This window comes from Ixodes scapularis, unplaced genomic scaffold (genome assembly GCF_016920785.2).
Source record: "Ixodes scapularis isolate PalLabHiFi unplaced genomic scaffold, ASM1692078v2 PGA_scaffold8__174_contigs__length_109621045, whole genome shotgun sequence".
Classification (NCBI taxonomy): domain Eukaryota; kingdom Metazoa; phylum Arthropoda; class Arachnida; order Ixodida; family Ixodidae; genus Ixodes; species Ixodes scapularis.
In genome coordinates this window covers 54,638,493-54,710,581 of record NW_024609883.1, presented here as the reverse complement: position 1 = coordinate 54,710,581, position 72,089 = coordinate 54,638,493, and the positions used below count along the sequence as shown (strand labels likewise).

General features: G+C 45.2%; 1 protein-coding gene across 1 annotated transcript; it reads left to right on the top strand.

The window, feature by feature from the left end:
• The first annotated feature begins 31,755 nt into the window (after positions 1-31,755).
• On the top strand, positions 31,756-45,301 carry LOC120838415 (indolethylamine N-methyltransferase-like). The gene is made up of 3 exons (XM_040208331.2): positions 31,756-31,885; positions 42,433-42,643; positions 44,869-45,301. The coding sequence occupies exons 1-3, from the start codon at positions 31,756-31,758 to the stop codon at positions 45,299-45,301; spliced, it is 774 nt and encodes a 257-aa protein (XP_040064265.2).
• Positions 45,302-72,089: the final 26,788 nt, after the last annotated feature.

Sequence of the window (72,089 nt, the reverse complement as noted above, 5' to 3'; positions counted from 1 at the left end):
TCGAAGGAACAGAAAAGGACAGGACGACGTCTCAAACTCAGCTAACAGGTTTATTTAGTCCGCCTCCTTACCTAGCCCCCAATCGGGTCTAGGAGAACTCGTCACAAGCCCGGTCGTCACTGGCCAACTGGTCATAGGTAAACTTGTCAAGGAGGCCAACTCGTCACAAGGCATCTCGTACGAGGACTTGTCGTCAAGCTAGAATAATCCTCACAAGGAACACTCGTGTCACGGCGTGGAGTTTTACTGTAGAACTCGAATTTACTCCGGTTTAATCCTATGAATTATTTAACGCACCGTGTTGGCAGCTGTGATCAAAACATGCCGCTGAAATTGAAATAAATATAACTAGATGCCACGACACGGTTTAGGAACAACAAATGACGAAGGCGAGTTTATTGAGCTTGCACGAGCCATTACAGCATGGAACTCAAAACCAACTCTCTATATGGGCTCCTTCACGTCTTTATATTTCTGTGCGAGACACGGCGGCCGTTGTCCCTCGTATAGCTTGGTCATCTTCAGTTCTCGTAGTGCTTGTTCATCCCTTAGACACCTCAGGAAGGCCCAGAGGTTGGGAAGACAGCAGTCGACGTTGAACTGCAGCAAGATAAAAAAGTGCAGATTAGCATAAGATTTGACAGAAAATACTGACTCTCGCATGTTAAAACAGTGAGGACCAAGGCAGCTGTAACGCACCTGAAAGCCTCGCCACCAGGCTTCGACAGCGTTGTTCGTGCATGGCACATCTTGCTGCACAGCATCATGCAGGAACCATAGGCTTGTTGGGAACATGACTGTCTGAAGTCCCTTGCGCCTTCGGCGACCAACTTAGGTGTCTTCAAAGTGCATGGCCAGATCGGTGACCTCTCTAGGAAGGACCTCGAAAAACTCGTCAAAGACATCTGGAACCTCGGCAGGTGGCAGGAATGCCAACGCGGGTAACATTCGCGTCTAGAAAAGAAAATACTTATGGGCATTAACGTCGATGTAATAATGTATTGGCTTGATATCCACCTTTGTTATTTTGTGATCATATGTATTTCTGAACCTTCTTTTTTGGCACATGAAGAAAAGAGGCAGCGAAACAACTGATTGTTTATGCATCATATGTATAAAATAATCCAAATTTTCAAATAAACGAACCATACTGATTAAATCAATTAAGTAATGAAAACGCGTAGAAGAGCTAATAAACGAAAGAAAAATTCGGCGTTTAAAGTTTTACTATGGTGATCGGGCTCGGTAACACTATGATTTTGTGAAAATGTGCTAGAGCATCTGACCTTGCATAAGAGGAACGCATTATTTTGGGAGGCTTCATGACATGGTAAGCCGAACAAATCATTAGAGTGTCAATATGATTATAGCTTACTTTCAAGCTTAGACAATAGAACGTAATTAGCTAAATAGCAAAATCTTCGTCTTGGCAGTAGCGCGCTTGCATGCCCAACTTGCACAGCTCCTCGTACACTGATTGGCACAGATGAAAGAAACATCCTTGAATCCTCGCTTGAAAGAAATGCCTGCGACACGCGGCGATCACGGCCGCCTCGAAGTTGCAGTAGATTACCTTGACTTCTACACTTGACATGAAGCCGAAGAGCACCGAAAAAAGTTTCAGAACGAAATGAAAGTGACGCTATAGCTTGTGATATACGAAGACTGGAACCATGCAATATGCACAATGAAACTTACCGCCGTTATGTTTTCTCCTCCTTGTTCGAAAGCAAAACGTACAAAAGCGGGATCACAACACCATGGAACAGCCCATGCACACTGTACACCTGGTATAGCAGCGATGGCGTCCCCTTGAAAGTCCCGTAAATGAACTATGCCCTCGTAGTAGAAAAGGCGCTCAAAATATTTCAGTGCGCCGAAAACCAGAAGACGGTCCTTGTCTCCAGAACAGCTGTCATGAGCAAGAAAGGTCCCCGGCACCTGGAAACGATATAAAACGTATTCTTCTAAAATGGTGAGCTGGGTAGTTTAATAGGAATATATGGTACAAAGCGAATTACCTTGTGCTCGTCTGGTAGAATTATGTCCTCTCGCAGTTTTGGGAGAACGTATGAACATTGGCGTGCTTGTCTTTGCTTTCAATTGGTATGTACGTTTCAGAGCGCTTAGCGAAGGCATCTGGGAAGCTGTAGACTCCCTGGGAGTAGCGGCGGCATCAACTAGGATGTAATGTGGTGGGTCGCTTCCAATCTCTGGAATAAAATAGCGCACAAGAAAACAGTTTAGAAAATACACTGCCGCTTCTCAAAATACCAAATATCGTAACTGCTTTTCTCTTCACGCTCTGACGGACTTTCAGTATGTTGGTCACATTTGGATCCCCAGCAGCAGTGTGAGTCCCAGTTACTGTCACTGGGTGGTGCACGATGACCCCAATCTCCAAAGCCCCGCGTCAAAGGCCCCCCGTCGAATGCCACCCGTGTCAGTACCCATGTCTTCTATGCGCCATGGCATTTCGATTCGTTGTATTTGCCTCTTAAATGAGAGGCGATTTTCTTCTTTTTAATGTCTTTTTTGAACGCAGACTGGACTACGGACAGCGGCTCATTCGTCTAAAAACCGCTGTCCCTAGTTTTTTTTTTGTTTTTTTCGCTCGTTCTATGAATTATTATTAGGCTAGGGGCAGCGGATCGTTCGTGGAGGCACTACTCGTACCGTTACAATTCGCCTCTATGACAACTTATTTATTCACAAAGTCTGCTTACAACACGTGTATGGTTACAAGGACACCTAGATTCCACAAAAACGTTGCATCTTTTGAAGAAAGCCATCCAGGTGGAGGGCACCGTCCCGCGCTCATTCCTCCAGGTCTGTGATGCTCTCGTTCTTGTCGTCCCAGCTCTTGAGTCGTTTTTTCGCCTGGCCACCGTTGGACAGCGGGAGCAGGTACACCCAACTGGTGGCCTGATCTTTCTTTAGGCGATCGACGAAGGCGTGGATGTTCGGGTGTGACCTACCGAGCATGTGGTGTATTTTGCTGCAATTAAAAATAAATATTCCAAATAAATGACCCATAATTCAAGGGTCCACAAAATAAAGAATTAAAGGCAGAAATTTGAAGTCCGGAGGGGCAGCTAGCTTCAGGTTGTTTCATGCTACCCGCACAAAGTTCGGAGGTACGAAAGCGAGGCTTATCATGTTACTGACGAAGCCAGCAACTGAGGTGTCCACGCATACGGTTTTGCGGGCCCTAACTCTTGAACATTCCGCCAAATCGCTTGGGAGAAGAGCAAGTGACACCCCCGGTGATGAGTCCCAGGAAAAATGAAGAGGAAGGCCTGAATGAGTGCCGTTCTGATGCCCGTTCGGACAAGTTCAAGCGAAATTGAGAGATTGCAACCAGTGAGAGCGTGTTTGTAATGCTGGATGTCATGAACATATACGTCGCTGGATTATCCTGGCAGCACGAAATAAGCAACATTAAAGCTGCATCTCTCTTTCGCTATGCTCAATGTCATCATCTGGTAGATGACAGAGGAAGGGGAAACGAAGGTTCCATCATTGAAAACTTCGTTCGCTTCAAAGAAATCAACAAGTGCTTCCGGTGTACCGAAGCAGATGATGCGGCCGGCACAAGTTGACATATCAAAGAGTAAAATTTTCTTTCGTCCCTCGTTTTCGTGTATATGCCACTCAAGTTTACGTCCGGGGCACTTTCTGTTAGTGGAGGCTCGTTGTGTCTTTTCGCTCTGTAGATACTGCTACGTAAGCTCTTGAATGTTGGAAGTTGAGCTGAGACGCCCTCCGAGCCCTAAAATAAGAGAAGAAGAAAAAAATGTAGGTGTAATACACTTAGCTGTAACCAATGTTTAAAAGTAAATACGTTACGCTGAATTCACTCACCTGGCCTATGATGCTTCGTATTTGTTCAGAGTACATTTCTGGCGCAGGAGCGTGCCGTTCAGTAGCTGCTTGATTCTTCAAGGCCGACTTACGGCGTACGCAGCTCGCGCTTGCAACATTCGGCGCATACGAGTGGTCACCTTAAAAATGAAATCAATAAAAACATATCACAATGCGCGGCGTTAAAAAGCTTTGAAATTTCGTATGTGACCACCACGCCAGTATTTAAATGCACTAAAACATACCTTATTCCGAAGGACACGTTCTCCCTCTATCAAGACTGTGACGCTGCAGTTGATGGCACGATGCTTTTGACAGCGCCAAACATTGGTTCCGTTCTTGTAATGGCGGTGTAAAGCATACGTGTAACCGTCTAGATAAAACGCATTCTTGCCCTTCTGCGTCCGAAGTACTTCAATTATAGCCGACAGTCCGAGAAGCTTGCTAACGAAACGTGCCCTTCAAAATGTAATCGGAAATAAACCGCGCGCAAAAATACACACAAGGACAAAGGCAAGATTCGAAAGGACAGAATCGCTGTCTCACAACTAAACATTTATTGAAAAAACACGAACGAAGTAAACCTCACGTTCGCTTCAGCACGTGTCAAAACAAGCAATTTCTTTGTGTGTTGAAAAATCGATGTTTGGCTGGCACATGCATCTTTCTCCTTATTTGTTATTGCATACGCTCCCAATAATTCTCTGGTGGTTTTATCTGTGACCCTCCCGATGATGGTGGTGATGTTGAGTTTGGGCTGACATTTACAAGCAGCACAATGCAGAGGCAAGTGACTCCGGGATGAGGACGATTCGTCACATGCGCACTCGTCACAGGACGATTGGTCACAGTACGATTCGTCACTTAGGAACATTCGTCACAGGATGACTCGTCATGCGGGCAACTGGTCACATCGATCGGGCAGGGGACGATAGTAAATTGTAAACTTCAACAACTGCCCACATTCCCTGATGAGGAGTTTCACGAATTCCCACTGTGACATAAACCACTGGTTAGAAAAACTAATCTTACAATACTCATCCGCTTTTCCTTTCATCATATTACGACTGTTAAGCAGGTTGACCTAAGTTGCTGGCTTGAACGAGCAATAATCCGACTGGCAGCCAAATAAGTTTTTACTTTGCCTTGCATACACGTCTTCGAGAAAACCAATAAGCATCGGAATTCTTCCCGCTGCATGTGTACGAATACCCCTCGTGCAGCTGCATGGCTCCACCTCTCTCTGTTGCGATCACCTCCATCCTTTTGAATGTAGTCTGAGTTCAAAAATAGCCGCTTTTTAAATGGCCTCCGCATTCACCGTTCGGGACGAACCCAGAAGCTAAAACGTCTGTTACAAATTCTTCGACCTTGAGAAGCGAAAGACATGCTAAGATAAGAGGTGACCCACTTTGTCAGGCCGAACCAAAATTCAAAGTTCGGGACCGAACCAGAAGCTAAAACGTTTCTTACAAATTCTTCGCCTTTCGGAAGCCAAATACATACTAAGATATGAGGTGAGGCACGTTGTCCGCCCGAACCAAATTGAACCATACATTTTTGGGGGGACGAACTATTGTACGACCGATTGGCCGCGTGACGAGTCATCCTATGACGAATGTTCCTGTCTGACGAATCGTCCTGTTACCAATCGTCCTGTGACGAGTGCGCATGTGACGAATGGACCGTATCCCAGTGACTCTTAGCGTTCGACCGGAGTGACCAGTCCCGCTAACGGGCTCGGTCATTAATACATCCGCCAGTCTGGCCGATGTACACTCTACCGCAGCTTAGTGGGATCTTGTATACCACATTAACTAACAACGTATTCAACATACTTGTTCCTATCCTTTAAGCCACATTCACTTTTGCCCCAGCCTTTTCCGCAATTCTAGGACAGAGTTGTGCCAACTTTCGAGGTGCCGAAAACAAAATAGGAACGTCGAACAGCCATCATCGGGAAAAAAAAAGGGGGGATCACAAAAAAAGTTACCAGAGAAATATTGGAAGTGTATTCAATAACCACCACGAAGGGAGAAAATAGAAAGGGATCATTTCATGCGGGAATTTTTGCACGGGGACAAAGAAATGTGGGGATTTTGGCACGTGAGGCAAATAGAACAAGGTCATTAAGTGCGGGGTTTCTGAAACGCAGGGCAAATGACACGTGGCTTCACTGTCACGGCGATTCTGCGCCCGGGGCAATCGTGCTACACCCCTGCCACTAGAACACTAATGAGCTCGTCAGTAGGTATCTTTACCTTGCAGATAGTACGATCGCGACATACCCAGTAATTACCAGCACCGCATTTTCTGCTAAATGTATAGCACAACCCCTAGTAGAGCAGAAACGGAGCCCCACGCTGAGTTTTCGTCAGTTCCATACCGTGTTGGTGCACCTAGCAAAGACGTGAAATTTGGGCAGTGCAGCTAATTTTATAACTCGCGTTCACTGGCCAGTCCGCCTATAATCGGGCTGGTTAAAATCCGTGTTCAAAGTTCCTTTGTTTGACAAAGCTTGATTAGTCTAAGCATGGCTATCCCAGTTCTAAGAAAGCGCAGGTGGGCTTCGTTTGTTACACACGGGTACTGGACCCTTTCCCTTTGTGTAAACAAGGAAAAGAAAAAAAAAAAAAAAACTTTTGCTACGCAACAACACCTAGACCCTCGTCAATTTCTGTAAAACAAGGTCAAACATATTTTCTCTGATATGGGGTCAACCTTGCAACCAGTGTTCCGGTGACGAATCGCCCCCCTTGACGAGTGTTCCTGTTAACGAAAGAACATTGTACGAGAGGGCCGCGGTGTCACCATTTTTCCGGTGACGAGTGGGATTGTGACAAGTGGGCCGGTTACATACACAATCAATCGCCACCAACAAAAAGTGGCACCCTCTAAAGTGTCCAATACACAAAGTAGTACTATAAACGGCTTTCACACCGACTCGTGAAGATAACACTACAATCTCCCCCAAAATTTAACCAAAGGGTCATTACCTATTCTACTCTAACAGAAAAACAATGCCCTCTCCACCAAGAAAAGAAAAACACAATTCCACCAATGAAGGAATCACACACACACACTGAACCTGGAAAAAGGGACAAAGGTGTTCAGTACACACATCCCATACTAAAAAAAATTAAAAAAATATATATATATTCTTAAAAAGCTTTTTGAAATTTTTACCGAACTGTAACGAAGCCAGGCTCATACAATTACCTAAACATTTTATCCGCACCATCTTCCTTATTAATATTTTTGCATCCTTCCTCTCCTTGTGAATGATTTCTGTCTCCGACGAAATCGCAGTGCAGTTGTTACATTCGATCGTGGACATGTTTTACGATACCTGAGTTCGGTGCACAGTCCTTCAGGTTTCTTTTGTGTTCGCTTAATCTGCGGCTGATGCATCGTAATGTCTGGCCTACATACTTAGACTCACATTCCAATGGTATCTCATACGGAGCACTTTTCTCGCAATTTACCGATTTTTCCCGATAGTCCTTTTTGCAGTTATTCGCACCTGTTTGAAATGGCGTCAATCTGTTCAGTTTAAAATCCGAGCTGAAGACCGTGTTTACTCCGAACGTTTTGGCATATGCCTTCAAGTTGTGAGAAATTTTATGAAAATATGGGATCACAGCAAATCTGGTCCTTTTCCCTTGTTTCGTTTCTCCCCTTCCTTTGATAATCTTTTGTAAATGCCGTTGACAGCTGAACATGATTAACATTCACCAGCACGCCTGCACTCTTACTATTCACCGATGTTTGTTTGCAAACAAGCTCACTACCACCCCTATCGGCGGACCCCTGCGCGCTTCCGGTTTTCCTCTTCTTTTTCATTTGTCTCGCTCCCTTTTATTATTTGCTCTTCTTTGTACAACGCACTAATGTTCTTACAAACATACTACAGAAAGTTCTCTGAAGGAAACTCTTCTTACCCGACCGCTGTGCGCTGCTGAAGAATAAATAAATACACTACCGGAAGTCTACTGGCGCACCAAATATGTGGCGCCCTCGTGGTATCAACTCCCACCGAACGAGGTGAATATTATCCGTAATGATACGCGGGTTTCAGGTTCTCTGTCTCTGTCACGATTCTGGCAAGCTCGCCAATTGTCAGGTTTCTCTGTGGCTGCGAGAAAAAAGTACTAAAGCACGTGCAAAAAAAAAACGACAACATTTATTTATAAATAAGATATATAAATAAAAAGAAGCGAAAAAAAAAACTAAATAAACTAACAACATGCGACAAAGACCTTGCAGCTCTAGAGTATAAGCAGATCCCCGGAAGGAAACAAGTTGAGTGTCATCAATCGGAACGGTGCGTTGGGGACCGTAACATTGGCTCACTCACGGCGAAGCCCGGGCGTGACTGGGGGGGTTATACGTCGCTGGTGCGGGACCAAGGCTGGAAAAGGGAGACATCCACCGGCTAGATGTTCGGTACCGGAGCCAGAGCCTTGGCTTAAAGTACTATCGGAAACAATATGAGCGTGAACGCGCCTCCGTGTGTCGCCGCTACCTAAGGCGCCGCCCTGCGGCGCCGTTGTGAAGTTTTGCGCATGCGTGTAGAAATCCTGTCGCTGTTCTCGCTTTGACTGTCAACCCCCGTCTGTCGTCTGCTGGCGGCCGCTCGTGCTGTCGTCTGCTATGCGACTCCTGTGCGCGCTGGCGGCCGCTCACGCTGTCCTCTCCTATGCGACTCGTGTTCGCGCTGGCGTCCGCTCGTGCTGTCGTCTGCTATGCGACTCCTGTGTGCGCTGGCAGCCGCTCACGCTGTCGTCTCCTATGCGACTCATGTTCGCGCTGGCGTCCGCTCGTGTTGTCGTCTGCCGCACAACATTGCGTGCTCCGGCGGACACACGCGCTTTCTACGCGAGTGGTGTTTGCCCCGGACAGCTTTAATAATGTTGATTTGCACGAAAGTTCAGAAGAACAGAATGCTTTTATTCTTTGAATAGGTGGCCCTAACACATGAAAACACTTGTTATGAAGTTGTCCAAGGGCTCGACAGGCTTATTAGTACAATGCTCATACTGCGTCCTTTTTGAACACAACTAAAACTGGTTTTAAAAAAAAGAAGAGAATTATCGAGGATTCACATTGTCCTTTCTGCATAAAACCAACAATGGCTTCTACAAAAATGTCGGTAAGAGGTTGCATTTTTGCTTCTCCCGGCAATCAAATTAAACAAAACCATAATAAATAAAAACAGAGCATCAGTACGATGTCACCTCGCCTCGAGCATCGACGACGACTCTCATCCTCGAAGGAAAGGAGCTGAACGGAGCGGAAACGAAATTCCGCTCGTTCCGCAGCTTTTCCCATTTTTCCAGGACAAAGCGCCACAATTCGTCAGCTGTAGCCCTGTGAAGAGGACGCCCTTGCCATGGCTGCCTTCATCCGCCCCCAGACATCCTCTATAATGTTGAGGTTTGCCCCTTGGGGGGCCACGGCAGCTCGGTGACGCAGCGTTCCTCAAGGAGGCTACGAACCATCCCAGAGGTGTGAACGGGCGACAGGTCGTGCTGGTAGGTGAAGTCGACATCGGGAAAGGGACCGTCCAGGACGTAGGGGAGCATGACGTAGTCGATTACTTCGCAGTAAATCTGCGACGTCAAGCTCCGCTCAATCCTGAAGAGTGGCCGAAGCCCATCCTTCGAGAGCGCCCCTCAGACATTGACCATGGTCCTACCACTGGCTGCGACATGTTGGATGAACTGAGGGTCATAGCTGCGTAAGAAAAAATATTTAGCAGTTTCACTTTTATAAAATTGATTGCGCATTACAGAAGACTGGTTCTAATAAAAAAAGTCAGCGTTTCATACCGATGGCAGTCGGGCCGCCACACTCGCAGCCTCTGGTCCCACATGGTCGAAAATGCTGATTCGTCAGAAAAGACGACAGTCCTTCACTGGTCGACTTTTTTTTTTTCTTGGTGGTCTTGTGCAAACCAATACCGTTGAGCCTTGTTTGTGTCGGTGAGCAGAGGCGTCTGGGCCGACATTCGGCTCTTCAACCCTGCCTCAGCAAACCTTCGTCGGATCGTCATTTCGCTGACGTCAAGATCGAGGGCTTCCTTGATGTTTCGTGTCGACTGGAACGGGTCCAGTGAAATTGCCGCGACGATATGGTGGTCGTCTTCGGCTGTTGTGGCGCGTGGTCGACGCGGGTGGGGTGCATCTTGAATCCTTCTCTCGTCGTCCCTATATTTGTTTGTTTGTTTGTTTGTTTATTTTATTTTTGACACAACTGTCAGGGAGGTTGGGACAAAAGGCGAAAACGAATCACCTGACTAGGTCCCCAACCCCCGTTACAGCACTCAGCAGCAGGGCACAGGAAATGAATCAAAAACAGCATAAATAAAAAATAAAACAATATCTGAGAAGATAAAAATATGACACTCAAAAAATGTACAATCTATTTTGATGTGAACTATACTAGGAATGCACACTAGGCACATTGAAGTATACCGTAAGGTGTTTTTTGAAAAGAAACACGGACGCTATTGTCTGGGCTAATTCAAATACACAATAATTTCTGTTAAGAAGATCGGGTATCTGGTAGGATATTTTTTGTGTACCGTAATTAGTTCTTATTTTAGGTTTTGAAAACTGCTGGTGTCTCAAATTGTAATTTGTTTGCTTGGATAAATATGTTTCGTAAAATATTGCGGGATTCGTGTTTATTTGAGTATGAACTGAAATTGCGACCTTTAGGCAAAAAAGATTATCTAACGTTAATATTCCATGTTTAATAAAGCTAGGTGAAGTCGATTCAGTCCAAGGTAAATTATCAATTGACCTAACTGCGCGTTTTTGCAATGTAAATAATTGCTTAATATTACTTGCTGTAGTCGTCCCCCAGACCAATAAACAGTAATGCAGCCTCGAGTGAATCAGAGATATATACAGTTGTTTTTTTTAACCAGGCTGGAAGAAGGTATTTTAGCTTACAAATTAAACCAATTGATCTAGAAATATCCCTTCGGAGTTCGTTCACTTGACAAGTCCAGTATAGATTTTCGTGAAAACGAACACCAACACGAACGAATATGCTTGTGTTATCGGGTTCACCGTTTTCAGCGGTCTTCCAGCCATGCTGGATTAAGCCCTCTGAGAGTAGCCTCGGAGGGACAGCTCAACTATGTTGATCCGTTCGTCTTCAGGAACTCTAGCCATTTTTCACTCAACTGGATGTTTTCCGGGCTCACCGTAGTTGAACGCTAAGCTTTCCAGAAATTTTGTCTTTATTCTATTTTTCTGTTGTCGCTGTATCACGACCCAATGAAAGAAGCCAGCTACTTATCACGTATCAAATGTGGGCATTGCGTTATCGCACAGAAAACTCGTGAATCATGTTAAGTCGTTCGTCTGAGTTGTGACGGAAATACACGAGTCGCGTAGCAAACGACAGCGCGTGCGGCCGCCAGCGCGCGCATAGCAGACAACAGACGGGGGTTAACAGTCAAAGCGAGAACAGCGACAGCATTTCTACACGCATGCGCAAAACTTCACAACGGCGCCGCAGAGCGGCGCCTCAGGTAGCGGCGACACGCGGAGGCGCGTTCACGCTCATATTGTTTCCGATAGTACCTCAACTGTTGCCTCTTACGCCCCTTCCGAAAAAACCTGGGCTCGAATGTCTGCCTCGCGCTCTTCTTTTTCTCTTCGTTTTGCGCTAAAAATTGACGACAAGCACCTAACTTTATGCATTGCGTCTTTGTTGACGATTATTTTTACAGCGGAGCTGTTAAGGGCTACTTTTTCCAGTATCGTGTCCGTCAGCAAACAAATTATGACACAAAACTATAGGCAGCTACCGCCATCTATGAGCGACGACGGAAACCAGGCAACTGACTTGCCGGTTGTCTGTTTGCCGCCGTCGCTCATAGATGGCGGCAGATAGTACAGCTCCGCTGCTCTTCCTTCGCCAATGTGGAAACGCTGAAAGTTTTTTTCATAATTATATTTCTCGGAGTTCTGATAAAATGGTGCTGAATATTGATTTTCGAAAAATTAAACCGTAGTTTTTTACAGGTCAATTTTTTTAGAGATTTTTGTTGATTTTGATATTATACCAGAACGGAACAACTGCCACCATCAAAGCGTGTTTAGCTACGCAACGGCTGGTATCAGAGATATGAGATCTCTCTCAAAGCTGTAAATGGGAGCCACAGCTGTTGTACACAGAGCCCAAATTTTGAAAATACGGAGTCCTCAGGCACTAAAATATAAAGAAACAGCTGCGAGATTCGCTGCTTGTTCCGTAAAAATTCGGTTTGCCGCCGTATGCAGCTTTCACAACTGGCAACCAAGACAACTTATAAAAAAAAAATAACTGAACCAGTCTGAACGTTACTCTATGTGCCGAGCGCTAACTTATTTTTGCTCGAAGGACGCAAGTATAAATGATGTTTTGAACATCCAACATTGCGAAATACCCTACTGGCAGAACATGAGATTGCGAAAATAACGTGAGGTACACGCACAAAACCTGCAAACGTTGGAATCCCAAAGTGCGGTTATTCGATCTTTGAATTCCAAATCGTGCTTCAAGATACATCGCACTCGGCTCAGGAAGATAAAAGCTCCATTATCATTGCAGTTCTTAATAGCGTAAGCTGTAGGCTTTTTGAAATAAATTAAAATATTTAGATTCACAAAACAAGTATTTAGACTAACAATCCCATTATATCGATTGGTAAAAGTTGATAGATTGATGGAAATGTGAAAATCACGGTAATTTATCATTTTATTACAAACCCCTAGCGTTGTGGTGTCGCACTACACTCACACCTTCCTTCAAAAATGTATCAAACATTAAATATATTACTGTGTATGCACGTGTGGTTGTCTGCTTGTAGCACCAGGAAGTTCTTGTAGATACCTTCCTCGATAGGTTAAGGGAACCCGAAACGGGAGCTAGCGGAAAAAAAATTGAACGTACAAAAACTTTTGGTGAAACAAAGCAAACATTGGCAGTTTTTTTTTTTTTTTTACGTTCTTTGCGCGCGTTTTTAGATTGCAAAAGCGAAAACTTCGTCCACTTTCCCTCCTCTACAAAAGCGGAACTAAATGCGGCACCTTGCCGCCATCATTACTGGTCCTAACCTAAGCACCACACTTTTTATCCTAGGCAAGTCTCTCCGCATGAATAGCTGACCTCATTTTAGGAATCAGCTCGCTTCCCGTTCTCTTGTCGTCCTACTGAAGACGAATACGGTGTGACTACATTTCGTCGAACGCTGTTGAATTGAATAAGTGAACATTTTTTCGAACATCAATTCACCGGACGTCGTTTCATCAAAATGCTTGATGCCGTTCTACCAAATCGTTTGACGCCGTCTCATCGCACTTCGCATTACTGACTTTTGGAAATTTACAGTCATGTTTAGATAATTTACTATTGCGTTTGAAATAGATTTGACGCTGCTCTTAAATAAGCAGGAATAGAAATTGCAACCGCGTTCAATCTTTCTTTTCTTTTCCCACTTAAATGTTACTCAATTGTAGATGGTAGCTACCATATCAATCTTGAGTCGGTACGCGACTTATTATTTTCTGGCGAGGTAAGCGACTGTTTTCACCACACGTCTTTCCCATTTCAGCCCCTTATTTTTTTCTTGCATGAAAGGCATTTTCTGAAAATACAAGCAGGTAATCTCGGCGGCGTTTTTTTTTATTTTGTGTGTGTCTCTTTACCTGTGTTTTCATTATAGCCTAGAAGAATAGCTTCCCTCTTCAGAACATGTACTGCATGTTGAAAATGAGCAGGTCCAGGGTTCTGCAGGTTAGAATAAATTTAAAAAAAGAGATAACGTGTTTTTCTTTTTTGTATCATACCACAAGCATACAGACAGGTAATTGCTTCAAGGACGGCTTCGTTTTGGGAGCAGAATACGCATCTTCAAAGACGAAGACACGCCCTTAGACATACTTTCGTCACTGCACCCGATGATCACTGGTTCAAAAACATGTCGTCGGTGTTTCTGTTTCTTGCTCGCGACATTAGAAATAGAATCCTTCGTTTACTAGAAAAAAAGCGAGAAAAAAACTAAACTTTCTTACATAATTAGGAATTGGGAAACGTAGTTTCTTACTTAATTCAAAAAATAAAATTTCTAAATTATAATATATATTATAACACTGCTATCCCCTCGGTGCTACAAGAAAACTATTTCCTAGATACAGCATTCCTACATCTCAAAAGAGCGGTGTACAATGAAACGGCTTCGATGAAACGGCGTTCGATGAAACGGCTTCAATAAAATGGTGTTCGAGAAAATGGCGTTCGATGAAGCGGCGTTCAATGAAGAGTCTAGACCGAGTTGCGACTGAGTCATACTCAGTTATCGTCCCACTGAGATGCTCGTTCTCGTCGATTAAATATGCTTTTCTCTTTTAAATAGAACACAAATAAACGCCGCATGGATAACCTTTTCTCGTAAAGTACGTGCATGTTTTTTTTGTGTTTTTTTTTTTTTTGCTTTTTTTATTTTTTGAGTAGACTGTTTTTTGCGGTGGGGAAAAAGGTAGAACCATATCGACACGGGTCGAAATAGAGCAGCCCTTTCGGGCAACTACGCAATCGCTCTGAAGACGCGAACGAGAGTTCATTCTGCGATCGGCGAGGTAGAAAAGCTCACTTCGTTAACAACGTTAAAAGTCCACAAACGCTCGCAAAACGTCGTTTAAAAAAGAGGCGTCGGTGGAGCTGAAAGCAGTGGAAATGTCAAGGAACTGATATGACTTTAGGGAATCATCGCCTCGAAACAACAGGCAACGCCGCACTTCGACGGATTAATTCCAAATATCGAAACGAATAGCACATCTAGCAATACATCTTGAGTATTGTAAATGGAATGGTTATTTTACTTGTAATACGCTATTTATTCATCTCCAACGGCGTTATACTTCGCAAGGCCTCGACGGGAACCTGAAGAGCTTCACGCCTGCTAAGCTTACGGGGTTGCAACAATCCGGTCCGCAACAGTGCCTACAACTGCGACGTTTGCTCCTCCGTGACAGCTGATGGAAATGTTAAAATAAAAGACCCAAGACTCGCGAGTCAACACCTTCAAAGTGATAAGTGATAATGACGGCGCTGCGGTCGCCGCGCCGTCATTGGGTGAGGTGTACCGTGACGTCAGGGAGAGGACTCCGCTCCGCGATCTCGCATCGGCTCGCTTCCCAGCACCGGTTTCCTGGTTTGGCGTTGTGTTCCACAAGCTCTTCGAAGAGCTGGACTTCAATTACCCGGTGTACAAGACGTTGAGCTAGGCCGATATTGACGTGCTTCCGTACATTTTATAAACCTGCTTGTCCCTTTTATCTGTAAAATTAGGTTACAAATCCCGAAAGCTATCGGTTGAGGCAATTCCGCCGATGAACCTCCCCGTCCGTTCACACGACACAAGGCAATCTTGCGAGGGGTCGGTGAAGCGGTGGCGCAAGTGTTTCAGACGCTGAAATTCTGTTCCTTGCATCTTCATGACTTGGAACGATATTACATCCCGCTTTCAAGGCATTTGAAGTGGCATTTATATCATGGGCCTTTGGGTGGACGGCAAATTAGCTCGCGACCCCGACTGTGCGCTGCCACTCTGCATGCGCTGGTTCGCAGATTTTTTGAAAGCCCTGCGTCTGATGATCTTTGAAGTGCTCGTGGAACAGGGTTGTTTTACATAAATGTAGCTTCTTCGTGAATTAATTATATAGTTTATACACGTATGCAGGCATATTTCTTAGAAGGTGCACAATTATTGGAAATTAGTTTGTATGGTAGCAGCAAAAACGGCCGAATTGCCCCCAGTTGCTTGTATGATCTGTATTGAACTGCCCAAAATATGCACAGCAATAGTGCCGTAATTTGGAATTTTTATACTTTTTCCTGACATTCTTTGTTCCAGCCTTGGGTATTCGGGAAATACACCGTTTTGTCTGAATTGTCATTTCCACTTAAAAGAGACACTGCTGCAGGTCCCCAAAATCTTCCTCAGCCTCCGAACTCCCTACAGCTGAACTCTCTGACAACAGAGGAAAACAGGAGTAAAAGCAAGCATTCGGACGTCTGTCCAGTGGTAGATGCAGCACTATACCCGTTTTTACCTCAAGAACCTCAGTAAAACAAGTCCAGCTCCTCGCGGAGCATTACTAAGTTCCCCCTTTATGTTGATAATTATGATATATACGGGTGATAAGATAACATAAGAACGTTATCTTATCAAGACGTAGACATTTCAAGCGCCAAAAGCAACGCGTTTTTCTTCCATGACCAAAAATCGTAAAAACTACTTCGCAGCGCGTATGAACAATGCGCAAAAAATGCTTTTTTCTTGAGGTGAAAACGGGTATAGTAGCATAAAATGTAGAACCTGTGAAGGGCGACAGTCTGCGTGAGAAAAGCTTCTGGTATTATAGCTTCAGGACGATTCAATTTAAGTAAAATCTCAATTTTAGGGCTTAAGGGACTAATAACGAGCTAGACACCTTCGCTTACGTTTGTTATACATTACTTGAGGGTTGATATAAGCAAGTCCACAGATATCACCCTTGTAGTCCATTGAAATACTATCCGAATCCAGCAAAGGTCAAATGCGAGCAATGTATACAATAAATGTTTCTTGTTTTTTTACTTTGCCCCTGCACTTGGGCTGTTTTACTTGTGATACTCTCCCCATGGCCCAGACTGTATTCAGCATGTTGCTCGAGCAGCATGCAGCTTTTCTGCTTCGGCGATCTTGTTTAAAAACAGGGATAAAAAAAATAGTATACATAACCTGCCAATTCATTCAGACCATCAGCACCATTGATTGTGCGAAATGTAAATCTTTAGTGATACTCCAGCAATTGTGACCATATTTCTTCATTTTAATATACCAGCTGTGATTCATGCGTTGCCTGCCCTGTCAACCATGCTTAAAATGTTGGTCGAAGTTTCGCCTGTAGCTACAGGCCATACCTCAATAAAGGCAAATATAAAAATTTACACTTCCTACGAAAAACATTCCGAAAAACGATTCGATAGAAACGAGCGCGCCGACAGCTAGCGTCGCCACAGCCTCCACCAGGCGAGCGGGGCGAATCGGGGAAAAATTCTCTCCTCGCCGTGACGTCACCCCGGTTCGCCGTAAGGGGGCGCCACGCGAACTTCTCGGGGCTAATAGCTATTGGGCTGCCCCTCCTTTGTATTTCCCACACAGCTCCCCAAACGGCGCTCGGTACCTGAAAACATGTTTATTCACAATGTAACTTCCATACCGACTTGCAACTTCCTCTCCTCGAGCGTTATGGATCCTCGTGTGTGTCACAAAGTCGGCTCATCAGCTTCCTTGTATGTCATTGACTGCAGATGTACAGAGAGTAAAGTCCAGTGCTCGGTGGGAAGACGGTGAGCGCCACCACTTTTCTCGTTTTGAACCCTAAAGCCGCGGTTAAACAGCAAATATGTCGTACGGAAGACTGTCTGCACCCACTCTGTGAGGCGTATTTATCTCTTGGCCTGTCAGATCGGTCATGCAGACTATGTGTGCAGATATATTAGAAGCATACGCATATCTGCAACAAACATGCTTAGGAGATGCGTGAAGATCGCCTGCCGACTATTCCCTCAACAAGTGTACGGAGAACTACTTGTCCTTTGTATGATGTATAGTCAGTTCGTCGACGGCCTGAGAACCCTCTATAATCCGGCCCTGGGCCTAGGAGCATGGAGTAATATAATGGTAGAGTGGCCACTGAAGCTCTATCGCGGCCCGGCTGTTAGGATTCACGACACACGCTGGCTGGCGCTGATGTGCCTAATTATTTGTACATTCGTTGTATTTATACCATTAAGTAAAAGCTTTACTTTGATTTACATGTTTGTTAAACTATTAGTAGGTTCTAACTTGTTACTTTGTTTATAGTACAACAACCGCGACTGGGGCTACTGGCACTCGGCAACCGCCATGACGTCAACCAGGTTGGCGAAGAGAAGGGATTGCTGAAGTTCGGCTATTCCTGTTATAACAGCGATTGCGGGCACGAGCCACTAACCGCATCCACATCGAGACATATATTGTCAAGAGCCGAAATTGAATGCCTACGCAGTCTTTGGGTCCACTATATGAGCAGCATTTGAATATCGTCAAAGCGGGGATCGCATAGCTTAATGACGCACTCCTGGGGATCGCATTGTTGTCATTGTCCCCACAACTCCGTCATCAAGTTTTGCGAAGGAGAGACTGAAAACAAAAAAAAAAAAAAGATACGCTTTTTTTTCTTGGAATTCTACCGTGACGAAGTCGCTTGGTCGGTGACGTTGCGTTCCAGTATTCTATGGTCCCTTTAGTGCCAGTAAGCTGGTGTAAAGTGAGAAACGTTCCTACCCAATATCGTTGCACAGCCCCTTCAAGCTGAAACGAAGTTTAGTCACGGCAGGCTACATGGCGCAAGCTACCGCATAAGACGAACGGAATCAATTATATTAGTTATGCTCACATTCAGATTGCAGGCATTTCTTTCTCTAGCTTTGTAGCGAACGGAAGCCCATAAAAACTTCCCAACTGCCGCTTGGTGCGCTGACAGTCAAGTGAGCCACAGGGGCCTACTGGAGGGGCCACTCTTTACGTCAGTATATTAGTCTATGATGTAAGTACTTCGTCAGCAGCGCCCTCTTGGTCACGGGATCCGGCCGCCCTTCGTAATATTCAAGGAGGATCCGTCGTCATTGCGATTGTTATCAAGTTCCGTCACACAAGACACCGCAGACCGAATGCAGGTTGTAGGATAGGGAGAAAAAAAATAGGAGTCCCGTGGAGTCATTGAGGGGTGTTCCCGCAAGTACTTCTGCAGCAGGTCGAGATCAGGAGGAGGAGGAGGATTTCCGTGAAGTAGTAGAGAGGACGGAGTTTGTCATGCGGGAAAAACGCCGACGATGTCCCGTCCGAAGAACAGAGGGAAACGTAAAGAAGTGCAGAGAAAGGAAACAGGAGATGGGGAAGGAGGAAGGAAGGAAAGAGGAGGAAAGCCAGCGGTCAGTGTTAATAATCACTTGTCGCCTACACATCCACACCCACACACACACACACACACACGTCCTGTTCTGGAATCGGCTGCATTTAAAATTGTGCTAAAAGTCCAGAGTCCTTTAAAATACGCAAAAAAAAAAAAGGACCTGCATATGTCTGCGACGGGCTCGAGAGCCCTGTGAAAAAATAATGTCATCAGTTACCTCGAGTGGAGGGCGAAGGTCCTGAAACTGCTGGGAGAATCTCTGCCTTTGAACGATAATATTTAGGACATTCCCAGAGCATGTGCTCGGCGTCTTCTGAGACCTTGCAGGCGTCACATAGAGGCGACTTCATTTGGCTTCATCGATACAACACTTTTCCGGTTTTCGCACTTCGAGTGCGGAGGCGAAGTAGAACTGTAGCTTCTGCTCGGCTGAGACCACCCAGGAAGCAAGGTTGTGCCCTGATTCTTCCGCTGGACCCAGTGATGAAATATGCAGGCGAACTAGCTTTTAGAGCCAGCGGTCGTCTGTCGGACACTTGAATGTGAGAGCGAAATCGTTGGCTCGAGAAGCGAGACGATCTGCTGTTTCATTTCCGCTTACTCCCACGTGGTAGGGCACCCATTGGAAATGAACGGTGAAACCAGCGTCCTCTAGTGCATAAAGAGCTGTTCTTGTTGTCGCAAAGAAGGAGGATAAAGTCAGCTCGCGAGCAATATTGAAATATATTTTTATACCGAATTATTATTTCTAGAAAAAAAAAACGATTTTACTGGATTATGGCACCCTTTTCACTTCCATGAAAGCCGGAATCCAGCGGAAGTCACCGGATTTGAGGAAATTCACCGAAACTTTTTTTCTTTTTTTGGACGTCAGCGGAAGGCATTTAGGAAGAAGCCTGTGAACCCTGAGTGGTGTATGTTCACCAGATGCTGGCCGGACGATTCGGTAAGAATTAAGAGTGTTAGTCCATTTAGACCTGAAAGTTCCATGTCTTTATTCTGCAGGGTCTATACCAGACTTGTACCGTACGCATTACAAGTAATCAAATTACTTGTAATCGATTACTTTTTGGAGTAATTTTGTAATCAGTTGATTACTTTTATTAGGCAGTAATCACAAGAGTAATCTGATTACTTTTGGAAGTAATAAAATTACTTGTAACCGTTACAATTTGTCACGGGACACCCCCCCCCCCCCCCCCCCCCCCGGCACACGCCTTTTTTTATGCGATGAAAAAAATTAATTTTTCTTTTTTCTTTTTTCGAACGGAAAAAAAAAAGTTTTTGCGGAGCTGTAGGAAAAGGGTCAATCTCTTTCTATGTACAGTTTCTGTGGAATGTCCGCTTTTTCGTGTGTTCTTTTTTTTTTTTTTTTCGAGCTGGGACTGGGAGTGGGAAGCCCCAGGGAAGCCACAGTGCGTGACAAAGGCCACTCAGGGCGAAGTTTGAGGAAGCAGAATGTAGCTTTGTGAGTCCTTCGTTCAAACTAGCCCCCTCACGCACACAAACACAGAAATAAAAGAAATAAAAAAATCCTGCTTAGGGTACCTACTCGCAGCGCGTAGGAGAACCAGAACCGAAGAATGCCTAAAGCGGATGCAAAATATAACAAAGGCAGTTGAAATATTTCCCCATTTCCCGTACGTGGTCTTTGTAACAATCAATGTTTCGAGTTGAGAGGTGGTCGGGGCGATCTCTTCCGCTAATGGATACTACACATGATCCGTTTCAAATCCTGGAGCTGCTGCTCTTTTGTATAACATGCGAGCTTATCCACATGTAAATTATAAAATGAGCGACGCAAACTTTGAAAAACAGCCCTTGCTCAAGCTTAACAAGATCTACAACCTCCTCCGCCCGCCCCCCCCCCCCCCCACACACACACACACACGCACACACTGGCGAACGCCCAAATCATTAAACGTCTTCAAACGAATTCTATGCTTGTGTCCGCATTGTGAAGGTGCAACGACCACGAAGAGGGAGCCAGTTTTTCTTCTTCAATACTTGTGCAAATGTGAGATATAGGTTGGAAGTAGTTCATTGTTATAAGCGCTAAAGATGCGTCTTCACACAATAAAGTAATCGAAAAAGTAACGATTACTTCTTTAAGTAATGTCCAATTACTTTTGCCGTCGAGTAATCAAGTAATCTAATCGAATACTTTTTAGCCAAGAGTAATAGTAATTGTAATCAATTACTTTTTTTTAGTAACGTGTACAAGACTGGTCTATACCAGTGAAACAATCAGAGCTGTAGACAAAAAAAAATCAGGCCAAATAGGAACAACCGAATTCTTTGTCCCCAAAATATATTTCAAGGTACTCACAATGCCGCTTGGTAAATTGGTGCACCACACGGACACACGCACACTGTCAGTAGCACGTTTAGCAAAAACCACGAATGCGCAACTATCTGCCGCTGTTGAGATATCCTGAGCACAGTCACGGTGTCGTCCCTAATGCAGTCACAGCGGTTCTCCGGCATCTTCTTCGCTCGCTGGATGCTTCTGAAGCCAGACGGACGAAGACGCACAAGCAACAGGGCACTGAAATATCTTCTTTTTTTTTATCCTCACACCCAGATGCTCTCCAAGATACAGGTCGCACGGATGAAACGAGAAGTCGACACTGGGAGCGGCCGTTCATTGTCCAGTTTCTGCGCGCTCACGAAGAGAAACCCATTTTCTTCAAAAGAAACAGAAAAAAGTCCTCATCGCATTTCTCCACGCACCCAAAGTGAGGGAGAAAGAAGGTGTGGGGACTCGTCCTCGCTACGTTCAGGCACCATAATTACACACCCAGTGTCCGCTCGTCTAGTCTTTAGTGGTTCAACTCGCGTGGGCTTCCAGTGAAGTTAGGTAAACGGGGAAACGGGTGACAGCCGGTACCATTTCCAGCAAAGTCGGGTCGTCTGGTAAACCTAAGTGGCTGCCAGTAAACTTCCAGCGAAATCTGGTAACCGAGAGTAGCTGCTCGCAAATCTTGCCGCAAAGACTGGTACACTACGCTGGTTTTTTATGAGAACGGATGATACTTGACCATTGAATAAAAGGTTAAAAAGCGCGAACAAACGAGGACAATAAAGAAACACGGACGACAGGACAGGCGCTGTCGTCCGTGTTTCTTTATTGTCCTCGTTTGTTCGCGCTTTTTAACCTTTTATTCAGTAATGGACCAACTAGCCCAAACCCAAGTTTTAATGCAAGATACTTGACCAGTTTTCACGGACAGTCACTGGAAGTTTTTGCCGGATTTTTTAATAGGGCTAATAGTTTGGATGATTGACATCTCGTCCCGCGTTGCGCCATCGTCGCGAGAGTCCAATCAGCACGCTTCGTGAATTTTGGCCCCAACTTTGTGCTTGACGAGTTTAGCGACCCAAGGCTCCGATCTCGCTTGCTTTCTATGTCATTTCCAGAAAGCGATGAGTGCACATGCACAAATTTGAGCCGCGCTGCAGCTGCGCGACTACCCGGACGCCAAAACATTTGGCTATAGCCTCTTACATTATGCGACTATATTTTGGCTTTATAGCCACAGAAATTTATGTCATGCAAACAGCGTGCGGGACGTTTTGTTTCCTTGACACCGGATGCAGCCGAGGTCGGCTTTTCCCAGCGGGTTTCCGGGACAACTGCGAGATTTTATTGCCGTCTGGACTGCTAGAATGGTTTTGAGGCGATGCATGTAGGACCGAATGATGCCATGGCAACGTGCAATGCTTTGCTAGTGTTGCGGCGTACCTGTTTTCCACATTCAGGAGGATATGATCGCGGCCGATGCCACGAGCTCTCCGGGAATGGCAAGGCAAACCCAGATAGTCACATCCCCTCAGGGCTGGATTGACTGTGATGGCTTGTAGCGTCCTCGTGATAGATCTCGGCTATTCGGTGGCCCCTTCTTTATGTGCTGGAAATGTGCACGGACATTTGCATTTCTCGGCACTTGTGCATGGCAGCCGCCATAACATATATAACTTGCATTTTTCTTTCCTCTTATCGCTATTCCTTCACTTCACCATCACCATTGCAAGTCAGGTTATTGCCATTCTAGATTCTCCTTAGTCCTTCTCACAGCATTGGCCTTTGTAAAGAGGCTCGTCAAGGCCCGTTTCAGTGGCTTGGTATAAGCAAGAGAAAGTCAGCAATGGCGCCTTTAATACGGCGCGTGTAGAAAGAGTCTATATACTATTTCCAGGCTTTATTTCACGGAAAGTGCAAGCAAAGCCGAAGGCACTTCTGCAGTGGTTTAAGGGCCTGCCTTGCCGTCACACCAGCTGCTATTGCGGTGGCTTTCGTACTTTTGCAGCGCAAACTGTGTACTATCGCTTTTTTTGTTTTTTTGTTTTTTCGCAAGAGGAAGGAGGGTGCACACCGACATAGTGCAAGGGCATCACGTGGAAGCCATCTAAACCGGTAACTCGACAGAACTTGCGTCTTTCGGCATTTCGAGCTACTCGACGGCGTAGGATCAAACAGTTGAGTTAGATCACCGCATTCACTTTGTCATAGGATCATCATCAACGCCCGCCTTCATCACGTACGTACCAATTCTCATAAACATGGCATTTCTAGAGAGATCCAATATTGCCCGAGCTCTCACGTTGGGATACGCCAGAGTCCATGTATTTTTTTTTCTATAAATATAACATGTGCCAGAAATTGTCCAAGATATGAAGCGGCCGATAGAAGCAAGGAAGTCAAACCAGGGCTGTGAGTCACAGTCCTTAAATTAAAATAACGCTTGGCGTTTCTTACGTCAATGTGACACGGAAATGGCAGCATAAACGTGATGTTATTAGAATCCTTTGACCACATGACCACCGTCCGATTAGTTTGGGAGGCGGTGTCCGGCAAACCAAATTTTGCGGACTTCGTTGAAGTACGTACACCTCGCCATTGCAAAAGGTTCTCGTAGTGTTGGCGGTACCGCGTTACAAATACCGGCGTTGCCGGTAACGCGTTACTCTTACCTTTACCCGTGTGATCAACACGTTACATTTTCAAAACAATAACGGGTAACCGTACTTACCTTACTTATTTCCAAAAACGAAGTTACCTTACACGTTACATATTCTTTCCAAGAATATGTAGCGACTTCCGTCTGCAGCGGCTCATTACAAAAATGTTAACTCACCTGACCTATCCTTACACGCTGCTTTGCGGCGGCCGAATTCGCTAAAAGGAGGCTCAAAGCAATTTTCTCTAAACTGGGTTTCTTTCTAAAGGGATTGATAAACTGGGGGCGGTAAAACGGTGTTCGCTAAAACGTGCTTCTCTAAACCTCATGCCTCCGAATTGTATAAACAAGCGAATCCGACCATGAACCAACTTTTTATTTTTTTTTATGCTTGGCGTTAACTATCCCCCCCCCCCCCCTATTTTTATGGCGTCAAAAACGAAAGCAGCATAGAAAGAGTGCCCTTCAAACGACAATAATAATAATTATTAAAAACTGCCGGATCTTTGCGGGAAACTCTGAGGCACGGTGGAAGACTGGAAGATAACTTATTCGCCACCACTCAATGTATAGAAATAGCAATGACGAACCGAACTCCTTTATGGTTGCCTTATTTGGACATCGAAGGCGCGTATGATAATGTTAACCAGGAAAACCTTTGGGGTCAGTTGAAGGATTATAATTTAGATACAAATTTGGTTAGGTTTCTTCATCAGGTGTATAAGGCAGTTATAACTTGGGAAGCAGAAACCACTCAAACCGCAGCATAAAAAAGGACCCAGACACGGCTATCCACTGCAACCTCTGCTCTTCGTGATTTCATTTCATGTATTATGTCTCTTAGGGCCCGAAGGCATTACAGAGAGGAGTGGGGCACAGTAATTATAACAAAGCAAATAACAGTGAAAAGGCAAAAAATACACAAAACAACTACTAAACATCCTGTAACAGGTTAGTAATGGAAATCTTATAATTTATCTGAGGCAGTAATTGCGACAATGCCTGCGGGAAGGCGGTTCAAGTCAATCGATGTTTAAGGCAAAAAAGAGGAACTAAAGGCAGATGTGCTGCAATGAGGGATCTCAACCTTAATGATAATCGGTACGTGATGATATGTATAATGGTTAAAAAAAATCGCGCTTGGCGGAGAGTAGGGTTAGAGTGATAAATCTTATGGAACTAGTATAGACGGGATATCTTTTGACGGATGGAAAGAGTGGGCAAGGATAGAGCTGCTTTCATTAAAGTGTTGCTTGCTGCGCGGTGATGGTTAGAAAGTAGACAACGGGCGAAGCGGTTTTGAATGGGTTCTACGGCAGATGCAAGTGTGATACCAGGGTTCCAGATTAAGCGGCATATTCACGTTTAGGGCGAATTAAGGTTTTATTAACGAGAAGCTTTATTGAAAGAGGGGGGAAACGTTTCTTTTGATATATCCTAGTAATTGATTAGCGTTTTTTGTGACATAGTCGACATCAATATTCGAGGGCCCATCATTTGAAATGTGAACACCGAGGTATTTATAGGAGGGCCCAGGAAGGAAGGTAGAGTTATAGATAGAGTAGGAAGGGAAAATCTTAATTTCACGAGAGATACACATGGATTTTCATTTAGAAATATTAAGTTTCATAAGCCAGTCGTTGCACCGTTAGGTTACATTGTTAATATCGGTCTGAAGAGCATGGATGTCAGAGTCGTTAAGGATATCTTTGTAAATAGCACACTCGTCAGCAAAAAGGCTAATAAAAGAGGAGACACGGGTAGGGAGATCATTAATATAAATAAGAAATAGTAGTGGACCGTATACAGACCCTTGTGGGACACCGGAGTTGACAGGCAAGTATAAAGAATTAGTTCCGTTTGCGTGCACAAACAGGAGACGGTTAGTCAGAAAGGCGTCTGTTTAAGCGAGAACGTATGGGCATATGTTAAGGCTACTAAGGTTATGTAGAGGAATGGCGTGAGGAACTTTGTCAAAACCTTAACAAAAATTAAGGAATATGCAGTCAGTTCTGAAACCCTGGTCAAGTGTGACATGAAGATTATGAGTAAACGTAAGAAGTTTTGTTTCGCATGATTAAAACTTCCGAAAACGATGTTGTGATGTTTTAAGGAAAGAGTTAAAATCTAAGAAGCTAACAAGTTGAGAATAAATTACGTGTTCAAAGATTTCGCATGGTATACTCGTTATGCAAATGGGACAGTAGTTAAATGGACTTTGTTTATCGCCACCTTTGTGTGCAGGAAACACTTTCCATTCCAGTGGCAAAACACCATGTTGAAGTAACTGAAGAAAGATCTGGGACAGGATTACGCTAAAATACAATTTAGTGTTTTTCAAAAATTTTTGTGTTAACTACTGCGGAAGACATTTTTCGGTTATCAATAATTTTAGCAAGTCCTTCACTATCTTCAGCAACAGGATGCATAGGCGAATAATCATAGGCGGTAGATACAATAAAAAAAGACCTAACTGGAATATAGAAATATTTAGTAAACACTTCATTTAAAACGAAAGAACACCGATCATTGAATAATTCATTTCCTTCGGCATCCCTAAGTGTTATATTGGAAGAGAGAGGGGGATTAATAACGTTCCAAATTTCACGCGGGTTACTTAACAACAGGGAGGGTAATTTATTATGAAAATAATGAGATTTGCTTCTAGAATTGTCTTTTTATACACACCAGCTGCAGTACGATACGCTGGTCATCGGTGTTTGTTGTCCGATAGCTTTGCAGCACGAAATATTATTTTTTGTTGTTTACTAACCTTTTTAAAAACACGTTAGACCAAGGCGATTCAGGAGAGGATGAAATAGTGCGAACCCTGATGGAAAATCTCGATGATGGAAAGATTATGGAAAAAGCTCCATACACGCGTAGCCGTACTATGGGACATCCTATACCACCGAAAAGGCGGCTCACGTATAGTGGATTAAGGCGGAACGATACAGGTGGACGGAACCATACAAGCGCGTCGTATTATGGGACGTCCTATACCAACGGAGTAAATTATTCCGGAACCATGCAGGCGGACGGAATCGTACATGTATAACGTAATATGAGACATCCTATTCCAGCGAAAAGGCGAAACCAGCATGGTGGAGCCACATGGCTCCACCATGCTGGTATCGCCTTTTCGCTGTTATACACCCTACTGAAAAACAAAATTGAAATTCAAAGGGGTGGCAAACTGGTCGACCCATTTGAATTACACGGGTGGCAAACTGGTCAGTCTGTTTGGATCAAACGTGAATATGGCATACAGGTACCCGTTTCAAACGGCACCCGTTTGATACGTGTGCTCGTTCGATACGGGTGACCATTCGACCAGCCACGTGACCACACATTTGAACGCGCCATTCCGATAGGCAAATTATTTGCGAGCCCTAAATGGGTATCGTTCGGAAGGTGTGTCATCGTAAACTTATTTAAGACATCTCGAAACTCATAAGCCTGTTCATAACAGGGAGGAATCACGTAGAAAAAATGTGCTCGCGCAGGTGCTTGCAAATGGGCAGGAAAACAGACACAAAAAAAATTGTTTTCAATTCTCATAAAAGTTTATTACAGCCTATTCCGTAGACAAGTACAAACGTGCAAGCGATCTGTGCAATGTGAAGAGGCACTTTAACTTTTTATATAACTGAGAAGATTTCAAAGCAAGCAAGAACCGAAATCATTATAGACTATAATGGCAGACTTTCGGAAAAATCACTCTCCCGGCTGCCGCGAGAACAGACGCTGAATAATTCTATAGATAATCTCGCCGTGTACCGATAGAAGAACGGTCAGTCGTTGCCAACAAGTAGGTAGGAATGCACTTACCATAATAACAGCGGACTTGAAAGATGTAAACCAAGCTAAATGTCGACACTGTGGAAGCGGGACAACTACACACAGACTCAAACGAGAAGGAAGGCTCCTTGAAGTTTCAACACGATGCGGCGCACAAACTCTCATTTGCCGAACCCTGCCAAACCGCAAGAATTCCTGACTTCTTTGGCGAATCGCTTGTTGCCGATATACGCTTAGGACTTTTCGAACATTTGGTGCACATCCCATACGTTGTCGAGAAATATCCTAATAAGACCGCAGGCAAAGGCGGCAGATCGAAGCAGGCAGGACAAACGAAGTTCCAAAGGACAACCAGCAGACCAAAAAAAAAGCGACTGCCAACGCGTACGCAGCCGGATCTGGCTATTCTTGTCATCCAGCAGCGTGCTCTCAGTGTTGAAAAATGGTCTCACCAAAAAACCGCCAAACGGCGGAGAGGTATAGCCCAAATATAGCCAAAGCCGTAAAAAAGATATAGCCGAAATAGCCAAATCTAAAAACAATGAGTTTTAAGCCTTTTATTGACAATTTCTCGCACACATACAAAACACGTTACCTTTTCTTTTTCAACCCTCAGATACGCCACTTTTTGAGTACATTATGTCCCTTGTTAATTAAAAAAAAAGAAAAAATAAAGCTTCGGATGGACGAAAGTTTGTACAATGACCCATCCTTCGTAGGACTTCAGAAGTACCAAACACACGAACACAGCTGATTTGTGAAGCCATGGAAAAACACTAAAATAACAAAATACAAAAGCAGAGAACACTGGGAGTTTAAACCAGAACCCCCAATATCTAAGGTTCTTACCAATAACCCACCCGTCTATTTTTCTTTGCGTAGAACACGTGTGTACCCCCGCTCCGGTTCACGCTATTTTTGATTGTGTTGTCCTTTCTTGGGGTGGGCGATGCCTAAGAATTTTCACAATGGGCACCAAAGCTGCGTTTAGAGAGTTCAGTCTAGGTCAGGGAAGAAGACGCGCTACCGGGCCAGTGGGAATAGTGCAATATGTTTGTTTTATTTGTTCTACTGCGCTGTGGGGAGAGCGCTTAAACTCTGCAAACATTGCTTCTCTGCGCATAATGAAAACCCCGAAGTGTGAAGCCTTTCTCCTTCATTTCTTTCCTCTGGACTATCCGAAAGAGAAACAATTTTTTTTCGAAACTGATTAGAAGGTCGAAAATTAACTAGTCGAACCAGAGGTTCGACAAGAGTTCGCCGCATTGTTAGGAATAGCCCAATAATAGCCACATAGCCAACCACGAAATTTTGACGCCAACTAGAAACAAATGTAGCCCAATTTGGCTATATATAGCCCAATCTGGCAACACTGCATGCCCTCCCCTCTCTCTGGTCACGTGACAGAGCTAACCAGAGAGGAGGAAGGTGGCGACGGCGAGGTCAAGCCGCAAAACACCCTAAACCCCCCCCCCCCCCCCCCCCAAAACCCTCCTCATGCATTTTATTAAAAAAACTAAAAAAAAAAACTAGCGGTTGGCTTTTTGTGGCAATGCAGTCAATGCTAGGGGAGGATGCACCGACTGCTGTATACGCGCTTTTCTCCTCTCTTCGAATCGCCACTGCACGTCGCGCTTGCAGCCTCGGAAAGCGGGCGAAACGCGCGCATTTCAGCACGCTGGAACGCTGGAAATGGCGGCGGCCAGAAGCTCGGCTTGCGCCCGAGCCAAAAGAGCACCCAGCGCGAGCTCGTAATCTGACTGTTGAAACGGCGGGCCTCCTCTCGGCAATGCTCGATGTTCTTGCAGCCACGTGTTCGCGCGTTACCTTCGTTGAGTCTTGAGTTGAGGGGAAATGGAGTCTAGAAATATATTCTTTCACACGGTCGACGTCCTCCGCGCGAGAGATTCGAGCTGAATAAGTAAATTGAGGCAACAAAGAACGGCAAGTTTTTAAAGTTCTGTCAAAAATATTGGCTCGCCAGCGTCGCACGTTTACGTATAAAAAAATCGCTTATTGCAGTTGCAGTATAAGCGAACATCAGCGCAATCAAAATATTATTACTGGCATTACGCGGACGATTGTAAACCGATAAACCGGCGCTCCGGCGGCTTTCCGGAAACAGGCTGCCGTACGGCTGAAATAGGCGCGACCATGCCGCCGATCGGTACGTTCAGTATCAAACGGGCTCCGGAGAGCCGTTTGTTTAAACCGGTACAGTTCGCCGGTCACCACTCACCCGTTTGTGCAACGTGGTCCCCGGCTTGAGCAGACGTGCGACAACTTTGCCCAAACGAGTGGCCTATTTGCCCAGACGAGTGACCCGTTTGCCAAAGGAATGACCTGCTTGCCCAGATGGGTGACCGTTATGGCTCGTACGGGTGGCCCCTTTGAGCCATACGGGAGACCCCTTTGACAAACTGGTGACCGGTATAGCCAAACTGTTACCGGTATGAACCCGTTTACTTTCCTATACGCGCCAAATGGTTTCTTTCAGTAGGGCAGGGCGATTTTTTTAAGCTTTACATATCTGTTTAAAAAGGTTGTGAAAGCTAGATTAATGCGGTTTGTGCAGGCGAGTTATACGGCCAAGCGTACGTAATATAGGGGCCTATTCGTAACGATCAGTCGGATAATTAAATACAATTTATTAATTAACTTTTTAAGTAGTTAAAATGAACATATGGTTCCACTTAGAAACTTGCTGAGTCATTAAAAACCACAATATCAACTCTTCTTAGAAGGATATAATGCAAGGATAGCATTTTACGCTTTCTGTAAAAACGCTTTATTCGGTTGAGCTTTTATGTTTCGGTTTCTTATCGAAGCCCATCTCTGCGCCCACGGTCCCCAGGGGCTTAGACGAGCAACACATGTACACCCTGCTTCCCTCCATCTTACGAGGGAGGCGAAGGGGTGGCGGCTTCGCACTGCGGCCACCGGGCAGCAGGGTCGCGGGCGCAGAGATGCGCTCTGGTAAGAAACCGAAGTCTGGAAACGCGTCCGAATTGAGAATTTTTTTTTAGAACACCGTAAAATGATGTACTTTCCTGGTGTACTAGTCCAACTCTTGTTATAGTACTACAAAAGCACATCTATAGATAACTGAAATAAACATTTTACTTCAACATTTGTTTCTTTAACAAAAGCCGCAAGTTTTCAGCAAATTATAGGAAATGAGATATGAACGCTGCCCGCCATGAGAAACATCGGGGTATTTTTGCTTTTGTTAGTTTTACAAACTGTTTACTCGTAGAATGCAATTTTCAAGCACCACACAAAAAAACAAGCTGCCATATGTTTTAGGCCAAAAGTTAAACGACAACAGGTCGGAAATTTATTGCAGTGCACGTAGCGGGTTTGGCTTCATTCCTTTACGTCATAATGCGTTTTGGTTTGAAACATCTCTGAACACAGCACCTGCATACAGAGCGCAAGTTTGTCTGCTTTTTTCACTAAGGTTGCAGTGATGTCAGAATGCCGAGTTCTTATTACCTTATTAAAATAAAAAGTAGTGGTTAGACCTCGAGGCATCTAGCAATGTGGTCTAATCACCCTCCATTCGAACAAAGACGATCAGATCCCGGCGTCGTTTTGACGTTACCACAACTCGAGCGCAGGAAGCAGACGACCTGATCTCGCATGCACCAACACGCGGCTGTGACGTCACACCGCTGCGGTGGCACTGCTATTGGCAGGGACAATGCGCAGAGCCCACACCTTGTAGGCACTTATTTGGGTACAGGGCCTTGACCTTTGAAAAGAGCCGATAGCGCGCTACTTGGGGTCAGTCGCGCCGCCGTCGCAGGATGGGCGGTACTTTTTGTTTTTTTAGTTGCAGTCACAAGTTTGTTTCGTTAAACGTTTAATATTAGTCTTAACAGCACCTGCTCGGTTTCACTTTTGACGATATAAACTACATGTGTGTCTCGAAGCAGGAACCCTCCTTAAAAGGCTCGTCATGATTTCTTTGTTTTATTTTTTTTTTTTTCTTAATATGTTTACACATATTCTTGACTGTTTTTTCGCTCTTCACTTTCTCTGCAACAGTTCCATCGATCAGTTTATTTTTCAGGTCCAAAACAGGAATTGACCTTCAACGTTGCTTCGACGTACCTAAAACCACCATGAGCAACGAGGAAATTAAAGAACACTACTTCCGCGACTTCCTGCCCCGAGAATACACGGAGATGCAACAAACAAACGTTGGCTTGCGCTTATTCTACCAGAGGGAGCTTCATTATATATTTAACTCTCGTAAGTACATAGAACTTGAGTTTACCCCCCAAAAATACGAGGATGATTCAATAAATAAGGTGAATTTTTTTGCATAAGGAATTCTAATACAGATAGAAGCTTACTTTTTCTTTTCTACGTAGTCTCCCAGCACTGTCACACACTTTTCCCATCTGTGCACAAGCTTCCGTATTCCATCAGTTTAAAAATCTTTAGACTGATGTCTCAGCCAGTCGCTCGCAACACTTTTGACTTCACCGTCACTTTCAAACTTCGTGCCTCTCGTGAACGCTTTCAAGGGACCAAACAGGTGAAAGTCTGAAGGGACAATGCCTGGGGTATAAGAGGGATGAGGGAGCAGTTCCCAGACCAGCTCGTTGATGGTCTGCACCGTTAAGCGCCATACGCACATTCGCGTTTGAACGCGTTTGAGTGCGTTGCGGAGTACTTGCGGCCAGGCGCGGTCGCTTGCGGACCGACGCGCGCCTTCCCGCAACGCTCGGTAGCGCGACGCAAGCGAGTAGAGACTCGTTCAACTCTCCGAAGCGTTGCGGTGCGTTCGGGCGCGTTCGACCAATCAGAAGCCCAAAGAGGTGAGGGGGTGACGTGTTCGCTCCGGCCGACTCGGAGAGACGTATCCGGTTCACCGGTCGCAGTGCTTGCTTTTTCGTTTTGGGGAGTGGTGGGGACTGTATTTTCCAAGGCTGCGATGGTTCAAGCTTGACAAAACGTCGGGGAAGCCGGCGAGATTGTCCCAAGATCGAACGCTTCGACGCTGTCGCCGTGCGCCGCCATGTTGCCTTGGATTTTGCTTACTATTGGTGAGCCACTAGCTACGATAGCGCGTTCTTATTGGCTGTTGACTGCGGTTGACTGCTTGTCAACGCAACTGTGCGTACAAGTTTGGCGCAAGCGGTCTTCGCAACGCAACGCGTCCGCTTGCCGCTACGGAATGCACCGCGCTCAAACACGAATGTGCGTATGGGCCTTTAGGGCTGCTGAGTGAGGCCTTGCGTTGTCATGATTCAAGATGATTCCTTTTGGCTGATGACCTCTGCGTTTGTTCTTCATGTCTTCCTTGACCTGCCTCAGCAGTTCACAGTAGTTGACACTGTTCACAGTGCTTCCTTTTTCAAGGGATGAAATGGTGATTGGAACTTGCATATCCCGAAAAACGGTGAGCATCACCTTCCTAGTGGACCGCTGGGACTTGACCTTCTTCTTCACTGGAGAGCCTGCGTGCTTCCACTCCATGGACTCTCGTTTAGACTCAGGCTCATAGTGCCAAACCCATGTCTCGTCAGATGTGACCATCTTCTTCAGAAACTCATCACCATCCTTCTCATAGCGGGAAAGACACTGCTGGGACAACTCGACCCTCCTCTGTTTGTGCTCCGCAGTAAGCATCTTTGGCACCCACCTGCTGCTAACCTTCGAGTATCCAAGGTCATCATGGACAATTTTGTGTGCTGTCCCCACAGATAAGCTCAAAGTCCTTGCAATGCCATCCACTGTCACCCTTCTGTCAGATTCAATGAGGTCATTGACTGATTCGATCACCTCAGGAGATCTCACTTCTGTAGGCCTCCCAGGCCTGTCTTTATCCTCAACACTAACCCGTCCTTCTTTAAACAATTTAGCCCACTTGTAGACATTTTATTGCTGAAACATGTGACACCATACACAGTTGACATTCTCCTGTGAATTTTAACGGGTTTGCACCCTTCAGCAAACAAGAACTTCATAACTGACCGCTGTTTAATCCTGGAGCATGCTTTTTAGTCGGCCATCCTTGTTACTCAGTAAAATTCTCAGTTTATCTCTTTTTTTTTCTTTTTTTTTTTAATCTGCATAAGAAAATTAATTCATGTGGAAAAGTAGTAAAACAATAAAAATAACAAAAAGTAAGCTTCCCGAAGGAAAAATCCATCAATGTAACCTTGTTTGGCAGTCAATGTTTTCTAGTGGACCACTGACTGTGCCTGACTGTACGTCAAGCATGTCTGATTGGCCAACAAGTTACTCTGACCGACAGTCAAACTCCAGTCAGACTCCACTTGTCGGCTTTCTGATGGTTTCCTAGTGGCAGTCGGCCGCCGCGAAATGCCATCAAGATGTCTTGGTGGCGATTCTGATTGTACATCAATTGTCTCTGACTGTACGTCAAAAAGCTTTGACGTGCAGACAGACGTACGGTCAAAGGACGTAAAGTTAATTTGGATACCACTATTTCGTCAAATCTATGAATACGAAAAATAATCTATGCACAAGAAAACGATTTCGGGACGTGAGCCCATAAAACCGCTGATGTTAGAGATATGACACGCAGCCGACCGACAACCTTGATCAGAAGCCCGCCGAAACGCCGAAAACGCCACTTCGCTTCGCCCACAGAGGCTTCGCCGAGCTTTCATGAACGGTCGCTCTCGACTCGTTTTGTTTGCCCGCTTGCTCCAACCTGTCGATCCTGCCCGGGCTCTACAATATCTTATGTTTTATTAAAAATTCTACTCGACAAGACCCAGCCTGTTGTGAGTTCCGACGATGTAAGGGACTTTAGCGGTGTAGTTGAAGACGACAAGGTGCACCAGGTCTACTGGGCCGGAGACGCGCGAACAAAAGGATCGTTCTACGACGCCAAAGTACTCTACATGGCAGGTGAGTAGGACTGAAGTACGGCGAGAGATGTACGAGTGCTTTGCATAACTGCATCTGCAGCAGAAGCATCTCGTATAAAACGAATGGTCAAATCGAGTTTCCAAAGCGATGCTTTAGCATAGGGGTTAAGGTGTCCGATTTGGACGCAAGTGATCGCAAATTGATCCGCGGTGTTTTTGTTTTTTTTTATCGAACATTTTGTTTTATCGAGGCATTTGGCGATATTTATGAGTGCATATAGCTTTACTCTTATATAAATGGTGCCCTTGTTGATGAAATTCCCTTGGCAGTGGCAGTCAGACGTCATCTGATGGACCATCAGATGACGTCTGATGGTCCATCACGTTCCACCAAGGCTGCTGACTGGCAGTCAGTGTCCCAAATTACGTATCTTGATGGAATTTTCAATAGGGTTTTATCTGTATTAGAAGTTTTTACAGAAAAAATCACCTTATTTATTGAATTACCCTCGTAAGAACCTTTGGCGCCAATTATTAAGATTTATTATTGGCGATAAAAGTTTAAAATTATTATGTAATGGCATGCGCCATCTGTTTCATACACAACAAACTTTAAAGGCATGGCACGATTAGCTGAAGCACAACATTCGTAACTTTTCACATTTCACTGAGACGAGCACAATGTTTGTGCAAAGTTCGCATTTGAGACGAGTTAATTTCATCACACTAGGGCCTGTTGCACCCTTAGACTAGCATGACAAAACCTTTCCATAAAGCTCTCTGTTTGCCGTTATTGATGGTTTCCTCCTCTCCACTCGCCTCTTCAGCCTTCACTTGCTTCACTCCTCTAAAGTAGAAAGGGTGGAGGGCTTGCCGGGAGGAGCTTGGCCTTCTATTTGAAGCCTGCAGTAAGCTACAAAAACCCACTGCATGTTCAAAACGCGGAGTATTGTGAGATTGCGAAGCACTTTGAGTATAAATAAAAATGTCCTCCACTTTTGTAATACTTCTTGCTTGTAACTAGCCATCCGAACTTCTTGATTTAACAGCCGTTCTTCAAAAATATTTGAAATTACTTGAGCAGGTGCTTTCTAACGACATGGTCATATATATACACACCGGCGATCTTAATTACCCTGAACTTCTAACGTCTGTTTAACCTGCTCACATGCCGTCTGATTTGTTGTATTTTCTTCCCGCTAAGGCCTGATTCTTTGTTGATATGTGCAATGCGTAATCACTTTCTCAAATGATTAACGAACCAACTCGACAATCTGCAACAATGAACCTTTTTTTAACACCAATCCTGGGTGTGCCGCAGGTTATGAAATCCTTGAGCCCCTAAGCGACCATTTCTCCATCCCCGTTCAATTAAATATACCGAGTCCGGACCACAGTCATTTGATGCCTCATCACACAATCACGGCCGATGTGAACCGTAGTTGTATCACGCCGTCTGGAATTAAGATACTTATAGATAGCCTTCCTAAAAACACCGCTCTAGTCCCAGACGAGATATCAACTCAAGTGCTCAAACTGACTAAACCACTTTCTAGCACACTTCATTGTAGGTTATTCCAGCATCCTACATCGACTCCGTTGATGTACCCTCTTGAATGGAAATATGGGAAAATTTGTTATTTTACAAAATTTGCAACAAAAACTGTCTCACTAATTATAGGTCCACTTCTTTTACCAATGCTCGAATCAAGCTAATGGAGCCTATATTTACTCAAGAACGATCAACCATTTGGTCGATTACTGATTACTTTTCTTAGCCCATCACGGTTACCGAACTGTCCATATCTTGTGATACTCAAGTTTTTAAACTTGTAACCGTCATCTACAAAGACCTTCATCTTTGTACGGAAACTCATGTAATATTTATTGACTTTTCAAACAGGGTCCGTAAGGTTCCTCCTCAATCTTTATTGTTAACACTCCGTTAGCTTCCACTTCAACTTCAAAAATATCCTCTTTCTCAATCGCAGTCAAAGCCGGAGGGCCCCAAGTAACCGTGTTGGGTCTTTTTTTTTTATCTAGTTTATGTCAATGACGTATATACCGTCGAACATTAAGACACAGATTATGTTATACGCTCCTGATTGTTCCCTGTATTATTATATCACTAATCCCTTTGACTGTGTACAACTTGAACTTGATTTACAATGTACGTAATTTCGTTGTGAAAGCTGGCAAATACAGATTAACGTATAAAACCAAATATTCCTGCTTGGTCAATATCATCTGTTGGGCTAGTTGGTTAGACATGATCAGATAAAATTAGCGCAAACGACAAGAGAAGAGAAAGGTAAGACAGGACAGGACAGAGCGCTACTCACAACTGACGTTTTAAAAGAAAAAGACAATAAGGAAGTGAAGCATTTTAAAAATAAAAGAAAGAGGAAAACCCAACGAAAATACGACCGCGCCCTAGGTTGTCTTTATAAAAGAAGAAGAAAAACGCCAAAATCGTGACTACCTTGGGTTGTTGTACTAAAGGAAGAAGAAATAAGAAAAGATCTCAGAAAATAAACCAGAACGTTCAGATGTTGAACACTTCGTCGGACCTAATGTGAAACACAAGTTAAAATTCTATCTTAATGTACACTACACACTTCTTGCGGCGTATGGATCGTTACTGGTGGAGTCCAAGATAGTGTAGTTCTTTTGGTGAAAGGGTCACCGAAGGGGCGCTGATGCAGGTGTCCCCGCGCGTGATGATGGCTTGCGCCTCGAAAATTTCTCTAGCTCTTTTTTCGCCGTAACGCCTCAGCACTTTGGTGTTGTTCAGCAAAGGCGAGCAGTGACAGTCTCGTACATGCACGGCGAGGTGTCCTGCTGGTGACGACTTTAGTGCAAGAGCATGTTCTCGAAGACGGTCATTAACACATCTCCCTGTCTGGCCCACATACACATTTCCGCATGTTAACGGTATCTCGTAGATTACACCACAGCTGCAGTCCATGTATTTGTGTCGATGGTTTACTCCACATTGTGCATGTAGTATCTGCGTGTTGTTGATCTTCGGACAGAGCTTCTTGAACTTATCCGGTGCAGATAGCACGACTTCAACATGAAACTTGGAGGCCACCTTCTTTAAGTTATGCGAAATACGATGAATGTATGGTAGGACTGTTGGTCGGTGTCTTCTGTTCCTTTCTTTGTCTCGTTTACCGCGTGAAGTAATCAAACACTCAGCGACTTCATACAACAGGGAACTCGGGTACCCAGAAGACTTGAGTCTTAGCACTTGGGCATTGAAACTATCACTTGATGAATGTGCACAAGATTTCTTTAGTGCTGCTTTCAAGCAACCGGTAACAATACCTCGTTTTATAAGCTTGGAATGGGCCGAGTCAAACTGTAAAAGTCCTTTCTGGGTTCGTGGAGAGTACATCCAGCATGTATGGTCTTGAATGAACGTCAGCCTGAGGTCTAAAAATTGCAGGACCGCATTCGCTGGTGTCTCATAAGTGAAATTGAGGCCCTTTCCTCCTTCCAAGAAGTATGAACGTATGTTGTTGATCATTTGTGCCTCTTTGTCATCCGGGCAACATGTAAGTAGAACCAAGTAGTCATCCACGTATCGAAAAATACGGGATATTTGTTTGTTAGACGTTCTGTTGGCTATCTCTCTATCACGTTGAGACAAGAAAATGTCGCATAAGAGAGGAGCTACACATGACCCTATACAAATGCCCTTTTGTATGTAGGTCTTGCCATCGAAAGTGACCAGAGTGGTAGAAAGGTAAAAGCTCAGAAGTTCTAAAAAAGATTCAACCGGCATGCCACATTGGTTTTGAAAAGAAATTGAACCGTTTGCTTCTATGCATTCCCCTACTGCTGTAAACAGCTTATTATGTGGGATCGAATAAAACAAGTCTTCCACGTCAAGAGAAAGCCCATAACGGGCTGCAGTGGAATCTTGCTCCAGGTAACAAATTATCTCCTCTGAGTTTTTCACCAGAAATGGATCATCCAGATGAAGATGGGACAATTGTTGTAGGAGAAATCGAGACATAGCCCCTTGCCACGATCCTTTCTCCGTAACCACTACACGGAAAGGGCATCCTGTCTTGTGGGTTTTTGCGGTGAAAAACATGTCCAACTGGTTCTTTGTAGTATCAGAAATCAACTTCCTTAATTGAGCCAACTCAAGCCTGTGGCACATTTGGAGCACCTTCGCCTTTACTCTTTTGGTCTTGACATCAAATAACTGGTTGAAGTTCTTATTAATTGCTTCATTAACCTTGTCTAGGTAGTTAGAACCAGGAAGCACTACAAAATATCCCTCTTTGTCTGATACCAGTAGGTTTAAGTTATTGCCTTTGAAATAATCGACAAGACGGGGCATTTGTAACTTCTTTTGGCCAGCAGTAGTAGTATTTTTTAACAGCACATCAACACAGTCATTAACACAACGGGTCCTTTCATATTCTTGCGCCTTGTTGGCTATATCATGAATAATAGACACTAGCTGAGCGCCCTGTCTCTGTGGTGTTGTGCAATATTTTGGACCTTTTTTGAGGTCCAAAATATTGGATTTTCGTTGGATTTTCCTCTTTCTTTTATTTTTAAAATGCTTCACTTCCTTCTTGTCTTTTTCTATTAAAATTTCAGTTGTGAGTAGCGCTCTGTCCTGTCCTGTCTTACCTTTCTCTTCTCTTGTCATTTGCGCTAATTTTATCTGATCATACCTGCTTGGCCACCAAATGAAATTAAAAAGATTTTTGCTACAATCTTTTTGATAAAAAAAATTGTGAAAAATACCAGCTTACAATTGCCGTGAGGTTCGCTTATCAATCAATCTTTTATGAAAAAGTCACATAACTCATACTATTTCTACAGCGGCTTAAAGGGGGTAGTGTAACGAACGAAACCGGAGAAGCGGCACAGCGTTGGAAGACGGCCGCGGATGGCGCTGACGCTTGCAACACCGTCGTTCGGGTTATGGCTCCGGCTTGGCCGCTTGGTCAGTTTGGCTCCGGCCAGCTCCGGCCGATTCGCGGCAGTCGACTACACTGTCGTCTGCTAGTTTCACATTTTTTATTCCCTTTCAAACACAAAACATCTCGTTGGAATTTCACTGGAAACAAATAATTGTTTTTGATGTATTTATATTAGTTATGAAGGGTGTTAGGGTGCCTCTATCTGCCGGCAGATTGAGGCACCCAATGGAGCTGCGGATCGAAGCGCCACCTACATCGTCTTCCAAGGAGCGGCCGTTCCTGATGCATGGTGGAGGCTACGCGATAATCACACTACCCCCTTTAAGCCACTGTACTATTTCTGAGGCTAATAAAACACTAGGCTTTCTGCGACGCAACATCTTTCTCGCTTTCAAAGAAACAAAACGTTTACCACATTACTCACCATTCCTACTTTAGCTGGAGTACGCCTCATCCGTTTGGAATCCTCACCGACTTTTCATAAAAGACACGTTAGAGGCCGTCCAAAATCGTACCGCAAGAATTATTTACCGCAAATATAGCTTCGCAGCTAGCGTCTCCGCACTCAAAATCCACCTTGGTATCCCCTTTCATAAACACAGATTGGCATTTGTCCTTACTCCTAACCATGTTACACAAGTATTACCACCACCTTCCTTTGTAAAGCAAAGTATACTGCACACCCGCCACCTTACGTCTCCCTTCGCTTAAAATATTATTGTAAACTGCTCCTCTTTATTCATTGCTTTAACATGTTTTCCCTGCAGCTGTCTATCAACTATTGGAATGAGTTGCCAGACTCTGTTCGCACTTTCTTGCGTGAGTTTAAACGTGGTGTCGCCATTGTGCAAAAAGCCCCTAACCACTCCCAGCTCTTAGCGATAGACGGCGAGTTTCGCACTATTTCCGAAATCAAATATACACGCTATATTTTGGAAATGGACACTTATAGCACTGTCAAACCTAATTCACTCTAATGATAATAAAATGATGAATAAAATATTAGGAAATATACGTGATTCAGATGTGTGCAGGGTCTACCAAAATAAGTTGCGCCAATGAGTGTGTTGCCAAAAAAAAAAAAAAAGAAGGCCGGGGGGGCGAATAGTTACCATATCTGGCATTACGAAAATCCGAGAAGCACTTGCCTCTCTTTACGAATCAAAATGTACTTTGTTGCTTATTTCACGTTGTGTCTGTGTGTTTTTCTTCTATTTTGTTCCACATGTCCATCAGCAATCCCTGTATGCCTTTCTAATGTAAAGTGCCACTTGGGAATTTAAGGGACAAGTAAATAAAATAAAATATAAGTAGTTTTGATGACACCTCTACAGTTGCCACAAATAGAGAGGTATTCCTCGTTCTGACTAAACGCACGTCGCACAACGCGCCACGGCGCCGTTTAAACGAGGCACGAAGTAAAACGTAAAAAAGTTAAGACTGTTATAAAAAACAAGTGCACACACATTTCAAGGAGCTTCAAGGAGACGGATTACATTAAACTGTTTTTATAGTCAGTCACAGGGTAAGAGTGAAGTGGAAGTTCCTCTTACCTCTTTCCACTTCACCGGTGCAAAGGCTAGAGAGGAGGTGACCTCCTCTCCAGCTTTCGCTCTGCTAAACTGGGAAGAGATGGGAAGAGCCTCCACTTCGTCCTCCACCTGTCAACGACTATTCCCCCTTTTCTGTTTGCCAACAGAACTCAGTTATGCCATCTATTGGCTAGCCCCGGCACACTTCCGGTTTGACAGTACTATATGTGACCATTTTCGAAACCTGCCATCTAGTTCAGAACCGGAAGTGGTTGGAGTCTTTTTGTACACTGGCACCACCACGTTTCAGCTCACGCAAGAAAGAGCAAATAGTTTGATTTTTAGTCGACTTGTTGCAATGCATCTGCTAAACTTATTTTTTATGTGTGCCTAGACGTGCAGATGAAGTATGAAGTCATGCTATGATTGAACAACTACAGTGAGACTACGAGGCAAGGCGAAACACTAGGGGAAGGGCAGGTTCTTGAACTCTTGTTTTCATATTAATAGGGACCCATTGTATTGGCAGGCCCCCAGTATCGTCTTAGCGGCGCTACATAACAAGGAATAGAGCTTTAAAGCGTTTTTTTCTGCAATCCTCGCACGCTGCTGAAAGATAATTTATTGCCCTGGGCTTGACGCAGGCATTGCTTTTCATAGTCCACGAATGATTCTCATAAACGTAATCATTTTTTAATTATGCTCGCTCTTTGGTAAAATTTCGCGAAAGCCTTAAAGGGGCGATGCAACAGTTTTCGTACTTTCAGTAAATACCGCAACAAAATGTTTTCTGGCATTCATACCCTACGAAAAACGCGTCAACTCTATTTTTTCACTAAATGGCGGTCGTAGAAAACAAATGAGAGGGAACCAAATAGCGTTCATCCCCTCAACTCGCAGTCAGGTCAAGTGGCCACGAGATCTGTTGACGATTATATACCGCGAATGTTTAGCATATCACACGATCGGGTTCGCAAACAACAGGACAAGCGCTAAGGTCGGCACATTGTTAAGCTTCGGCTATTTTCGTCAACGCAGGGATTGGGCACCAGCCACTACGTAAATACAAGTCAAGGCATCGATTATGACGAGCCCAAACCGAATGCTCACGCAGTGCTCGTCTCCACTGTATCAGCAGCCTTTAAATATCGTCACTGCGGCAATCGAAATGTTTGATGACAAAATCTCGGGGATCGCATTGTTGGCAACCCCAACAATACTATCCCAACAACTTCATCATCAAGTTTTGCGAAGGTGACACCGAAGAAGACATATCGACTTTTATACTTGAAATTAATCGTTGACAAGGAAGCTTGTTGGCTAGTGGCGTTGGGCTGTGTTATATTTGTGTCCCTCTAGTGCCGGTAAGCTTGAGTAAAGGGAGGAACATATTTCTAATCAATATCGTCGCAGGCCCCTCTAAAATATTCGCCTGCTTTACGATATCACCCTTGCTTTTTACACAGCGGTGTCCGAGTCTTGGCGAACCCTTCTGGACGTTGGGTGTGGGCCCACTGTTGCCACTATCTTTCCGGCGACGAGAAAGATCCGCAGTATTGTCCTTAGTGAGCTGACACCAAGAAGTCGAGAAGAAGTAGAGAAGTGGATCGAGAAGACACCAGATGCCTTGGACTGGTCTTTCATGAGCGAGCCATTGGCCATCTTGGAGGGATACAAGTGAGAAGTGGTTTTCGTAGATCTGTACATTAACATTTGACCCGTGACGTAAAAAGAATTTTTGACACTCGTTTTTCGTTTTGTTTTTAGAATTAGGGCGTACCATAAATATCCATGTCTGCTTATAGTATTCTAATTGAATACTGAACTTGCAAATAAGTCGTCAGGCGCCAGTTACACGCTCGAGTTTGTAACCTTTTTTATTGTTACTAAGATTGCTCAGTCCTTGAGATTGTAATTCCTCAGCGCTCGCTCTTCTCATTTCCTTAATTGAATACAGAAAGTCCGATGATTGGTGTTTCGAGCACGTCCCGGTGTACCACATTATTAGCGACCTCTGAGGATAAACTTCTCGTCTGCTTTTGTGCAAAGACATAGCCTCCTGTAGCAGGATGAATGGATGGATGGATACGGCTGGACTTCTTTAATCGGGCGGCTGCATGCGCCATTCAGCCAAATACATTAATTTCCGACTAGAATGAAAACACTCAGGTTAAGGCTGAGAACAGAATATGCTTAAATTCTAAGTTAGTGGGCCATAGCAACTAGTCTCATATAGATACTAAGCACGATCATTCTCTTACCGTTCTCCACAACCGAGAGTTACTACATGTGTGAATGCGGTGCCGCCACACGCGGTAGTTTAATCGGCGCCATTTGAGAGCGTATTCATCTATTGTCGAGCCGTAAAAACAAACAAATAAAAAACACTTGACTCGTAAACGTGATCCGCCAAGAAGCAATAAAGAAGCGTAGCGTTCTGCTTTAAATTGTCTCTGACAGTGGCAACTTTTTTTGCCTCCCAATATCCTTTTGTGACCATCAATAATAGGTCACGCTCTACTGATTGCAATGTTTAGCCCCATACGTATTTCGTGGAAACGCAAACTGATTGAGAGCTCTTGAAACGCTAGGCATGGCTTACAATGTTCGCAATCTACTTCCTGATTCGTTCTTCGGTCTTTTTGATAACGGCCAGTGTCGTAATCTCATTGGTAGCGGCGTGATGTTAAAATGATCGGTACTCGCCAGGACCTGCGTATCATACGTAGTCGGTGACTATCGAGTCGTTTCAATAATCGCTTTCTTGAAGCTATCGCGTTTTGTCTACGGGACTGTGGATCGCGTCCCAATCATCGCAATCACTCACTTGGAAGAGCTATTGCGCGGTGCATGTAGAGTGCTAATCACACTTGTCTATAACGCGCGAGCGGGCGGCTTTCTCCGGGGAGCGCTAGACTGGTGGCTTTCACGGAAACTAAGTTAGTCACATGGCGCAAAATGGAACGACCCGGTCGAGGGGTGTCCCGCCCACTCTATCAGCTTGACAAGCGATACAAGTAAAGTGCTATATGATATATTTTTGTTTTTCGATGACGACATCGTTGATACGCCTTCATGCTTTAGTTTGTTTATTGTTGGAGCAATGATGTTTGTAAAAAAGCGTGCGAGCAGCCTTCCGCGTTTGCTGCCAGCTGATAGAGTGGGCAGGACACCCATCGAGCAGGTCGTTCCATGTTGCACCACGTGACCACCTTAGTTCCACGAATGCCACCAGTCTAGCGCTCCCCGGAGAAAGCCGCACGCTCGCGCGTTATAGACAATTGTGATTACCACTGTACGACCCTGAGAATGTGTGACTGGACACTTTTGCTCGGGGTTTCAAGCGCTGGACAGCATGTTCTCTCCACTCGCAGGCATTTCTAGGAATGTGGGAGTACTGCTGTTTCAAACGTTCAGATTCTGAAAAGTTATGAACGTGTATGGGATTATTTTAGCAACTATACGGTGCCTGGGGTGTGTCTCCGACTGGTGTGTTTAACGGGTACTCATATATGGTTCCTAGATTTCCGCCTCAGGACCTGAACAAAGTGTCATGCTGGTGCCCGTCACAACCTTGGTGGTGTCAAAGCAGCTGGGTGAATGGGGAAGATTCCCCTTCTTCTATGGGTCGCTCTATGCCAGACAGTCGAATGAAACCAAAGCAGAGTCGAGTAGAGGAACCGCGCCTGCAGCTACCCTTGGTACGCTCGACTTTTTAGACAGCATTTTTACAACCAACCACCAGGGTCGAGACATTCAATAGCATGACACACTGACCCCTGCGAAATAATGTCTTGCCACATTGGCTCCACTTTCGGTTCACGGGGGGGATAGGACAATAGACACGCCGTTTGTAAACCTGTTTTAAGCACTGTGCTAAAATCAACAACCTCTTGACGCAGGGACGCAAAAATGGGAGCCATGGACATCGAAGAAAGAACACGCGGGGCGGTCAAGAAAGTCATTTCCTGCGATGTTCTGAACCCGAGTGTCCTTCCCAAAGGACACGAGGAATCCTTCGACGTCGTTCTATCCTGCCTTTGTCTGCAGTCTGCAACTCAAGACGAAATCACCTATCAAGAAGCTAATCGGAACGTCTCAAGCCTGATCCGCAAAGGAGGGCACCTTATACTGTGCGGCACTGCCGGGACGGCGTTCTACACTTATGGCAACGTTGTGTTCCCCAACGTTCGCCTTTCTAAAGTCATGGTGGAGGATGCATTCAGTAAATCGGGGCTTGAGATTATACGCTGGAGCTCCCGTGATAGCCCTATCTCCACTGTGAGTCCGAATAGAAGTGACTTCGCGTTCGTCGTCCTAGCCGAAAAGCTTTGAAGGACCGTGAAGTATGAACTGGTGGGAGGAAACGAAGGAGGGAAAGAGAAGCACCCCTCCCACAAGGAACTCTGCATGCCCTGATTGGTGGTTTCCTCCTCTCCAGGTGCCTCCTATTTGGCGTTCTTAGGTAACGAAACTGAATTCGTGACGTCACTTAAATAATATCAAAGCGAGATTGAACACGAGTTTCATTCGAACGCTGAAGCAGCACTCGTTTCTGCTCTGCGCGTTGGCCTTCTTTAGGCGACGTCGACAACTCAGCACTATGGTCTTGTAATCAAGGTAGCGTTGCTTCCTTAAAGTAGAAAGAGTCAAGAGTTTTTCGGGAGGAGCTAGTTCACGGGTTCGAAACGTGACGCGTCGTGATCTGCAGCGGCCATTGTCTCCAGCGGTGCCTTTAAATGCTAGAGCATATCTTTTGGCCTTCACGGAGTACCGAAACTCCTAAACTTTGTTTCAGAACCGAGTGTCGGCGCAGCAGTCGCGTTTCAACCCATCCCTAATATAGTGCTGCACTGTCCGGTTGAAGCGAAGCGCGTACAATGTAGGGTTCGTTCTCATGCGAGCTCTTCAATCCCCATTTTTGTCTCTGGTGACACTGGATTGTTTTCAATAAAGTACTTTCCCTCGTTCCGAGCGGTGCGGGACTTCCTTCTTGGTGTCTCTTCACTTTTTCTAACCTCGAAACAGATGGAAGCCGATTATAAGGCTTAGCGTCTCAGGCGTAGGGCTGGAAACGCAGCACCAGAGCAACCGAAGCCACCAAATAAGCCGGCAATTTTTGGCAAACCGGAATAACGGCTTCACGATAAAAATTGAAAAATAGCAGAAAAAATAACTAATTTTTCGTTGGGTCCTCACTCGCCGATGCCCAGGGCTCTGACCCGTGCGTACCCACTGTACCCGTGGTAACGAGATAACGCAGAAACGTTTTCCATAATTATTTGCTGTTTTGAATCGGTTTCCAAAATGGCTGACTTAGAACTTCCGCCACGTGCTAAACCAGCCAATCAGGACTGGATGCTGCGGGATTAATTTCCGGTAAGCAGAATGAATGGGATTCGGTACTCTGGGAAGATTCAGTTACTCTACTTTCTACTATATGCTTCCTTTTAGCTCAGCTCAGGTCGTTCAACACCTGAGGCTGTTGTGAAGAAAATGAAGAACTTTTAGTGGAAGGATCAGGCACAAAACGGAACGTCTGAAGTTCTTTGTCGAGGCCCGCATTCTTCGCGAATTGGGCGAAATTCGTGAAAACTCCTGCCGGCGAAAGCAACATGTTTTACAGTATCTGTCCTAATCTTGCTAAAGACATGTAATTGCTGTCTTAGAAGTCGAAGAATACGTACACCTGATTTGCCGGAAATGGTCCCTGTTTCGCTTCCTTTCGTGTTTGGAATATTTTGATTTTAAGAATTTCCTCTAACTTGAAATGCGAGGGTGCGTCGTAAACTAACGTCTGAAGTGCTTTTATATGGCGGTTCTATATTATAAATTCTGCAACCCCTCGCAGAAGTCGAATTTTTTCCACTCTATCGATGTACCTAAAGCGCGAGACACATGGACGGCAGAATCGTCCGATCCGACGTCCGATCCGACAGTCCGCCGCTCCGAATCGCCGTACGCGACAGTTTGAGACACACGCTTCCGACCTTGCATGCGACACGGCGATCCGTTCGGCTCCACCCAGGAAATCCAAGCACTCCAGCGGAGGTCCGTGTTCATAGATCTCTGGTCCCAGATTGACGGTTTAGCTTGCACGAGCGAAGTTAGGAGCTCGTTCTCGCTTGCGCGTGCATTCTCTGCCGGGGCCATCTATTTCGAATGGGTCAGCGGGATCTCCACGCGTCCGGCTTCCCGTCGCCCGTCCCGTTTTCTTATTCGCCCCGCCAGACCCAGTACGTCATCATGACGTTCGCGCTACCTGCGCTGTCATTGGCTGGACGCATCCGACAATCCGTCCGCCGTGCGAAACTATCTGGCGCGTTGGACGCACGTCAGATCGCCGATCTGACGTCTGAAGCGACCAAATTTTTCGGATCAGGCAGTCGTATTGCCGGATCGGACGTCGGATCGGATGGATTTTCGCGCATGCAAGTATTGCGATGCAATCGACACATCGTAAAAATATTTCACTACTAAGATACAAATAGATTTTGAAATTAGGTAACTTGCATCTCTACAGGTGCAAGAAAATTGTCAATAGGACCATATTTGTACTTATCTTCTCTTTTAGCCCTCATATGCAACTTGGCACGGTCGCCGGCAAACAGATTACACTTCGCTCTTCAGGCTTGTATCGCAGAATATATATCCCTAGTGCGATCGTCAGCCCTCCCTTGCATCATTCAGTGCGATTCACCTCTCCGTCTTTTCAATATATCAATTATTTTCTCCTTGACCCCACGCGTAGAGTGAGCGCTGCCCACCGAAAGTCGTTTCCTGCTGTAGTGTTTTTGTTTAAATAAAGTTAATTCCTTAACGTATTTGCGAATGTGAAGAGTAAAACGGTAAAAAAAAAATAAGTTGGAGATTACTTCTTATTGGTGTGTTATGACTAATCGTTGTAGAATCCCTTTGAGCAAAATCATATTCGAAACCGTGATATAATAATATGTGTCGTTCAGAGATGGCAACAGAGATGGCGAAATTACTATAAAATATAGAATTACTATAAAGGAGATAAACAGAGATGGCGGAATTACTCTAAAATATAAATATTTAAATTACTAATTACTTTCTGAAACTGCGAAAATGAAACTAAATTACATTCCAAATTTCCACACACGAAACGTCTGACATCATTACAATTACTTTCCAAAAGTCATGAAATTACTTTTATATTACCTTTAAATATCTTAAACAGTAATTTGTGTTTATATACAGCGTACGTACTAGAAACCAGATCTTCTTGTTTACATCGTAGCTTCTTCAAGCGCCTCAAAATGATCCATACAGAACAATTGTTCCGCGGGCGCACACAACGGAAGTGTTAAACACGATGAAGGGCTTCTTCTTTAGATGTGACTCAAAGACAATGGACTCACCGGTTTCGCTCTTAACTGAATAAGGATTGTTCTTAGTTTAGAAAAACATTTTTGGTTGTGGGTATGTTTATACAGCCTGAACTTAGTCTGCCTCAGCGGGTGAATTTTCTATCAGCTGTAGATGATTTTGCCGCTGCAGTACAACCGCTAACCTGGGGTCTTTAGCGTGCACCGCGCAGTAGTGGTAAACGACCGCACGCCGGTACGAGGCTAATCCAGATCGAAACGGGCAGGAGTGGGGATAGAACCCAGGGTCCCTAGGGGATTTGCAGCGCGAGCTTTCGGTCCACGTGCTCCGAACGTGTGTGCGCTAGCCCAATCGTCCACCGATTACCTTTCCTTAGGTAAGGGTGATCTGATTCCGTCTTTCTGATTTTGAACAAGTTATAGTCCCTGTCAGTAAATTTAGTCGGGCCACGGGAACTCGTTCTTAAAAGATGTCGTCACGAGAAACGTTTCCCTTCCCGCTCGGATGCAGTCTAATCCCTTTCTCCCAAGGGCACTAGTTGACACAAACTCGCGCATCCTATCGGGGAGTTTTGTTGCAAGACACCCGAATAGCCCCAGTCCTCGCACGTTGTCACAAAGGGGGTTGGGTGTTTGTTGGGCAGAAGCGTCCAAAGTTGAGGAAAGGGATGGCGCGAGCTTCCCACTTTCCTAAGAAGCGGGTGGCGATATCTTTTCGTTTCATTAAAACTGGTTCAGAGATGTGCAACCAGCGCGTTAGCTACGACTGCGTCCGTTGTGTCCGGAGCGACCGGAACGACCGTTCTGAGTCGAGCACACACATTTCTGTAACCACTGCAACAAGCGCAGCAGGTCTTCAGCACGGCGGCTGCCATTCGCTGCCGTCAGCTGTTTCCGAGGTGCCTTTAAAAAGATTTGCTGCCACTTACTGTTTTCTAAAGCCTCGAACTTTATCAATTTGTATTATAGGCCTTTAGGACAGGATAGGCACGCAGGAGAGTCGATGAAAAGGAAAAACGAACAGATCGTTCAAGATGGCGTGCCTCAGACGGCCACGACCTTAACACACAACTTTATCAGTAATATCTAGGCTCACGCCTTTTTAACGATTACGAAAGACGACGTAATCCAAGCAGCGTTATGACAACGTAAAAATAACATTTCGTGATAAGGTAGACGTTGCGAGCGTTCAGAAATGCTAACACTAATCACTTTCCGCGGGTAACAAAAACGCGTGAAAGTTAGCATCCTTCATACATGCCTTCAAATACGGTACGCACCATAAATACCTTAAAATTTAGAAAACGCCTGGAGTGCGTAAAATAAAAAAATCCGGGCGATATTCGAGGGCACGAATGCTAATAAAGCATCATTATAACCGAGCTAAACAAACAAGACGGCATGAGCGTTTCTGATATCTTGAGGGTGCCGCCACGACATCGCCGCACGAGTAGATGAATCTTCCCTTCTACGACATGCTGGACTGTCATCGCTACACACGACGAGAATTCACCGTCAAGTATAGCGCTCTTCACGGAACAACGAGCTTCCACCATGCCGATCACGTCGACGACCACCAGCGACTTCATGTTTTTCAGCAGATAGAAGGAACCGCGACCGGCATGCTACGCGCGCGGCCCAACTTTCGTCGGCCAGTGATTGGTGACCGCGCAGCGAAAAACTTGATCCCGGCTCAATTCCTTGCGTTGTGAAGGAACACGAACGTAACGGCGATTTGGCGCTTCGTTGCCACGGCAACTCGACGTTCCAACCGGTTGCATTCGTTTGTAAGTGTATTGGTCGCTCTGTGGTCAGTGAAGATGACTGCTGGCTATCTGCAGCGGCTTGTCCCTCCACAGCCTGCAAACAAACTACACGAAAAGGGTGAATGTTTATAAAAACAAGCATTTTTAAAGACTATGTTACAGAAATTGCATAGAACAAGAGAATCCCAGGGGTTGGGTGAGCAGTAGTGTATGGCATACCACTGCTTTTATCTTCTTTTAGAACTCTTATGCAGAGCTCTAAATATCAAGAATGCGAGACTCCTGAAAGACATTTTGTTTATGGGGGCACCTTCCTAACCAAGGAACTGCTCAGACCAGCAAGCTCATGCTGCGGGTCTTCCAGTACAACACGCAACCTATGAAGCAAGCAGCCTTGTGCAATGTGCACCTAGCATGATCCAATTACTTTGCAGCAGACAGGCCTGCTCTGTCCATCACATGAAAAATGGAAAGCGAAAAGTTGGAAATCACTCACTTCGAAACACAACACAAGGTCCGAAAATGAAAAGGAGCGAAAACAGAAGAGTGCTGCATTCACTTTCCTTTATGCTATAACTGTCTGTCATAACTGATTCCCAATGACAAGTTAACTGTTGTTCCCGTCAATGTTTTTGGTGCTGTGGAAGTCCAGCTCCTCCGGATTGCATCGAGCAAACAACAAAGACTGTGAGCCCAAGCTGCTCTGGGTGTAACTCAATAAAGCAAGGACGAAGAAACTTGGCCTGGAATAATTCATTAGTGCCATATGACACGAGTTTTCTTCCGACGGTTCTCCAAACAATGCTTGCCAGCCAATTTTAGACCTTGACTTGATTTTAGACCTTGAGCAAGCGCGCCCGTGGCCATTCGGCCACGGCCGCGCTTGCTCGGAGACGTGCGGGGAAATATGTGCTAGTGCAGGCACTTGGGCTAAGCCTAGGCAGAAGTTTAAACCGTCAAGTGATGATGACAAAGTTTGTTCGTGTTTGTCCAGTTCAGTACGCAGAAAATATTGCTCTGTGTGGTCGCGAGAACCATCTGCTACTTACTCTCAACTGTGACAGATTGTGATATCTAGCCAAAGGTGGAGGACGTGAATACCTGAGTGCAAAAAATGAAGAGAAGTATACAAAACTGCACGCCGATGATTTTGCCGAGTTCGACAGGCAATGCCCAGCCAGGTGCGTCCTGCTTCCACAGCCCTTTGCAGCAAATATTTTTAGAAGTGGACCTTTTGTATAAATAGCAGACACCGGTTTTCGAATCGGTGAGCCAGTTTTGTCTTAGTGTCATTCCCTTGACAATTTCAGGGCAGTGGGTAGATGTGGTGCTGCCGGGAATGTTCGGTGGAAGCAGGTTGCTGTTGGGAAACAGGACCGGAGGCACCGTCTTTTTCCTGACACAGTCTGATTAATTGGATCTGTGCCTTGTCCGACACAAAACTCAAGTAACCATGTGTGGATTGTCTCTGCACCATGTGTACACTTAAGTTTTCGTAAGTCTTGCTGAGGTGTCACCTTGCTAGAAACATCAACACGGTTGGACCTACAGTCACCTTGGGAGCTACCGACCAGGCACAATAGGTTAATGACAGCATCTTCTACATAGTTATGCACAGTGCAGGTCATGTTCACATTTTTGTGCAATTGCTGAGATGGGTACAAAAGCTGTCACTTTGGGCCACTGGAGCCAGCGCAGTTCACCATGATCACGGTGTAGCAAAGCTGCAACCCCACAACATCAATGGCCACCAGCATGAGGCTACCGACGGCACTCATGCATAATATATCTCCTGACACAGGCGCAAACCACGTATTATGGAGATGAATCCAGACTGTGTTTTTATACCTACCATTTGGTGGTGGTGGAGCTGCCATCTGTGCTGGGTCCTCACTAGCACCTTTAGCCACAGCAGATGAGTCCTGCATCATCCAATGAAACACAAGTTAACGCACAACAAATTGGCAGCCTTTCTGGTTCCGCGTTGATGCAATGCCCATTGCCTACACTTTAGAATTCAGGTATCGGAGTGCCTCATGCACAGCTCTAGAGAAATTAACTCGTCAGCTTGAGCGCTACGATCCGAGCTTTCAAAGAAACATCACGAGGCAGCACACTCGTGCAAAGTCAATAAGACCAAAAACAACACAGTGTCTGTTTACTACAAGTAGCAAGTTTTAGGAGACCGTTACCGTGTTGTGCGGTGGCCACGGTACGACTGGTAAGGCTTTAAGCGCGCTGAAAAGCATGCTTCAAAGTTACAGCGCGAGCTCCCAGTAGCAATTTCGCTGCGCACGGCAACGGTACGCTAAAACCGCCCATTGAGATGCCATGCAGTTACTTACCGACAATGCAGCCGAGATGCCGTGTGGTGACGGACGAGGCGCGTCCGCCCTCGAAATCATGCGCCTTCTTCCGTGTCTTAGCAAGGAACCTTCCTCATATGGGCCAAGATTCTGTCCTACTCCTCGAGTTCAGCGAGGACACTTGGTTCACGTCCCCCACCAGACTGCCGAGTGGTAATCGCGACGGGAAAAAGCCCGACTTGACAGCGAAAATTCCAAAAGTGAGGCAAATCTTCGTACAGACACACGAGCACTTTACCTGCGACATCCACCGCCGGCCATGACGATTCATCACGATCGCGATGCAGCTCACGCATTGCGATCATCTAAATTGTTTCATTTACGTAAAAAGACATGATTCATGCGACCTAGACTTGACACCGGTAATTATATTTAGATTGTACCGCATTATACATTTTCAGAAGTTAAAAATGTTGCTTTTACAAGACCCTTCGATGCGGCGTTGCGCATTTCCCTCTAGGGACATATTTTGGGGACAAATCCCGATGAAGTTTCAACTCGATCGCCACTCTCCGTCGACGTCATCAACGCGCCGCGATGAAGTTCCCTGCCAGTTCAGTTCGCCGCCGATTGAGATTAGGCTCCTCCCACCGGCGACGTCACGATGAAGTTTCTTCATCGCTTTTTCCAGCATAGACAGACTGGACAATCGGTCGCATACCGCAACACCGGAACGGCGTTGCGACCCGACCAAACAAGCCGCGTTCGACCGTCGTATTGCCTGATCAGACGTCGGATCGGACGGTTTCGTCGTACATGTGTTTCGCGCTTTACCGTCGTTTTTGACTAAAAGCATCTGTACTTACCAAGGCCAAGGCGACGCACGAAGCGGTCTAGGGCCTCGACAGAAAGTTGGGATTAACTATTTATTTCAGAGCTTACGGCTTGACCTTGCTTGACGAAAGAGCAAGAAGGCTGAGGATCAGCGTGTCCAAGCTGCCCTTCCAGGTTTTAAGATGTGTCCACCTCACTGGTGATGTGACCTTCGCGCTGTAGCCTATAAGTCGTTCAAGCCTAAGCTGACAGTGCGGTGGAAGCTACGCGCTTGTTGGTTCCGTCACGCGTCTCCATTTCGCACGTAACACGCTCTCGATCATACTCACGCGCAGAGAAAGGGTCAGGTGATGAAAGGAAGGGGGTTGACTGTTTCCGGAGAGCCCGTAGCTCCCACCGCACTGACAGCACAGGGATGAACGAAGAATTCGCGACTCCAGCGAAATATAGAGGGCGGACTGGCCAGGCAAAAAGGCGGATGAAAGGAGGTCCTTTTCGTCGTTCAGCGCAAGGGCCACCGTCTAGCTCTGTAGCGTAAAATGGGTATTCTATATGAAAGCACAAGCAATTTTGTGACGTTAAAAACGTTTTTCTAGTCAGTGCGTAGAAATGACACGGTGGAAGCATGAATAAATTACTGGAAGCGATGTCTTTTCTTGTGTTGCCTACGAGAACCAAGCATCACTAGCAGACGACAGAATCGAAACCACCTCCTCTCCTGAGCTTCTCGGCGTTGCCGCTACGCGGCGTCGATTTCGCTCGAGTCCCCAATATCACCGTCGCGATGACGTGGCGCCGCGAATCTATTTTGTCTGGAGTTCTTGTGCCGTGGACTTCCAGCGTTGCATTCGCACAAATGTTTTCTTCATCTCCTGTGCCTCTCAGGCCAGCCTGTGTGTGTCTGGCGTGTTCTTTGTACGAGGCTTTGCTCGCTGATAGCCCTCGTTTATTTGCTCTGATGTCTCTTGCACGACATTTCACCATGAAAAATTTTTGTTTCTACTTTTCTTAAAGCTTGCAGACGAACTTTTTTATTTGGGACTAAAGTAATAAAAAAGGTTCTCGCTGAATGTGGACAAAAGCACTCCCGTCGGGAACCACCGTGGAAGTAGCCAAGTCCTTCGTTGAGTATAACGTCCTCCGACACGGCGGTCCCCAAATCCTGATTACGGACCGAGGCTACTCGTTCATGGTGCAACTGACACCAGAGATACTCCACCTGAGCCACACCGACCACCGCCGGACTGCGGCATACCACCCGCAGACCAACGGGCTGACGGAGCAACTAAACAAGACCATCGCCGACATGATCTCGATGTACGTGGAAGTGGAACACAAGACGTGGGATGAGGTGTTGCCCTACCCCTACGTCACGTTTGCATACAACACAGCAGTTCAAGAAACCACGGGAATGACGCCATTCCAACTGGTACACGTTCAGACGGTTACCACGATGCTTGACGCCATGCTGCCTCATCTGCCAACCGACGATGGCAACAACGACGCTAAACTGATCTCTCAACGCGCGGAGGAAGCTCGTCAACTGCCAACAACCAAGTTTCAAGAGCAACAGCGAGTCGACGCACGCCGGTATAACCTTCGTCTTCGTCGCCGGGACGTCCACTTTCAACTTGGAGACCGGGAATGGGTGTGAACACCAATACGACGCCGCGGTCCCAGCGAGAAGCTTCTCAAGCGCTACTTTGGGCCCTACAAGGTTCTTCGCCGTCTCTAGGACTTGAAGGGGCACTGACACCCCAAAGGTCGTATTTATTTTCATTGTCTAAAACGATGCAAGTTGCAGTCATAGACACGCAAAAAAAAACGCATCGCAAAAAAAAAAAATTTCCTGCGCGCGCGCGCGCCTTTTTATTTTTGGCGTTTGATTCTCCCGCCTCTTTCCTCCTCCCTTCTTTTGATTCGTGACGTCAAAAATCATGAAATTTTGAAGCTTTGTAGGCGACATCTTTATAACATTTAATAACGGCAATCCTGAAACATGTTTTTTAATGCAATTGCGAACGCACTACGGCCCTTCTTTTTGAAATACCAAAAATCGGGAGTTCGTTGTGGTGCCGTTTCCTGGATTTGTATCCTCCAACGGAAAACAGGCGACACCGCTCAAAACCGGTCCGCCGCAACGCCGGCGCTCGCTCCTTTACTCCTCGCTTTGGGTCGCCATGGCAACAGCAGGGAGTCGTGAAAAAAAGTGGACTCTCAGGACTCCACAATATTTGACGTCAAGGCATCGGCGCCGTTCGCGCGGGAACTTCGAATTCGGCATTTCGAAATTGTTTTTTTACTTCACAAATACTGAATTCCCAAATTTCAAATTTTGAGGGTAGCCCAAGCAGCACGTTGTGAATGGGCCATCGCTGGCAAGTGTACTATGGCCAACCAGATTTTCGATGGTCCAAGCTCGGCCAAAGTGCTCGGCAATAGAAGTGTTTTCGTCCTCGTCTGGTGACTTGCCATTCACTTTATGCCAGTCGCTGGCCATTCACTTTAGGCCAGTGACTGGCCATTCACTTTAGGCCAGTGACTGGCCATTCACCTTTGTCCAGTGGCTGGCCATTCACTTTAGGTCAGAGACTGGCCATTCATCTTTGGCCAGTGACTGGCCATTCACATTTGGCCAGTGACTAGCCATTCACTTTAGGCCAGTGACTTGCCATTCACCTTTGGCCAGTCACTTTCGGCCAGCCACTGGCCACTGACTTCCGGCCAGTCACTGGCCGAAAGTGGCTGTAGTTATACACTTAATACATAATTTATCACAGACTGCCTCAGTGTTCCTCAGAAGACTGTCAAGAGTTTCGGGAGGTCATGTTTTATAACTCAACCCCAGAAACTCTTACATAGTAATGACACGCGAAGCTGCTGCAAGGCTGTTCAATATGTAATGGACTTTTTGAGTACTAAGTCTTACGACGCCGGTTGCGACCACCATTCCAGTCGTCGTAGGTTCAGGGATGGTATGTTGTCCCACCATTAAGATCCCCCGGTAGTGCAGCAGTAAAAAATAAATAAAAAGAAGTACCTTTAGGTGAAGGGACAGTGCAACAATAGAGAGTTTTATTAGATCGTTCCGATACCTCCGATAGTCCCGATAACGATACCATGCATGCGCAAGGGAGGCGGTGGCGGAGTATCGGGTATCGTTATCACAGTCATGGGAGCGATCTACTAAAACTCTCTACTGTTCAGTTACAATATTTTTCACTTTACACAAGCTTACTGGCACTAATGGGAAAGAGAAGCCTTGAGTACACAGTAAAGGTTTTTAAACACTTAAGGGTGTAAATCAGTTTGTCCCTGGGCTAACACCCTTATGGCGTTCAGGCAAGCACCCTTCACAAAGGGTGCTTGCTAACACCCTTGGTGAAGGGTGCTTGGCATGAAATGGGCACCTGCTGGGGTGGCCCAGTGGATGCTGGGCCACCCCAGCCAATCTGGCGCCGGGAGAGTATAATGCGACGTTTTGGTTATGTGGAGTTCAAGGTCACATGACGCTCTCTCGACGCTGGATTGGCTGGTAGCGTCCGCCGCGCTCGGACGAAGGGTGAAATGAAGTATAGACCCCAGTATACATTTCATTGGAATGTGTCCAATACACATATCAGAACTTGTAAATTGTACGAAAATCATATATGCTACTGCATATTCTTATATTATTATTATATGATTTAGAGCTTATCATGTTTACTGAACACATTTACACTTTTTTTCACTTAGAGGGATTGCCACATCAACACATACGAGGCACGTGATAAAGAAATAATGAGTCACACCAAACACAACCCACTTCATGAAGAAGTAATACAAAAGAGCTCCTTGCAAGCCACATCATAACCCCGTGGGCACTTGGGAAGTAATACGGCACCCCCCTTTCTCGAACTCTAAGTGAGCAAGCAGTGGCCCCAAGCATCGCACTGCACGGCTGAACCATTGTGAACATCATGGTCTGCCACCTTTCCTGTTTGGAGATCAAGTGACATGTTTTGTTTGTCTCAGAGGATTGCAGGCAACACGCTTCGCTTATCACTTGTCTCCTACGCGCATCTGTTTACTAATTGGTAGCAGGGTAGAGGGGGGTGGTTTAGCCCTTGACTGAACCACAGCAGTGTTTCATTATGACATCAATTAGAATGTGTTAAATTGAACATTTATTGAACATTGAGAAATGGAAAATACAATGTATGCCATTCCATGAAATAAAGAATGCTATCTGCAAACATGTAATGAAAAATATTACAGAATGAACTTGCACTCTAGGGCAAAAAAGCAAACCTTTCATAGAAGACGCTATCCTTTTGCTCACGTACAAAGAAAATTATAAAGTTCTGGAAGACGGACTTTGGGTAAGGAACTCGTACAGCTAAATTCTAAGCACCTCGTCTACAGGAGGTCAGCATTAGTTATCACAGAAAGTGCCCAACATTTAAATAAATAAAAAGAAAACATGCCTCCATAAAACCTTCTATCATTCGTTCTGGAAGCAAAATAAAAATTAACCTGATAATACTGGCGAGAAAAGTGGATTATACACTTTTAAAACGGCTCACAAAACATCTCTTCAACCACATACCTTTCTGCAAACTTTGTTCAAAAATTTAAATACGACTGTCCTTGGATTGGTGTCGCTCAAGCCAAGGAAAATCCTCTCCAGAGCAACCAGTGTGTTGGAGGCCTTGCATTCGTACTGGATGCTGAAAAGCCAATATGCTGCCAACAACCATGCACGGCCCCTCTTCTGCATTAAAAACGGAGAACAAGCGCTCACGATCCTCAACAAGGTGAAGAAAGTCTGCATCGTCCAGCTCTTGCTTGTTGTAGAGGACATGGTGCCGGTGGGGTGTTCTCGTCTTGCGTTAGGTAAAAGGATAAAGCAAAACATATTTTAATGTAGAAGGCCAAAACATGTTTGCTCTTGTCAACTGCTATTATTCACTGCAGTTAAGGCCATGAGCATCAGCTTCCACACAGGCATACAGTGCTTATGTTGGAACAAGTAACCGGCGTCTGTAGCAATGTAAAACGAATGAAGAATTACAATCGGGGCAACATCACAACATGCAAGCATTGCGATGTAATCTTAGGGGCACTTGTGAGTATCTCTATTTCTGTACCGAAATGCATTTCCGAAATCTATTTGTGTTTCAGTAGTGAAATACTTTTGCGATGTATAATGATACGCTGCTAGATTTATGTATCTTGTTACATTTATTGTTAGAAATGAGCTCACAGGTTTGGAGATAAAAAAAAAAGCCACTGAAAAATCCGACGCATCACTGGTTTATTTTGGCAATGAGTGATTTTTTGCTTTGCTCTCACTTTTAACTTCTACAGCGGCCGGTTTTCTTTCTGCTGACAGCAGTCTTCCTCTGTACACTTGAGGTTATTTTATGGGTAAGAGGCCACCAACAAATGCACAGATGAGAAACAATATGTCTAAAAGAAGAAGGCAAAAAGCAGGGACGTTTGGGCAGACACGTTTTGTCAGGCGGTGTCATCGGTCGCCAGCGTTCATTGGGTGCGATAATGGGTTCTTTTCGGTGTCAGCGAACATAGCCAAGGGAAGTCAAGTTGCAAAAAAAAAGGGACAAACACCGACAGAAGGCGGGGAGCTTAGGTGCTACAATCTATGTCTGCCACAGACGCACCCTTCTCACCTCACCACCCTGCATTTATGACCCGTATAGGGCTGCCGACTGACCATAACGGTACATGCTAATATTTGTCCCTTGGCCAATATTAGTTTTTGCCTCCACCTCTACACTGAAAAACCCAAAGACAAAGGTTACAGAAAACAGCCAACATAAAAATGTTTCGCATGTAGCTGTAGAAATTAATCTTCAAGAGCTACATTTTAAGTACAGTCGCCGGCCATATGAACTCTCCCGTCCAAACACCAACCGGTGCAGCAAAAATCCAGCATGCAGCGTGTCGAGGTTGACGGCTGCGATTTTCAACAATGGAGGGGGTGATAACACATTAAAAGGTGCTCGTGATAATATATTGCTACAGCTATCTATGATACATTGTTGCGTTTGCACCTCAATGCACCCCTCGAATCCGTGACAGACAAAAGTGTTCCGACAAAATCTACAATGAGCTGTCTGCGTCAAGAGAAGAGCAATCTCGGTGGCCCAAAAGGTAACCTGCGGCTGCTGGATGACTTTATGTAAACGGACCCATAATTCACGGGCTTGGAGAGAGGTGCAGAAACTATGTGACATTCAACTGAAAAGTTAATAAGCTCAAATTATTATCCATTTTAAGCCAAAATCCATGATTCGCACATGCCTATTATTTTCACAATGAAGCCAAAGGCGAACCAAGTAGTAGTCCGTTGATTTATTGCCGAATAGAATACACTTTGAGTACCAAACTGGATGCTTTGCTTATGTTTGGAAGGTTGCAATGACAAATGCAATACTTAATTATGTGAAAAGCAAAGTTTTGTGACAATTATGTGCATGATTACATTCTACAAGTCGTTTCACGTGCATACACTCTGCACAGCATTCTATTTGAAAGCTAACAAAATTTAAAAAAAAGGCCGTGAGAGTTCTGTCGATGTCTTCACTGCGTGTTCGTGGGACTCGGCGGACATTAGTAAAGGGGATAACTGTCACAGTACGTTGACTAATTGACCAAAATCTGTTAGCTTTGTAATTCATGGCTTTATGGACCATGTTGCAACTGCAGTGTTAAAAGCCAGTAAATATTAAAGGCTATCCCTATTTAAACCATTCACAAAAAGCCGCTTGAAGGTATTCATTGTCCAACTTTTGCGTTTTTAATGTCGGATGCAAAAACCGTGCTCAGCTTGAGCTCAAGTTTTCGTGCCGTTAATAATGGGCAGAAGAGTCCCCTAGTCATACCGGGTACGCCGTCACTATCTCGACAGTGTGTCCTTGGCGGAAGCATCGGCGTCAAACTTCCAAGATAGTGAAGGTGCGTCCGAAACAACCAGGTCCGCACAACATCCTGAGGCCTTCTGAGCGCAAGATTTTGGAATTGGGCGACGAAAAGGCAGATTTTTATCACTGAATATTTCGAAACTTGTTGCCATTCGCAAATTGTGTCAATTGTGTTAGTCTTTAATATTCACTGCCTTTGAAACTAGAATTGAAACATACCCCATAAAACCATTATTAAAAATGTTGGTTAATTAGTTTTGAATAACATACTGCTAAGGGTTTTCCCCTTATGTAATGTCCTCTGAGCCCCACAAACACACATTGAAATCAACATCCAAGTAACACTCACGCCGTTTTTTTTTTACTTTGTTTGAATCAACATAGAAAGCTTTGTATTTATGAATATATAAATATAATAAATATCGGGTGCATGTGCATGCAGCCGTGCACCATCTCACTATAGAGGTCCACTTTTTTCTGAAGTAAAACTGATTCAAACGGACAAGGCCAGTTTTACATAAACCCCCAGCACTGCATGTACCAAAGACTGCCAAACATGATTGCTCACCTCATAGAACACTCTGCGCGGCTTGAAGATAGCGGCTTGCGGTCTTTGACGGTGAGTCGACTCGCTTGGTGCAGCTGGGACCTGCAATAAATTCAATACCGCTTGCCATATCCCACAAAGTAACAAAGAAAAGCCAGTAATACATAAGTCTACAGCACGACATGTCCCAAGGACCGCTAGAAATTCTCGTTCGACTCATAGAACACTTCACGCGACAAAACCATGCGTTAAGGACCGATTGAACTTAGTATAAATGTTGCAGAAAAATAAGGATATGTATTCAGCTGTGTCAAAACATGTGATCTAATGTAATAATTGTGTGGCCTTAAAGGGAAGGGAAACGAAATTTCAACGCTCATTTTCTAGCTTGAATGTGTTGCATGTTGCACTCTAACCTCAAAAAGACCAGACTTCCGTTGAAAGGCACAAAAAAACTAATTTTAAAGCTAAATAGGCTAAAGCAAATAGGCTCCACATGCACCTGGTGGATGCATGTGGAGCCTATTTGGGAGGTAATCTAGCAACACTGAGGAACTTGCTACGTAGTCGTGACGTAGCAGATTCCTTCGGAGCAGCGCCGCCCTTTGGAATTTCAACATTTTCTTTCTTAGCTTTCCTCCTGGCTCAACTCACAAATCGCGCATTGTACCAAACGGTGCAAGAAGACGGAAAAGAAGCACTCCCCTCATTCTTGGACCCTCGTTCGTGCAACCGGCAACAGCCATTCTCCCCCTAGAACATTAGCCCGTTGCTCAAACCTCGAACAAAGGTTGCTTTCCCCAACCCGTTCAGCCCTAAGCCGACAGTGTCGAGGAAGCTACGTGCTCCTTGGGCCAGCCCACGTGTGCCAGCCACACGCTCGTAACGCCACACGTACTTCGAACGGCTCGGTTGTAACGCGCTGATGCTATTGACACCACCACAACGCTGACAACGCCACCAAGGGCAAAGCTCATAACCACGCCTGCTTTGCTACTCCACGAACGCGGAAAATCTTTTCTTTCTGTTTTTGTTTGCGCCGGATATTCCATGACGCATCGCGCTCTCCGTTCGCTTCTCTTCGAGCGCTTGCTCGAGAGCAGCGTTCGGAACGAAAAATATAGCCAGTCGTTCAGAATACAAACGTGCGATTATCATTTACGGTTATTATCCGTCATGCTTGACTTACTTCCGAACGAAATTTGAATATTTTAATTTTTGTTTCCGTACCCCTTTAAAGGACACATGCAAAGGAAAAAAACATTTTTTTTGAACGGCTTAGATGGAAAAAGGACGCCATAAAACGATTTTACAACGAACAAAAAAATTTTTAGAGCTATATTTACGGCGCAAAACGAATTTGTAGTTGGCGCCCGCGGGCACCGCGGAAAAGTGGTCTGTATTTATCACGTGACTGGTCTTTATTTATCACGTGGTGCTTGCGCTCTTTCGGAAGCTTCCTATGACCTCTAAAAGTAACTTATTCATCTTTGTTTGAAGTATAACAAGAAACCAAGACGAATAAGTAACTTTTGGAGCCCAAAGGAAACTCCTGAAAAAGCGCAAGCAGACGTGATAGACCTGTGCGCCGGTCAGACGACGGCGGCGGCGCCCCGAAGCAGACGAACTTGTGCGGCAGCGGCGACGGCGGCTTGGAGAAACGCGTTGAAGCGGCGTTCGCACAACGCTCAGCGTGCGGCGGCGACGCAGCGCGGTGGCGCGCGGGCCTACCACGTGACCAGCAGCGGCTCCCGCGAGCGCCAACTACAAATTCGTATAGCGCCGCAAATATAGCTCTAAAAATTTTGTTTCTTCGTTGTGAAATCGTTTTAGGACATCCTTTTTCCATCTAAGCTGTCTAAAAAAAAAATGTTTTTTTCCTTTGCATGTGTCCTTTAAAGAACACAACTGTGATGATGAATTAATGAATGATGATGATGAAATAATTTTGACGAAAGAGAGTGACCACAAGTGTATACTGAAAGAATCACTAACAATGATGAAACCTAGAAATCTATTAGTGCCTTCCCTGTGTTTTGCCATCGAGTGGAAGAAGTTTCTTGGTCTATATTTTTGTTCGAAACAGGTGTGATGCGTCCGTCTGTTATTTTTTTTTTTTTTTTAAATCTTGATGTTGTGCATATATTTTATTTCCTAGGTTGAAAGCTCAAGGCATTCCCTGTTGTTTGTTCAATCACATTTACCCAAATGTTAGTAGGTTGCTTTTTTTATGTTTACTGTCCTTGGGTATGTCAGGGGTTGTGAACAGTAAAACGCTGTAAGGCCCAGGAAGGGATTTCCTTTGTAAAGTGGTGGCAAGCAGAAGAGAAATTGTAAAGACTGACTTCATGTCTTCCCCTACGTTTTCTTTTTTGGGTCGCCTATTCATTTTTTGCCCATTAATATTCAGCTGTGTTTGATACTTCTCTGCTTTTGTGTCATCCTTCAGAGAATCAGTCTTTAATAAATTATGTGTTTAGCCTGTTTAGCTAGCTTGCACCCTCGTTTTTGTTTATTAATAAATGACTAGGATTCAACTGCAAGCACGGTGTTGATTCATACTAATAAATAGCAGCATACTTTTATTGACTAGTGCTGATGATTGGACTAGTTAGTAGCCAATTATTAAAAAGAAATCATGAAGAATATGGGAACGGAGGATATGAACACAACACAGCGCTGTGTTGATCTCCTCCTTCTTGTCCGTGCCATTCACATTCCATTTTTTTAATATCACATTTATTAATAATTTTCTGCTTGGTATCATCTGTATAGGGGTTCACTGGAACGACCCACCTGCTATTGCATTCACTTTAGGGCAGCTCCCCCTTCCTCATGGTGCCATCGTTCAGGAAGTGCAAGGCGGGTGTCACTCTGACTCTTGCGGTTCAGTTCCCCAGGTTCCCATGGGTTTCAAGCTGCTAGCCAAACTGAGTCAGGCCTTCCAGCCCTGCAGGAAATGTCAATTCCACTCTTTTAGACGTAGACACCCACATTTTGCAAGTATGTGAAAGAAGCTCTAACAGAGAGGAAACAAAATGATTGGCCTTTTTTTAATGCATCCTTTTCTTTTGCTGAGAACATACATAAACGTTACACGCTATTCTACATACAGTGGTGCGGCTTAATTTAGGAAGAGCACTTTTTTTTATATAACTTTTATCTAAAGAAAAAAACTCAATATAATGGGTCGGGCATAAATGGTTGCTATGAACTGCCCTATACATTACACATTACCTCATATCATCAAAAGAGTAGAGTAGCGTAGGGCTGCACTGCACTAATTACGACTTTGTAACCAATTAATAGTTGGCATTTATTTGTTTATTACTATTGGCTATTATTCTTTGACAGGAAGAATAACCGGGCGAGTTGGTACGGTGGTAGTCTTTGAACTCCATCAAATATTCAGGTTTGACATTAGTTAATTTTTTCCGCCTTTTTTCATGTTTTTGCTTTTTCTAGCTGCTCTGATTTTTGTAAGGGCTTTCGCCACTACTAAAAAACGTGACATCTAAACTCCTTTTATTTTTTGCATCACACAATCGTAAACGTAAAAAGTGTGCCGGTTCGGTAAACGCGAAGAGACCTAATTTCCGAGGGTAAAAGCTCTAAAAACAACGGACAAGTAAAAGAAACAAACAACACAGGCGTTGTTTGTCTGTTGTTTTCAGCGCTCTTACCCTCGAAAATATGACGAAGAAACCGCGCGTCTCTTCGTCACAGGCATTAGCTTATGCAAAAAATCGTGCTGCATGCTCGCTCTTGTAACGTTTTTCTCGCTCCCGCTTTATGAAACAAATCGGTGGCGAGCGGCTGTTAGGACAAGACGTCAAAACTAGCATGACATGTGATTAACACTTTGGGACGGCGACTGAATGCTTGAACTGCCGTCAGACGGCACTTGAACGCTCCGCACAAGCGTCGTCGGACGAGCGCCGCACGACGGCGCCCAGAACACGCCCACGGCGGCTCTGGCCCACGGTTCCGCCGCACGGGAATCTTTCTCACACTGCGGAGCGAGCCACAGGTTTTGAAGAAGATACGCTCTTTTCAAATAACGAAATAACACAGGGCAGAAGCATAGTTAGAATCAAGCATAGCTTAGCAAGCACACGGTACACGACAAAGTTTGAAACAGCAGCCCACTTCGCAGAAACAAACGAAAGTTGCTTACCGGCGTTCGCACGAGTCGTGCATGGGCGGTTCTGAACTTACGGGCGTTGGCAAGACGTAGCGTCTCCCAGCTCTCAGTCGTCGATTGCTATTCTTGAACACGGTATTCGTAAGGAAGATATCTAAAATATCCACTAAAACGGCTAAAACGTAGAAAAAAAGATTTCCGAAACCTCTTGAACTTCAACGACCATTCAACGGAGCCCAACGGAAGCTGATTGCAATAGCGATTGCCTTGCGCAGTCTTCAAGAGTCTTTTTTCCTTTTTATTTATTGCTATTTTTTTAGAACGATGCTAAACAAATTATTATTATATTAGTAACAATAAGAATGTCCTTAGAATAATAATGTAAAACATTACAAAAAGTGAGTAAATCTTACGTTTTATTTAAACTTTAGGTTGTTTCTTTTTGTATAAACCGAAACCGAAACTAACTTAAGCAACGTTCTTTTCGTCGTAATTGTTTGCGTGTGTTTGCGTGTATAGCGCGTGCGTGTTTGTGCGCGCGCGTGTGGATGCGTCCGCGTGCATGTGTGTGTGCGTCTCTGGTTGTGCGTGCGTGTGCGTCTGCGCGCGGGCGTGGGTTTGCGCGTGTGCATGCGTGTGTACGTGCGTGCGCGCGTATATGAGTGCGACTGCGAGCGCGCAAGCGTCTGTTTGTGCGTTCTATTGCGCTGCGCCCGCAAGAAGAACAATTGGATGTCCCTGGACACTGTTAAAACACTAAATTATTACTATTATTATTATTATTATTATTATTATTATTATTATTATTATTATTGTTGTTGTTGTTGTTGTTATTGAAACATAGCCCTGAGTCTTTAGACACAGGGCCCTAAACTTTTCTATAGCTGGCTGTGGCTGTATCTATAAATTTCTAAGGCCGACCATGCAAAGCTACAGGGGGTGATAGCCTGCCATTGAATTTCCCATAGACGACCATAGACCATTTTTGTATGGGATGTCTCGGACTGATTTATTATGGGATTTGCCTCTTTATGTGTGTGAGTTTTTTGCATGTCACCATATTCTCAAATGAATATTTTACTCAGGTTGACATGGTCATGTGACAGGTTCTAGCAGCGTGTCATGAATATTTGTCAAAATTGTCACTATATTTTGATTTCATGTTGCCAGATATAAACTCGAGACTAACTGATTTTTTTACTGTACACTTCCATCAATAAATATTTGTAAAAGATGCTAATATTGAGCATTTCACCCTACTTTGCAATTTCTGAGCATGGAGTGATTTGTAAGAAAATGAAATATGAATTGATATATAAAATTTTGATTGCAAAGATAAAAATTGTATGCAAAAGAGGCACTTTATTATCAGCTATTTGCATGAATTACAACTGACATTATAAAAAACTAGACTGCTAACAACTGTTGCTTTTCAAGCAGAAATCTTACCTGTACATTATGGATAGAGCCATATATAAGCTTTCCAAAACCATTTCACATTATTTATTTAGCACCCTCTTCTACATCCTTCTCACATTCTTCACTAAAGGTAGGGTGTAACACGAAACAGCACCCTTTTCGGTAAAATTATGAGGTTGTATTCCTAGTTTTTAGGGTGTTAAAAGGGTGTAGCCGAGGGTGTAAGTTGCTACAACACCGCTTTTACATCCTTAAAGGTGTAAAAACTTTTACTGTGTAGTACGGCCGAGCATCACTGGCGTCCATCACCACGATAGCGTCAATAGCGTCACGGCGTTGCCCACCACCCGCCAACAACCACGTTGTTAACAACAAAACCAGCGTTCTGCACATCTAGGTCGAGATGTTCATTTTCTTTTTTTTTTTACGTGTGGTTCAATTTTGAACGTTTCCGTTGCGGTTTTAACCGAAGCTGTTAGCTTTCGTTGGCTCAGGAAATCAGTATCCTAGCACCTATATAAAACATTACTGAGACTAGCTTAAGTTTAATCAATATATGAGAGACGTCTTGTTTAGGCTCTTCCAAAACACAAAGCCTGAAATATCCAATCTTATCCGATTTAAGCACAACCTGATCGGGAAGCGTGGCTAGCGTGGCGGTTTACTAAGCTGAGTGCATTGATACACTTATAGGTTTTTAAGGTAGAGAAGGGGGCTTATGGTCGGTGTACAAGTATACACTGGCTGGGTAACGGAGGGCGCGTCTTCCAGGAAAGGGGAGCATGTGCGCCCGATGCACCCGACTACAATTCTTTTTCTTCGGGTGCAGTTGGGAAGTAAATATGTGGAGCACTAACCGAAAAATCGCGGATGTGGTACTCGCGCTAAAAGTGCCGCGCAGCGACACAGCGGTATTGTTAGCGCGAAAATGACGTGGGCGCTGTTTTCGTATTTTATTTTCATAGAACAACGACGGGCACAATATTTTCCCACTTCTGGTAATGTTCCAAATGTACATATCACACGACAGTGCTAGTCTAACGGAAAAAAAAAAACTAAATAAAACGGTGATCGTTTGCTTGCGCTAACAGTGTTCGCGCGATGCACGCACTAATATCCTGCCAACCACTCGCTCATGATGCTTCTCTCGCTGCCCGTCGTTAGGCCAAAGTTTCGTCAACGCGATGAAAGTTTAGATTATGGGTGTCCCTGCGGCGAAACTGAAAATCAGCACTTTTGGCCAAACACTTGCTGGCCGTGTTTATGTCCCCGGCGGCCAAGTTGAAAATCAGCACTTCAGGCCAAACACTCGCCGGCCGTGTTTATGTTTCCGGCGGCCAAGCTGAAAATCAGCACTGCTGGCCAAACACTTGCCGGCCGTGTTTATGTCTCCGGTAGCCAAGCTGAAAATCAGCACTGCTGGCCAAACACTTGCCGGCCGTGTTTATGTCTCCGGTAGCCAAGCTGAAAATCAGCACTGCTGGCCAAACACTTGCCGGCCGTGTTTATGTTTCCGGCGGCCAAGCTGAAAATCAGCACTGCTGGCCAAACACTTGCCGGCCGTGTTTATGTCTCCGGTAGCCAAGCTGAAAATCAGCACTTCTGGCCAAACACTCGCCGGCCGTGTTTATGTTTCCGGCGGCCAAGCTGAAAATCATCACTGCTGGCCAAACACTCGCCGGCCATGTTTATGTTTCCGGCGGCCAAGCTGAAAATCAGCACTGCTGGCCAAACACTTGCCGGCCGTGTTTATGTCTCCGGTAGCCAAGCTGAAAATCAGCACTTCTGGCCAAACACTTGCCGGCCGTGTTTATGTTTCCGGCGGCCAAGCTGAAAATCAGCACTGCTGGCCAAACACTTGCCGGCCGTGTTTATGTCTCCGGTAGCCAAGCTGAAAATCAGCACTGCTGGCCAAACACTTGCCGGCCGTGTTTATGTCTCCGGTAGCCAAGCTGAAAATCAGCACTGCTGGCCAAACACTTGCCGGCCGTGTTTATGTTTCCGGCGGCCAAGCTGAAAATCAGCACTGCTGGCCAAACACTTGCCGGCCGTGTTTATGTCTCCGGTAGCCAAGCTGAAAATCAGCACTGCTGGCCAAACACTTGCCGGCCGTGTTTATGTCTCCGGTAGCCAAGCTGAAAATCAGCACTGCTGGCCAAACACTTGCCGGCCGTGTTTATGTCTCCGGTAGCCAAGCTGAAAATCAGCACTGCTGGCCAAACACTTGCCGGCCGTGTTTATGTCTCCGGTAGCCAAGCTGAAAATCAGCACTTCTGGCCAAACACTCGCCGGCCGTGTTTATGTTTCCGGCGGCCAAGCTGAAAATCAGCACTGCTGGCCAAACACTTGCCGGCCGTGTTTATGTCTCCGGTAGCCAAGCTGAAAATCAGCACTGCTGGCCAAACACTTGCCGGCCGTGTTTACGTCTCCGGCGGCCAAGCTGAAAATCATCACTGCTGGCCAAACACTCGCCGGCCATGTTTATGTTTCCGGCGGCCAAGCTGAAAATCAGCACTACTGGCCAACCACTTGCCGGCCGTGTTTATGTCTCCGGCGGCCAAACTGAAAATCAGCACTTCTGGCCAAACACTTGCCGGCCGTGTTTATGTCCCCGGCGGCCGCGCTGAAAATCAGCACTGCTGGCCAAACACTTGCCGGCCGTGTTTATGTCTCCGGCGGCCAGGCTGAAAATCAGCACTTCTGGCCAGGCGCTTGCCGGCAGTGTTTATGTCTCCGGGGGACAAGCTAAAAACAACTAGTTTGTGGCCGGACTCTTGCCGGCCTTGTTTATGTCTCCGGTGGCCAAGCACTTAAAGTGGCCAAGCTGTCCAGACACTGGCCAACCGTCGGCCGATCGAAATTCACTTTCTGGTGCTGCTTGGGAATGTCCCGGCATCGTTTTCAATCGTTTCGGATAATAAAAAAATATGATTTTGATGTTTCAGTGCACCTTTAAACTACGAGCTGCTTTCCGACGGAACGTGATCATTAAGACGACGCCAACTTCGTCCCGAAGCAGCAACATCATGCTCCTCAAGCCGTATTACAAACGATAGAACTTTAGACTCTCGTTAAACTGTAAACTGGGAACTGTGGTTCGCGATTCTGCTGTCCTTTCATTCTGGATTTGTATTTTCGGTTTGTGTTGCACAGGGACGATGTGTTTTTAAAGGGGAGGATAATGCCGCGCGCAGGGTCGAGAAAGCAACGCTCGGTTAGGGGCTTGTAGAAGGTTCTCGTTTATTTTTGCTGGTGACATTACTTCTCTCATTTATTCCTGCTTTCTTGTTCTAGAACGTGCGTGTTCATTCTCGCTCCGACCTCGAGCCTTCTTTGCCGAATCTACGAGATAGTGACTCACTCTAAATAAGAGGCCCCCGCGACCTTGCCGAGTCAGTCTCGCCTCGACGTTCGATCCCGCTGTTACGCTGATTTCGACGCCCGCGACGGTCTATTGTTATCTTCTGCTCTCTTTTTGTTTTGGGCGCAAGTTCGCCTCATTAAACGTTTAGCTTGCTTCAGTTTTCGTCGCCTGATCCTTTGTCGTTCGTGACAATATTACAGAAATGACTCGCTCGTGCCAACACTATTGCACCGTGTACATCACCAGTACAACAGCAAAGGGGGGGAGGGCGAGAGGAGGAGGAAAGGGAGGGGGCGATTAATTTATTTGCCCTTAAAGGTCCTCTTTGCAGACATTACAATAAAAAATCGTCAAAATATGCACAAAAAAGACAATTCTCACAGAGCTTTAGGGTGCGCCACTGTAGTGGTAGCTTTAAGAAGCACATATCTTCTCATTCCTGCAGGTATCACCCAATTACAACAAGTCGCCCCAGGGCTCAAGTGCAAGCTGGAGGTGTGAGAGGCAGTGTTTGTGTTGCTTCATTGTATGGGTGGATGGATAATAATGGCTATACCCTTTGTAACGGGCGGCAGCTTGCGCCACCCTAGCGTAGCATTTCGTTATCCCTTTTTTAAATTTGAATAAATTTTGTTCTAACACAACCCTCCCCCCCTTCCCTTTAAATATTTCCAATCAATAAAAATAACCCCGGAAAGCAAAGATTAAAAAATCGAAGCATTAAAGCGACCACTTTGATAATGATTGTTGATGCTTGGAACTAGGAAGCTGCCGCCACCAGACACCTGATTTGTTTCAAAAATACGCAGGACGTTTTGGGGAATGAAGCGATCACAAAGCAGGCATTAGACAGATAGGCACCGTTGAAAAATATCTATTCCACCGATTGTTATGAAGGCCGATCGCGTCGGTGTCGCAGTTTTTAAGGACTGTCAGTTCAACACCACTCTACAAAAAACGCTTTAGACTCCTGTCGTTGCTAACTCAATTTTACAGTACAAATAGGAATTGTATCAAGGAAAGAACCGGACAGAAACTCTTCATATGGTTTTCCTCGGTTAGGGTTATCTGCTTTGTCAGCGAATGAAGTACATTTTAATAAAGGGTGAAAAATACTCCCCATGTTATGCTTTCTAATCACAGTCACTGGTTAAAGTCGTCTAGTGGTAATTTCCGGCTCTTCGAGGGCACTGGCACTTTATAGAGTCACATTTCCAGCGAAGGTAAAAAATGAAGATGGCGGAGTGTTCCCCCGCCGTCAGCACAGTGGGAAAGTGTTGTCGGACAAAAATCTGACAACACGGTGGCCGGGCGGCAGCAACATGTTGCCGGACTGTTGTTGCTGCCGCGATGTGACAGGGTCGCAGGCAACACGATTTCCTCGTGTTGCCAGGTAGAGTTGTCCAACTGTTGCCTCAGTGTGACAGGGCCTTTAGCAAAAAGTGGCCGTCTACGCCAGTACGCCACAGAAGAACTAAGGAAAAGGAAGAACGACATCTATACTTTCTCATTTACAGCTGTTAGGAAGTGCTTAGGTGTCCTCGGAATTTTTCGCATCGGTATTTAGAAATTCGGAGTTTATCGTACAAATCCGAATTCACAAAATTTTTACCGGCGAGTATTTTTCTGAGTTCTCTGAATAATCCGAAAACGCGGAACCCTAGATAAAACAAAATATGTGCACCAAATATATTCATATTCGTTCTGGGCTTGCATGCTTTTCCGTTTTTCATCCTTTCGTAACCGGTTGACAAACATCTGACATGAAATAATTCTGATTTTTGAATTCGATTATGAGGCTACTACCAAACGGTAGCAGCCTTTCAAAAATTCCCCTAGAGGCTCATTGGAGTGCCCCTCCCCACGGTAGTCTTTAGTAAATGTTTATTGTGAAAAAAGGTGAGACTCGACTATTTACATACTATGTACATGAGAGCCGCTCTTCCCGAAGAGCTATTAAAAGCACAGCCGGACTTCCGGCTCCGACTCGTTAGTTCATATATGCAAAGATCGCGTGCGGTTCTTCAAAACATCACTCGGACATGCGTGGTGCCCTTCACCATGAAAAGGTCGTGGTGGTTCCTCCATCTCGTCCTGAATTCGCTCTGGCTTAGCGTCGCCAAGTCCTCGGTGATCCTTGCAAATAAGGCGTTCCGCGTCTCGAACACCAACTGGCGCAGGGCGGTTTTGTTTCCTCCGTAGATGGCCTTGTTGCGCGCCGTCCATAGCTGGAAGACCACTTCGAGGACCAGCAGTCCGAAACCTGGGGCTTTCCTCTGTGGCACTGGCATCGGGTCTAGAAACCGCACCGTGTCGTACGTCACCCGTGGAAGTCCGTACAGGCCCGCCACCTTGCGCCATAAGGCTGCTGCATTCAGGCAGTCATAAAAGACATGCTTATGATTTTCTAGGCGGCCACACTCTGGGCACCGGTCGGTCCTGCTGTAGCCCATGCGGTAAAGGCG

Bases quoted from the DNA above. Each gene is read 5' to 3' on its own strand.
- LOC120838415 (XM_040208331.2), top strand. From the start codon at position 31,756: ATGAGCAACGAGGAAATTAAAGAACACTACTTCCGCGACTTCCTGCCC. The intron at 31,886-42,432 runs GTAAGTACATAG...CTTTTTACACAG, and splicing joins TCATTATATATTTAACTCTC to CGGTGTCCGAGTCTTGGCGA. The intron at 42,644-44,868 runs GTGAGAAGTGGT...CTCTTGACGCAG, and splicing joins GCCATCTTGGAGGGATACAA to GGACGCAAAAATGGGAGCCA.